This window comes from Hordeum vulgare, chromosome 5H (assembly GCF_904849725.1).
Source record: "Hordeum vulgare subsp. vulgare chromosome 5H, MorexV3_pseudomolecules_assembly, whole genome shotgun sequence".
In the NCBI taxonomy this organism is placed as follows: Eukaryota; Viridiplantae; Streptophyta; class Magnoliopsida; order Poales; family Poaceae; genus Hordeum; species Hordeum vulgare.
Window position 1 is genome coordinate 169360666 of NC_058522.1, and position 72089 is coordinate 169432754.

Sequence of the window (72089 nt, forward strand, 5' to 3'; positions counted from 1 at the left end):
ACTAGGAAGTGGTGGTGGTGGTGGTGGTGTGTTGCAAATCCGTCAAGCAAATCTCAATTTCTTACCAATTCTTACCCAACACCAGGTGGCGATCGACAACAGGTGTAGTCAAAACTCTCAAAGCTTGGATAGTGCGATTGCTAGGTGGTGTCAAACACACGACGTAGATGTATGTGGAGCTGGGAAGGCTTATAATATGATAGCAAGAAGGGTCAACAAGAATCAGTTCAGAGATGAAAAGTTGAGAAGATGCTCAACAACGGTACCGTGCCGGTCCTAGGCTAGACTGTACTAGGGACGCGAGCCTAGAACACCAACAAAGTCACGACGACACGTAATCAAGGGAATAGCCACTCTGATTTTCTTCTCTTTTTTTAGAAAATCACTATAATGGCGAGTGTCTCAAAACTCTTTCGGAGGACCAAAAACAGGATAGGCACGCATTTATTTTTGACATTTTTTTTCTGGAGCAATTTGGGGCTGCGACGACCAGAAATTGTGACAAAAATCACTATGATGGCGAGTGTCTCAAAACTCTCTAAAAATCCTAACAAAACGACAGGAAAAAAAATTCACCCCTCGAAATTTTGGCCTAAAAAGTGCTCTGAAAAGCGTGCCAGACTCTTTTTTTCCGAAACCTACTCAGGTAAGGAAACACGAAACCGAAAGCAAAAGGATCTCAAAATTAATCTAAGGCAGAAAGGATGCAGACTAGGATTGTGGTGGATATATGGTGGTGGTATATGGCAACAAGGATAATGGTGGCGTGGTGGTGGTATATGGCAGCAGCGATGATGGTAGCGTGGAGGTGGTATATGGTAGTGATGAAAGACGGTGCGGTGGCGGCGTGACAACATGTGAATAGAACTCGAAACTCTAAAGGACTAGACACTAAGTCCAACAACTCGACACGATGATGTAACCGCAAATTCAACAAAGCAATCTACTGAAAAGACTATGCAAAGGCTCAGATTGGTTCGGATATGATGATCTAACCCTAATTTTATGGCTTTTTGGTGGACTATAGGTATGAAGAACAAATGCGATCTAACTACAAAAAACTGGTAAAATCTCACCGAGCAACATGGAAATCTGATACCACTTGATAGGGGCGAAGTTGTCTCTGTCTTCCGATGAGATCGTGGGTATCGTTTTGGTGGAGTAGACTTTGACGATCCGACTACGAACGTGTGAGGACGTCGCGCCTTAGCAATCGCTAAACAAATTCCGAGAGGTTATTTATCATGCCGGAGCATGATCAACCTTACCACGAAGGTCTGTTTCCTGCACGCAAACGAAGAACAAGCAAGAAACCAAGATTGCAATCAAGATATTACTAATATAAGAGGAAAGCTTTATTGATGAAGGTTGGGTTCTGTGACGCCTTTGTCTGGTCGGGAAAAACAAACGAAGAACGCGAAGTTGCAGCTATGGCGAACTTGTAATCTAAACAAAACCCAAGTCTAAACGGTGCCCTAAGGGATGTATATATGAGGGAATAGAGAGGCAATTTCGTGACCCTTGGAGGAGGGGTCCGAAAACAGCACTAAACTCGGTTTCCCCACATATAAGGACTCTAAAAACAACCTATATTATGGTATTTCTAAATTACATGGGCCTGGCCCAAAAATAAGGTGGCGCAACACCTATATTAGCCTATGGACGAAATTTATAAAGTGGCGTCTTGAATATTTCGTCCAAGCCTTCATGCTCTCCTTATGGTGCCTTTAAAGTGCGAAAGTCACCAGTGGAAGCTCCATTGTTCTTTCCCGCACGTGCACCTTCTTCTTCATGCTTGATCCCGCTCCAACGGATATCCTTCTTGTCCATGCTAGGTCCTTCATTCATGAGCACAACAAAAGTATCTAACTTAGGCAACATCATATGTTCATGAACATTAGAAGTATTTCCAAGGAACGAAAGTACGTGGTAATTCAATTGGCGTGCGCGAGCTCTAGTAACTGGACCAATATGTATATCAGCTTGGGCTGTGGGTGTAACAATGGTGTTGATGTCCTCATCAGTTCAGGGAGAATGTTCTCGTTGATGTTGCAAGACGGAATTTGTCTCAAGGTGGAGTTTGTTATGTTATGCTCCAAATTCTAATATAAAGAGGAAGGCCAACTTCTGACGAGCGAGCGAAGCGAGGCCCGTTGTAACGACTAAGATGCGGCCCTTTCCTTATTTGGGGGCGAGTCCTCAAAAGGGAAAGAGGCGCATCTACGCGTTTCGCAAGCGAGATAATCATAACATTACAATAACTGAAAGAGTGACAAGTAGGGCATACACTTGCCATCTGATAAGAACATAGTCATACAGTCATACAACCACACATTATTACGAACATGGAAAGGTCCAGCTACGGACAAGATAAACAAGAAAAGCTATGATATCCCGCATGCTGGCCCCACGATCACGACCACGGCATCTAGTCCTCCGGATAAGTCACGTACAACCTTCCGCTATCCTCATCGAACTCCCACTTTAGCTGGCTGTCATCGAGAACTCCTGCATCAAGGGTACCTGTACCTGTGGGTGTTTGTAGTAAACCGTGAGCCACGAGGACTCAACAATCCTATGACCTTGGTATCGAATCTAACTAAGTTAAATGGGTGAGGAAGGTTAAGTGTATGAGTTTGCAGCAACCTAAGGTTCTATGGTAGCTATCTTACGAAGATCTGAGTTAACATTTAGTGGCCTACGCAAGACGGTCGGTAACTAGATTGATCACTAAATGATCCTGAACACCTACTTACGTCGTTCATAACTCCACTGTGTTGTCGAACAGAGAAGGAGCTCTGTAGGAGACAGTCACGGTTATGCACTCAGTTGGCAAGTTTTATTAGAATTACTTTAAGTTGTCTAGAACCGGATGTTAACAAAATATTCATGTTTGCCACATAACCGCGGGTACGGCTTTCCGGAAGATTAAACCCTGCAGGGGTGCTCCAACTAGTCCATCACAAATTACCACAGGCCGTCTAGTAATCCTCTACCACGAAACTCGTGATCTGTCGGATTCCTTAGAGGAAAACCTCAACTCCGAGAGACTCAAAGTTTCACCGGAATCCCAATGCGCAAGATATATCGTTAAGGTAAGACAAATCCAGCAAGACCGCCCGACGTGTCGACGACCCCGATAAGAGCCGCGTATCTCAGTCTCAGGACACGTCGGATGGGAAAGCCTACAGGATAACAGACCTCAAGTTTCCTCGCGGTGGCCCCGCAGTGTGCCCATTTTGGACCAACACTCATGAGGACCACTGGCCCGGGGATTGATTAGATTCCTCGGGGTAGCTATTCCCTATGCTTTTTTATTATTAAGTTATTACCAGATTAATACCAAAGTTGAGTCCTGCCATACAAGTCTTAACACTACACGATTTAGGGAGATGGTCATGATCCCGTACCCGAGGGTGTGGTGCATCCCTACCATTTCGATTGTATCCATGTGGACGACCGGCGGCCAGTAGTGGTGGTTGTTGTTCCTGGTTCTAAACTAGAGCAACCTCTCCCTCATCATCGTAATCACCATGATAATCCTCATTCTGCTCAGCCACAGAAACCTCGGTAGTAGCAGCAGGAGGAGCAGCAGCAGGAGTAGCAGTAGGAGCAACAACACCAAAATTCTGCACTTGGCCGACAGGCACACGTTGCGCTCATAGGTGTTGGTGTTGTGGTTGAATTGGGATAGAAGGTGCAGCTCGTGGTGGTAAACGGGCAAGCAGCTCACTAAACTTGGCGTTCATCTTGGTGTCGAATTTCTTATCCATACCTTCTAGCTTGTCCATGGCCTCTCCAAAGGTGGTGACGAAATCCTGTACCTGGTCAGACATCATTTGTTGAAATTTATCATGGAGCTCCCGGTTTGTTAGGTTCTCCCAGTCGATCTCCTCGTCATGTGATCCTAGCATGGTTAGAAGCAATAGGAACACAAAAGAATATGAACCTATAGAATACTAGGAAGTGGTGGTGGTGGTGGTGGTGTGTTGCAAATCCGTCAAGCAAATCTCAATTTCTTACCAATTCTTACCCAACACCAGGTGGCGATCGACAACAGGTGTAGTCAAAACTCTCAAAGCTTGGATAGTGCGATTGCTAGGTGGTGTCAAACACACGACGTAGATGTATGTGGAGCTGGGAAGGCTTATAATATGATAGCAAGAAGGGTCAACAAGAATCAGTTCAGAGATGAAAAGTTGAGAAGATGCTCAACAACGGTACCGTGCCGGTCCTAGGCTAGACTGTACTAGGGACGCGAGCCTAGAACACCAACAAAGTCACGACGACACGTAATCAAGGGAATAGCCACTCTGATTTTCTTCTCTTTTTTTAGAAAATCACTATAATGGCGAGTGTCTCAAAACTCTTTCGGAGGACCAAAAACAGGATAGGCACGCATTTATTTTTGACATTTTTTTTCTGGAGCAATTTGGGGCTGCGACGACCAGAAATTGTGACAAAAATCACTATGATGGCGAGTGTCTCAAAACTCTCTAAAAATCCTAACAAAACGACAGGAAAAAAAATTCACCCCTCGAAATTTTGGCCTAAAAAGTGCTCTGAAAAGCGTGCCAGACTCTTTTTTTCCGAAACCTACTCAGGTAAGGAAACACGAAACCGAAAGCAAAAGGATCTCAAAATTAATCTAAGGCAGAAAGGATGCAGACTAGGATTGTGGTGGATATATGGTGGTGGTATATGGCAACAAGGATAATGGTGGCGTGGTGGTGGTATATGGCAGCAGCGATGATGGTAGCGTGGAGGTGGTATATGGTAGTGATGAAAGACGGTGCGGTGGCGGCGTGACAACATGTGAATAGAACTCGAAACTCTAAAGGACTAGACACTAAGTCCAACAACTCGACACGATGATGTAACCGCAAATTCAACAAAGCAATCTACTGAAAAGACTATGCAAAGGCTCAGATTGGTTCGGATATGATGATCTAACCCTAATTTTATGGCTTTTTGGTGGACTATAGGTATGAAGAACAAATGCGATCTAACTACAAAAAACTGGTAAAATCTCACCGAGCAACATGGAAATCTGATACCACTTGATAGGGGCGAAGTTGTCTCTGTCTTCCGATGAGATCGTGGGTATCGTTTTGGTGGAGTAGACTTTGACGATCCGACTACGAACGTGTGAGGACGTCGCGCCTTAGCAATCGCTAAACAAATTCCGAGAGGTTATTTATCATGCCGGAGCATGATCAACCTTACCACGAAGGTCTGTTTCCTGCACGCAAACGAAGAACAAGCAAGAAACCAAGATTGCAATCAAGATATTACTAATATAAGAGGAAAGCTTTATTGATGAAGGTTGGGTTCTGTGACGCCTTTGTCTGGTCGGGAAAAACAAACGAAGAACGCGAAGTTGCAGCTATGGCGAACTTGTAATCTAAACAAAACCCAAGTCTAAACGGTGCCCTAAGGGATGTATATATGAGGGAATAGAGAGGCAATTTCGTGACCCTTGGAGGAGGGGTCCGAAAACAGCACTAAACTCGGTTTCCCCACATATAAGGACTCTAAAAACAACCTATATTATGGTATTTCTAAATTACATGGGCCTGGCCCAAAAATAAGGTGGCGCAACACCTATATTAGCCTATGGACGAAATTTATAAAGTGGCGTCTTGAATATTTCGTCCAAGCCTTCATGCTCTCCTTATGGTGCCTTTAAAGTGCGAAAGTCACCAGTGGAAGCTCCATTGTTCTTTCCCGCACGTGCACCTTCTTCTTCATGCTTGATCCCGCTCCAACGGATATCCTTCTTGTCCATGCTAGGTCCTTCATTCATGAGCACAACAAAAGTATCTAACTTAGGCAACATCATATGTTCATGAACATTAGAAGTATTTCCAAGGAACGAAAGTACGTGGTAATTCAATTGGCGTGCGCGAGCTCTAGTAACTGGACCAATATGTATATCAGCTTGGGCTGTGGGTGTAACAATGGTGTTGATGTCCTCATCAGTTCAGGGAGAATGTTCTCGTTGATGTTGCAAGACGGAATTTGTCTCAAGGTGGAGTTTGTTATGTTATGCTCCAAATTCTAATATAAAGAGGAAGGCCAACTTCTGACGAGCGAGCGAAGCGAGGCCCGTTGTAACGACTAAGATGCGGCCCTTTCCTTATTTGGGGGCGAGTCCTCAAAAGGGAAAGAGGCGCATCTACGCGTTTCGCAAGCGAGATAATCATAACATTACAATAACTGAAAGAGTGACAAGTAGGGCATACACTTGCCATCTGATAAGAACATAGTCATACAGTCATACAACCACACATTATTACGAACATGGAAAGGTCCAGCTACGGACAAGATAAACAAGAAAAGCTATGATATCCCGCATGCTGGCCCCACGATCACGACCACGGCATCTAGTCCTCCGGATAAGTCACGTACAACCTTCCGCTATCCTCATCGAACTCCCACTTTAGCTGGCTGTCATCGAGAACTCCTGCATCAAGGGTACCTGTACCTGTGGGTGTTTGTAGTAAACCGTGAGCCACGAGGACTCAACAATCCTATGACCTTGGTATCGAATCTAACTAAGTTAAATGGGTGAGGAAGGTTAAGTGTATGAGTTTGCAGCAACCTAAGGTTCTATGGTAGCTATCTTACGAAGATCTGAGTTAACATTTAGTGGCCTACGCAAGACGGTCGGTAACTAGATTGATCACTAAATGATCCTGAACACCTACTTACGTCGTTCATAACTCCACTGTGTTGTCGAACAGAGAAGGAGCTCTGTAGGAGACAGTCACGGTTATGCACTCAGTTGGCAAGTTTTATTAGAATTACTTTAAGTTGTCTAGAACCGGATGTTAACAAAATATTCATGTTTGCCACATAACCGCGGGTACGGCTTTCCGGAAGATTAAACCCTGCAGGGGTGCTCCAACTAGTCCATCACAAATTACCACAGGCCGTCTAGTAATCCTCTACCACGAAACTCGTGATCTGTCGGATTCCTTAGAGGAAAACCTCAACTCCGAGAGACTCAAAGTTTCACCGGAATCCCAATGCGCAAGATATATCGTTAAGGTAAGACAAATCCAGCAAGACCGCCCGACGTGTCGACGACCCCGATAAGAGCCGCGTATCTCAGTCTCAGGACACGTCGGATGGGAAAGCCTACAGGATAACAGACCTCAAGTTTCCTCGCGGTGGCCCCGCAGTGTGCCCATTTTGGACCAACACTCATGAGGACCACTGGCCCGGGGATTGATTAGATTCCTCGGGGTAGCTATTCCCTATGCTTTTTTATTATTAAGTTATTACCAGATTAATACCAAAGTTGAGTCCTGCCATACAAGTCTTAACACTACACGATTTATCAAGGGGGTCCCCATAACAACCCCGAACGTGTTAGGAGCGCTCAGTTATGGAATAAAACACCGGTAGCCGAAACTAAGGCGGCAACAACAGAACAAATCACCCAGCAAAAGGCTAGGCCTTCCGTTATTTACCAAGTATATAGGTGCATTAATTAAATAGCAGTTAATATGATGATATCAAATTGCCCATGTTATCACATGGACCAGCTGGCACCTGCAACTAGCAACGCTAACAATTAGTGGTTGAGCAAGCCTACTTAGCCAAACAATATTTGCTAGGAGGGGTGGTGTTTAAGGTTTCATGGCAAAGTTTGATGGCATATATATCATGTGGTAGGCAGCGGAGATGTAACAAAGGAAACGTAACACTAAGCATAACAAATCTAGAAACGGTGTCAGAGTCATGATCATCTCGCCTGTGATTTCTTCAGACTGGAACTGCTCTTGTTCTTCCTGCATGAACTTTCCGGAATCCACGTACGCACTCTCCATTCCTGATGCTACCCAAAGAGAAGATAACAACAAATAAACACCAGAAAAACATAATGCGACAACCAATATGATGCATGCATGTACTGCACCAAACAAGCACATAAAATAGCCCTACACCGATAATGTATTGCCACCTCACCACAAAGGGATTTTAAGTGAGATGCCCAAAACCAGAAACTAACAACACCATTGGATTCACTGGGATTTTCTACCCCAAATCCATATATCACACTGCCACCTTTGCATCTATAAAACATCACAAACAAGAAAAGGAATCTGACATAGAATCCAACCACAACAATAATTCAAGAACATGAACTGTTCTTGAGACAACCCAAATTTGGCAAGTCCAGATTTGGACATTTCCAGAAATGGAAACATGCCCTTTTGGCACCAGGAATATCACCAACAAAATAAACAAATACACAAAGAAAAATAATAATGAGGAGGGGGTCCCACCAGGCAGGGGCCCACTGTCATACACACAGACACACACAACTACACACACTGCTATAGTCAGGAGAAAAACAAACAAACAACCAGAGTGGGGATCAAACCGACTCCCTCCTGCTACACACATCGCCAGCTACCACTCGATCCTAGCGCAAAGAGTGTAAAAACTAATGAAACAAAAGGGTCGTCAGGGGGGATCGAACCTTGGACCTCCGGGTCGCATCGCTACGCTCGAACCTGTCTGTCTAGGAGGGGGATCTACCCAAAGAGGGGCTCCGCTCCAGATGAAAACTACCACGCGCGTCGTCGTTCTGCCCAGACTCACACACGTGCACGCACGCAAGCACTCCATAGGGTGGGAGTGCTAGCTGGGGTTCGCGCGCTCGAGCAGCTGCGTTGCTGCCGCGATCTACTGCTGCTGCTCCCACAACACGCTAATGCTATCACTTGGAACTGCTGCTACTGCTATCCTCTGAATATGTTGCTACTGCCATCTTCTGAAACTAATGCTACTGCTGCCAAGCAACAAAGCACAACATCGCCGCCTGAACACAGGACGACGCCATCGTGCACTCCGGCGCCTATATGACCAACTAAGCACCACGCGAGGGAAGCGGGTCCGTCGGGGTTCCATTCCCGGGGTTAACTCACCGGGAGGAAGCCCACGACGGCGGCTCGACGGAGCTGCTGCACCGGGCCAAGTGGAGCTCGATGCCGGCGACGACCACTCACACAGGGGAGAACTTAAGCCGTTAAGTGCAAGGGAAGGAAGAGGAGGAGATGGCGCTCACCCTGGGGTCTCCGACGAAGCCGACGCAAAGAAGACGACACAGGAGGAGATCCAGCCCCCTACCAACGGGAACGGGTCGAGGGGGATCCATCATCCTCCCTACCACCTGGACTCCACGGAGGAGCACCGGCGACGAGGGGGGGGGGGACGGCGCGACATTCTGAATCTGAACCTCCCTTTTGTGAAACTTACCTGAGAGGGAGAGGAAAGGAGAGGCGGAAAGAGGTGGCGGCGGGGAGAGGGAACCCTAGAAGGCACACACACCAATGGCGCTTAAGTATGCGAGGATGGGACGACACCTCGACATCCGTGAGCCACGGCGACGCTCTCTCTCTCTCTCACGCGCTCTTTGACGGAAAGCAGACAGGGGAGGAACGGCGTCAGGAAGAAGAAAGGAAAGGGAGATGGGCCCTGGCGCGAGAGAAAAGAAGAGGGGCCTGAGAAGAAGAACTGACCCAACTCTCCTTCTCTGCTACTAAAAGAATATCACACTACCTATCTTTTAAAAAAACAATAGTTTGAAAATAAATAAAAATCAGGAAAAGGGAAAAGGGGTTATGACAAGATAAGTATTTTTTTTGGAAAACACAATGAGCCCCCTATTTAAAAAAAATAGGAGGGGCATTTTTAAGCAAAGCAAAATACATTGATTTTAAAGAAATTGGCCCTCTTTTAAATATAAAAACAAAGGAAGAATAATTTAAGTAGGTGAGTGTTGCCACCCACAAATATTTAGAAGTATTTTTAAAGAAGATGAACATTTTTAATGGCCAAAACAGGAACTTAAATTCTGCCTCAAGTTAGAAAAGAGAGGGGGGTCTATTTGGTCCTTGGTGCAACTAAGGTTTTGAAGGTTCCTTGTTGCACCCACACCACACTCCATAAAAACATCCAAGACACATACAACCGCATCACCAAGGTGGAAGAACACCAAGAACAAGACTAAGCAAAAAGGAAGATGCAAGATATGCATGATGCATGAGATGTACATGAAATGATAACCATATCAGCACCTCCATAACATAACTTCAACATGGTTGGCACATATGGAAAAGCTTACAAAGGGGGGAAAGAAAGCACTTGAGCTGTTACAAGTCTCCCACACTACAAGAGGATATCGACCCGAGATGTCGGACTATAAGGACTTTGGAAATTCGGAACGGAGGTGATCCTCGTGCTCCCAAGTGGCCTCTTTGTCGGAATGATGTGACCACTGCACTTTGAGAAACTTGATTGACTTATTGCGGGTCTTGCGCTCAGTCACATCAAGAATTACAACTACATGCTCATGGTAGGATAGGTCGGGCTGGAGGTCGATATCCCAGAGATCAACTGTGCGCTCGGGAGTCTTGAAGCATCTCCAGAGCTGAGAGACATGAAATATGTCATGCACATTTGAGAAGTTGGAAGGAATCTCTAACTGATATGCAAGATCGCCTCTCTTGCCAACAATTCTGAAAGGACCAACAAAACGAGGAGCAAGCTTCCCTTTGATGCCGAAGCGCTGAGTGCCCTTCATGGGAGACACTTTGAGATACACGAAATCATCGAGCTGAAAAGTCATGTCATGATGCTTGCTATCGTAGTAACTCTTCTGACGGAACTGCGTTGCTTTGAGATTATCCCGAATAACACGTCACGTTTCTTCTGCTTCAGCAATCATGTCATTCCCAAGAATCTGACGCTCACCAGTCTCCGACCAATTGAGCGGGGTACGCCACTTCTTGCCATAAAGAATCTCGAATGGGCCTTGCCTGAGCTTGCCTGATAGCTGTTGTTGTATGAGAACTCGGCAAAAGGTAGGCAGTCTTCCCACTTCATGCCAAATGAAATTACACAGGCCCTTAGCATATCCTCGAGGACCTGATTGACTCTCTCAACTTGTCCACTTGTCTGAGGATGGAAGGCTCTACTAAATCGAATCTTAGTTCCCATCGCAGACTGAAATGAATCCTAGAACTTGGAAGTAAAGATGCTTCCGCGGTCCGAAGATATCAGCATTGGAACACCCTGCAATGAGACTATCCTTGATGTATACAACTCTGCAAGTTGAGCTGCCGAGATAGACTCCTTGTGTGGAAGGAAATGAGCGACTTTGCTCAACTTCTCGATGATGACGAAGATGGCATCGTTGCCTATCTTGGACTTCGGAAATCCAGTGACGAAATCCATTCCGAAGTCCATCTCAACATGATCGAATTTCCACTTGGGAATGGTCAAGGGATGCAAAAGACCTGCTGGACGTTGATGCTCAGCTTTCACTCTACGACAAACATCACACTCGTTCATGAACTGAGCAATTTCATGCTTCATGCGAGTCCACCAAAAGGTCTGCTTCACATCCTGATACATTTTGGAACTTCCTGGATGTATCGAGAGAAGAGAATTATGGGCTTCTTCCATGATAACCTTCCTGAGCTCCCCTTTTGGAACGACAAGGCGATCCTCGAAGAACAAGGTATCTCTGTCATCAACACAGAAGCACTTATATTTGGGAATGCTCTTTGCCAATCCAATCTTAACTTTCTTCACCATCACATCAAGGAGTTGAGCTGGTCGGACTTGGTCTTCCAAGGTAGGAGAAATCTGGAGATTAGCAAGAAATCCATGAGGTACTAACTGAAGGTTGAGCTTCCTGAAAGATTCAGAAAGATCATGCTGGAGAGGCTTCAGAATGAGACTATTGCAGTAAGCCTTTCTTCTCATAGCATCTGCAATGACATTAGCTTTGCCTGGAGTGTAGTCAACGCTTGGATTGTAATCTTGGAGCATTTCCACCCAACGAGTTTGCCGAAGATTGAGATTAGGCTGGGTGAAGATGTATTTGAGATTCTTGTGATCGGTGTAGACCTCAACCTGTCTGCCCAACAAGAGATGTCTCCAAGTCATCAGAGCGTGTACCACTGTTGCCAACTCAAGATCATGAGTGGGGTAATTCTTCTCACTTGGATTCAACTGCCTCGAGGTATAAGCTACAACTTTTTTCTCTTGCATCAGAACTACACCAAGACCTTGAAGAGAGGCATCACAGAACACTTGATAAGACTTGGAATCATCAAGAGGAATCAAGACTAGAGTAGAAGTGAGCTTCTCTTTGAGTGTGTCGAAGGCAAACTGACACTCTGGAGACCAGACAAACTTCACACTCTTCTGAAGAAGGCTTGACAAAGGCTTAGCAATCTTAGAGAAATTCTCAACGAATCTTCTGCAATAGCTTGGAAGACCGAGAAAGCTTCGAAGCTACTTCACATTCTGAGGAGGTTCCCACTCAACAATGGCCTGCACCTTTGATGGATCAACTTTGATGCCCTTGGCAGAGATGATGTGCCCAAGGTACACAACTTCCTTCAACCAGAACTCACATTTGGAAAACTTAGCATATAACTTATGCTCTCTTAGCTTATCAAGCACAAGCCGGAGATGTTATTCATGCTCTTCCTCAATTTTAGAAAAGACCAGAATGTCATCAAGATACAACAAGATAAATTCATTCTTGAATGGGGAGAAGATATAATTCATCATCCGATAGAAGGTCGGTGGAGCATTGACGAGACCGAAAGACATCACTATGTACTCATACGAGCCAAAGCTTGTCCTGAAGGCAGTCTTGGGAATGTCCTCTTCATGAATGCGAATCTGATGATAGCCTATCCTAAGATCAAGCTTCGAAAAGATCTTAGCCCCTTTCAATTTCTCGAACAACTCATTGATGTTGGGAAGTGGATACTTGTTTCTGATCGTCTTCTTATTCAATGGGCAGTAATCGACACATAGTCAGTCCATGTCATCCTTCTTCTTGATGAAAAGAACTCCACAACCCCAAGGAGATGAGCTTGGTCTGATCAGACCCAGACGCTCTTGCTCATCAAGCTGGTTCTTTAGCTCTTTTAGCTCTTCTGGACCCAGTTTATACGGCCGCTTGCATACTGGTTCAGTACCCAGTTCAAGCTCAATTATGAACTCAACTGCGTGGTGCGGAGGCATTCCTGACAGTTCTTCTAGAAAGATATATTCATACTCGCAGACCACTGGGACTTGAGAAATTGGAGAGATCTCACCCTTGTCATTCAAGGAAAACAGACGGATCGTGTCATCACGCGCCGCGAAGATAATCACGTCCTCCGAAGGATGAGTTAGCTTCACTTCTTTTGCTTGACAATCAAGAAATACCTTATTCATAGCCAGCCAATCCATCCCAAGGATCAGATCAATATCAGACTTGCCGAGGACAATTGGAGAAGACGTGAAAGAATAACCACCCATCTTGATAGAGATATCAGGAACAAACAAACGAGAACTCATATGTTTCCTAGGGGAAACAACTACCAACGGCTTAGGCAACTGCTCATGATGCAGATTATGCTTGGAAGAAAATGGATATGATACGAAACAATGCGAAGCACCAGTGTGAAATAAAACCTTTGCAAGAATATCATTAACCAAGAGATTACCCATTATCACGTTTGAGGAGTTTTCTGCTTCTGCTGCATTCACCATATTGACTCTTGTAGACTTGGGATTGAACTTCACCATTGCATTGCCTGGAGGCCTCACTGGAGGAGGGGGCGGGAGACGCTGCTGAGTGGTGCAGTTGTTGGAGTAGTGACCCTTCTGCCCACATTTGTGGCAAGTCACATCTGACAGTGGACGGAATTGCACTTGGGGATTCCCTTGCTTCTGCTGCTGAAACCTCTGCTGGAAAGCTGGTTTGGGTGGGTGGGAAGAACCACGACCACCTCACTGCTTGAACTGCTGAATCTGCCGAGGAGGAGGAGACACCCAATATTTTTGCTGCATCAGGACCACCTGATTTGAGGATGAGGAACTGGAATCTCTGAAATGCTTCCTCGAATTCTCCACTTTGAGCAAAGCTGCTTCTGCCCTGAGAGCCAAGTTATAGAAGTTATCGAACTCATTGGGATCGTGCAAAGCAAGGGCCAACTGCAAGTCTTCCTTGAAACCACCTCTGAACTGATAAATCTTGCTATTTTGATCTGGGATGTCCCGTTTAGCATACCGAGCCAACTCATGGAACTCGACGTTGTACTAGTACACAGAAGATCCTCCTTGCTTCAAGCGTATGAATTCTCACGCATCTCTTCCACAAAGCTAGACGGAATATAGTGAGACCTGAAATCTTTGCAGAAATCGTCCCAGCTGATCATTCTGCCTCCCCTGGAGTCCTTCAACTGTTGCCACCATTCTGCCGCCTGTCCCTTGAGCTAAAATGTTGCAAACTTGACGAAGTCCTCTGGTTGGACATTACTGCACTCAAAGTGTTTGTTCATGTCACGAATCCAGTCCTCAGCGTCGAATGGCTGGTCACAAGACATGAAGGACTTCGACTGGTGCGCCAGGAATTGATTCAAAGATGCAAACCGATTGTCGGGGGGATAACCCCTGGGTAGGATCATCAAGTCTGCTCCTTCATTTCCTGCCCAAAGGATATGAACAAATACAGTTTCCCAAGTCCCAAGTCTTTTGGCCGGCTAGGCCGCGCCTTCCGGCTGGAGGACGAGGCGGCCAACTCTCTGGCCAGCCAGGAAACCCCTGCCGGCTAGAGTCAAGACGTCTACCTCTTCCTGACCGGCCTGGCCAAGCCAGCCGGCTAGGAACGAGGCGGCCGTGCCCAAGCCGGTTAGCCAAGCAGGCTAGCCGACCGAGGATCACAAGTCACTTCAGATCGTAGGTCAGGATGAGACCTTATGCTTAAAGGTAGCTACGCGTCAGCAAAGGTATTGGATCGGAGTGTCTGTTAGGTACGAGCGTCGGCGGCCACGCCGCTGACCTACCCCGGCTCTGATCCATCACCTAGCATAGCGTCGGACCGTCACACTCCCACTCCATTACTGCACTCGGCGTGGGGAACAGTGGACGCGGTCGTACTACGTGCCCATGAATAATCTCGCTAGACAACGCTAGACGTACATCGCGTGCTCGGCGTCAACCTTACGCGAGAGCTTCATTGGCCAGCTGGCGGGTCCCACAGCCAAACGAGACCATGAAGCCGGCGGGCCCCTCAAGCGACAAGACAAGACTCTCGTGGGCCCCTGGTCAGCCGGCGAGGCTGCCAGCCGGGTCCCACTCTTTTACCCTTTATCCATATTGTAGGCCGGCGGGTTCGTCTATAAAACCCCCCGGTCACCCTCCATGCAAGAAGACGGTCGAACAACACTTCACATCCACCAACCACATAGAGAGAGGCAGAGACGAGCCGGCTGCTCCCCTCTTCCTCCTTACAACACAGCTCCAGGAGCAACATTGTAATCCATCCATATACATCAAACACTCCGGCAGGACTAGGGGTCTTATCTCTACGGAGAGCCCTGAACCTGGGTACATCGTGCGTTCCATGCTTGTACCAACCTCGTTCCCAGCGCCCTCCTTTGTCCCTTCGGTTCTCACCGACTTTAGCTGACCTATGGCATATGCTGTGAGTATTCACCGACATTTGGCGCCCACCGTGGGGCCGATCGCGACATCGGCTGGCTTTACGGGCTGGGCGGGGTCCCGCACCTACGCCACCGGATGCATCGCGTCCGGATCGGTCTGCATGTCCGTGGAGCCCGCTTTCGACGAGGCAACACCGATGATGATTGACGTCCCCATCCGCCATGAGGATTCGGACGAAGATTCTGAGGACGAGGCGCTTCCTAGCATTGTCGTCGCTGCTATGGAGAACCTCAGCGCTCTCTTTAGCGACTTACGTCTCAACGACGGTCCTCGCTACTTCGGCGAGGACTTCGATGTTGAGGCGCTCTGCGCCAGCTTCAGCAGGCTCTCTATCGCTGAGACGCGTGCACATGACGTGTACCCCAGCAACGTACTCGTCTTCGACGGCCCTCCGCCGTCGATGGGATTCTTCACCCCATACCATGTCGCCGCCATATCCAACGTCGTGGAGGTGATGGTTATGTGCGCTGGCACTAGCGCGGCTCATGGAAAGGTGTCAGCAGACGCTGGTGAGCCCGCTGCTGCCACCGCTGATACTCTTCAGGATGCCTTTACCGGCGTGAAGACACCCATCGCTGCCTCCGCGAACCCTAGCGACGCCCGAGCCTCACTGGAGAAGGCTCGCACGCATATCTTGGAGGAGGGCATTGCCGTCGCCTCGGCAAAACGTCGGATGGAGGCCACGCAGCGCGAGTATAACTCCGCATACGGTCTCACTCCGATTTCTGAGGCCCCTAGCCGGCTTGGATCGGTCTGTAGCCGCGTCCGATTCATTGCTGAGATCCTAGGCGGAGATCAGCCTACCTACGAGACCCCTGCGGCCAACATGCGGGCAGCGCAGGTAGCCATGGAGGAGATGGCAAGCCTGGAGGGCGAGGAGCGCGCCTTCCAGGAGAAGCGGGTCAAGGATCTCCTTGACGCCGCCAACAAACAACACACTCGGCTTGACCCCGGTCAGGCCCAGTCAGAGTCTCCGGGACCCAACTCCGGAGCACGCCGCAACCCTAGCGGTCAGCATCACGCAGAAGGATCTTCCTTGCATCGCACCTCCTGCCGGAGGGGCGAGGGAGGCCAAGACCAGCGCGCCCAGCGCCAGAGCAAGCACACTTCGAGAAAGCGTCGCGGAGGCGACGAGAGAGATTCGGCGTGTGAGGTACCTCACCCGGGAAGGACCCATGTCTCCGGTTCGCGGGGTGCCTCCCCTCTCTCTACTCGGATTGGCACTCGCACTCCCCAGGATGATCCGGAAGCCTGCAGGCGTCTCATCGTCCTAGCCTAGTCAGCCCTCCTAGAGAGGATGGCCCCATCGGTCCGACTTGCTTTGGTCCCCGGATCTGAGGGGAACAGTTCCCTCGAGGCTTCACCTTGCCTCGGGACACGCCCAAGTACAACGTCACTGCCAAGCCCGAGGACTGGCTGATCGACTCTCGGGACCCCGATCCTAAGCCATAGGAATCCAGTCTGTAACACATCGCATCCCTTTGCGGTCTCACGCATGGTTAACTCCACGGCTGCAGCCTTACCTTAGCCGGGACCATTTTCGTCTTTTGACTCACGTATGCAATAGTGTCGCTAGCATTCCAATGTCAAAGAACCCGGATCGACATGTCTAGTCATAAACCAAAGTGGCAGTACCGCACAAGGACATGCATACATGACCCAACAAAGCAGGTGTCGGTCATCAGCGAATGTAGACGAGTCGTAGCAAGCTACAAGGACTCCATTACATCGCGTGACATTTCCCCAAAGGGGACAGACACAGCAGCTAAGAAGGACACATGCCGGTCAACCAATGTGTCCGGAGCAGTAGCGATCTACCAAGGCTCATTGGATCACAAAGGGGCATTTCCTTGTAAGGAGTGCTACTAAAGTTCACGACTAAGTAATCGAACCCCATACATATCAAGTACGACACACGTACGCATGGCATACCGATATGTATAGATACATCGATGGCATCACAACATAACCATAAACATACAACCTTTATTTAAGAGGCTCGGAAGAGCCACACACATAATATTACACATTAAGGGTCTCACGACCCATAATAGCAGTCATTCAGTTACAAACCAGCGGAAGAGTTTAAACTGTCTGAGTACAGACAGGGAAACTAGAAGGCACATGGCCTGACTATACTACAGACCCAACGTAGGGCCAGATCGTAGCTGGGACACCAGCTACTCGTCGTCGTCGATGTCTACGAAGAACCCTCCATTAGGGTCATTAGCAACCTCTGCAACATTTATTAAGCAAACATGAGTACGAAGGTACTCAACAAGACTTTAGGATAACTAACTACTCATGCAAGGTATCAAAAGGGGTATTGTGGGGTTTCATGCGGAAAGCCAGCATTTGACTCGTGGCTAGACAACTTGCATTTTGAAATAATTTTGACAACTTGATTTCTCGCACACGAGTCCACTAACAGCACAACAATACACTATCGTGGAATCGTTCCGTCTCCAAACGGAAATGCCGTCCACAACACTCACGCTTATCTTGACAAATTTTATGAGTAGCCATTGAAGTTATCTATGAACAACATATGTCTCCAAGTAGTCCATATCCGCGGACGCGGCTATTCGAATAGATCATAACCCTGCAGGGGTGTACTTCGTCACACACGCTCTCGCCACTTATCGCCATGTGCACGTCATGCACCTCGGCAACCTTCAAGCGGAAGCCCAGCGAGGGAGTCGGCCACGACCGTTAACCACACTAGTACCTAGTCCAGGTTTATCGCCTATCTGAGAGTAACCCGTACGGAAGTCCGGCCGAGGTTTCCGCCACGGCCTCAAACGATGTGCGCAGGATTCCCAAGCCCACCATCCGGGTGCCACTTGGTACACCGTGCCACTGCCTACCGCATCATGGCCCACCTCTCAGGTCAGCACCATGCACGGCCTCCAGCATTACTATAAACACCAGAAACTACTTGCAACTCCTGGACTGAGTACTAAGCGATTAATAAGTCGAGAGGGTCAATTAAGTATCCCAACGTGTGGTAGTATCTAGTCTTGGATTACATACACGGAACTCAGTTCCTAAGGACGATTCCAATGAAACAACCCGCCATGTACTCCTACACAGCCTTTCACCGGTACCTTTACCAAATCAGGTTCAACACACAATCTTTGCTTACCGAACACATTCTCACAATTCTGTTCATCTCCCAGATGACAGACCATACACAACTCTAAGCATAGCATGCATAGCAGGATAAGGCACATCACATCTCAAGCAACTACCAGGTATGCTAGGTTGCAAGGTTCGGCTATTTACTGTGACAAGGTTAGGTCATGCAAAGGAAGTGGGTCCAACTAATCGTGGCAAAAGCAGTTGAAGCATTTGATCCTAATGCAATAAATAGGTGCAGGAGCGAGAACATGGAATTTATCGGGATGATCAAAAATGGTTGCTTGCCTTGTTGCTCAGAGGAGGGACAATATCCGTCAGACGGATATTCGGTGGAATCCGAGGGTGCGGAGCCTACCGAAATGAATGGAAACAATCAATAACAATCATATGCAAACAAGATGCATGAGCATGGCATGAGAATGCAAGGTGATAAGCTATTATAATCAACATGTATTAGATTTAGAGTTGAGTTGAATCATATTTGAATATCAATTCAAACGAGGTATTCTTGGATACCGATTTAATTGATTCGACCTGATGCTCAGATCAACTTGATGTTAGCATGCATGAAATGTCATGTTAGGGTACTGATTTGTAATTAGGACAGTGTGTGATCATGTCAAACAAAGAGAAATTTAATTACTTTTCATATTCCATTTCTAAAGTAATTATAAGAATTGACTTATTCCTTAATCTACTTGTTTGGGTTCTGTAACTTTTTCAAACAAGAATGAAAATAGCATATTCAGATTCCTTGAATTTTTTGATACTTTTTCATATATAAATTATTTTCATTGGAGTTACATATTAATTTCTATGAATTTTTGAAGTTTTTAAACATTTATGGAATTATTTTTATACTGGAAAATACTTTTATTACATCAGCAGGTCCATCTGGCCGTTGAAAGTCAAACCTGACCAGTGGGACCCACTGGTGTGTCTCTCTGGTCAATTTTAGATTAAGTTTAAACTTAATTAACTGATTAACCTTACTGGACCCACATGTCAGTGACTGATTAACTTATTTGATTTATTTCTATTATCTTCAAACTTGCCAGAGGCTGGCCCCACCAGTCAGTGGCTCAGGCCAGCCGGGATCCACCGGCGGCGAGGTCGTCCTCGCCGGTGGGGAGCCTCCGGCGAGCACCAGAACATCGGGAGGGCTCGGAAATGGCGCACAGAGGGCCGAACGCACGGCTGAGACCATGGGAGGAACGACCACTCGATGGCGCGCACGATGGAACAAGCCCCAGGGGCTGGGGTGGCCGGGATCAACGCCGGCGACGAGCTTGGTGGCGACCAAGTTCGGCCATCGTCGAGGCCATCGGATACGGGGTCAAAACGCTCGGGGCTGGGCACCTAACGCATCTACACGACGTCCTGAGGCTGTTGGTAGCCTCAGACGAACCAGCACTTCACCGGAGGGTTACCGGCGACGAGCTGCAGCGGCGGTCCTTGTCGGGCTCCGGTGAAACTAGGGCTAGAGGAGGGGATCGACGGGGAAATCTTAGGGGAAAAGACCGCATGCTCACGGGGAGTGTAGAGCACGGCTTAGACGGCTCGGGGAAGGCCTGGGGGCGACGGATCGAGCAGAGCTCGCCGGCGGCCGAAGGTTGAAGACGACGGTGCCGTGGGTGTTGCAGGGCTCGGGGAAGCTTCGGCTTCTGCAGGGAGGACCAGACCGACGAGGCGGAGCTAACGGCGTACTCTGAGAGGGGATCCTATGGCTTTGGGCACGAGCAGCTCGAGCTTTGCTCGGCTCCAATGGCGGCAGAAGGGGGAGGAGAGATCCGAGAGGAGGGGGAAGAACTGGCGCTGGGAATGGATAGGGGTGGCCTCGGGAAGCTTATCCCCGGCCTTGCCAGCGCGAGGCGGCGGCCAGGCAGGCGCACAGGTGCGTGGCCGCGCCGGAGAAGGCGGCGGCCACCTCCTCCTCCTACTGGCGCGAGGGAGGAGACGACTGAGGGAGATGGGCCGGGCCAGGCTAGGCGACAGGTAAGAGTTTCCCATTTTTTTTTCTGTTTTTGTTTCTGTTTTAGCTACTTCAATATTTTGCTATTTATTTCAGCTCCAAAATGGTTGTAAAAACTATTTTAAACACACCTGAATATTTTTTGTAATATTCCCCACCATTTCCAAAGTTTCCAACATTTTTGAAAATTTAAGGTTTCTGATTTCAAATTTAAAACTTGAAACCAGTAGCTTTTGCATTTAATTTAAAATGCTTAAAGTGTCAAGAAAATAGTTTTCTCCAATGCTCATTTACTTTCATGATTTATCAGAAAGTTTGAACATTTCTTGAGGCCATTTTGGGTTCATTGATTTTAACTAGTTTGATATTTCCTTTATTTAAAGTAGTGGCTAGGGTTTTGAGTTTTTCCTTTGCCACTTTCTTGTTCTTGTTGAAAATTCTTAGATGCAAATGCAAAGAAGACATGAGCACAAGACTAACTGGCTTAAGGTGTCAAGGATGTGACATCGACTACCCCACGGCCGTCGGCATTGCCAGGGGCAATAAGCGAATAGCGGTACGCTACGTGCCACTCATGTTGGCCGGTTTGGTCCGGACTTGGCTTAACAGCCTTCCGGCCGGCAACGTCAACTCCTGGGTGGACTTCGAGGAGGCATTCGTCCACAACTTTACTGGCACCTACAAGCGCCCTGGCCGGCGTCGCGAGCTGGCCATGTGTGTCCAGAGGCCCGACGAACCCCTTCGCGACTACGTCACCTGGTGGACGGAGCTCCGCACCTCCTGTGAGGGGGTGCATGAGGTACAAGCCATCCAGTACTTCAGCGATGGTTGCCGAGACGGCACCCTCCTCGAGCACAAGCTCATGTGCTCCGAGCCCACCTCTCTGGCGGTGCTCATGGCCAAGGTGGATAAGTATGCCACAGCCGACTCGGCAATGCGCGCCAAGGTGACCGCCTCGGACAAGGGTGTCCCCACGCCGGCTACTCCCAAGCCGGCTGGAGACGGTCGAGGCGGCCAGAACAACAACAAGCGTAAGGCGGATCAGATGGATTCGCGCTCCAACAACAAGTTGGTTGCCAGCATGGATGGCGAAACGTCGGCACCTCAAGCCAGCCCTTCGCGGAAGCATTCCAATAGGAACAACACCAACTGGCTGCCGAAGCACTCCTTCGAGCAACTGCTCGACGCCCCCTGCAAGATACATTCTGGGGCGCAGCCGTCCAACCACACCCTTCGACAGTGCAGCTTCGCACGCCGGCTATCGCGAGGGGATGGCCTGCGGACTCCCCCAGGTGCGCAGGCGTCGCCTCATGCACCGGCTCCACCACCGCTGCCTCGTGACGACGGCCACCTCCACAGCGACTACCCCCATCAAGATTGAGCATTCGTCGTCTTCACCACTGAAGGCGACGACAAGCACAGCCTGCGCCAGAGACGGTGCGAGGTGAATGCCACGGTTCCACCGGTTCCCTAGTACATGCGTTGGTCTGACAAACCAATCACATGGAGCCGGGTGGACCATCCACCGGTGAAGCCCAACCCGGGCTCATACGCGCTCGTCCTCGACCCCACCTTCGCCTCCAAGAGGCTCACCTACCGGTTCTCCCCGGTGCTGGTCGACGGCGACAGCAGCATCAACATCCTCTACCTCGACACTCTCCTCAAGCTCGGGCTCAAGGAGATGGACGTCCTGCCGACCAGCACTCTCTTCCACGGCATCGTGCCTGGGCAGTCCTGCTCGCCTATCGGCAAAATCCAGCTGGACGTCCTCTTCGGCGACAAGGCTCACTTCCGCCGAGAGTCCATATGGTTCGAGCTAGTGGACCTCAGCAGCCCGTATCACGCGCTGCTGGGCAGACCGGCTCTGGCCAAGTTCATGGCTATACCGCACTATGCCTACCTGAAGATGAAGATGCCGGGTCCAATGGGCATCATCACTGTTGCTGGCGACCACAAGAAGTCGCTCGAGTGCGCCCAAGATAGCAGGCGATTCGCCGACGCCGTGGTGATCGCTGAGGAGAAGCGACAGATCGACTGGCTCGTGGCCCAGGCTACCGAGCAGCAGGCGATTCCTTCTCCCCCATCCCAGTCGGCCGGCGAGGGCTCTTTCAAGCCGGCCAAAGAGACCAAGCAGGCCCCACTCGACCCTGCCAACCCCAAGCAGTGCTTCACCATTGGGGCGGGCCTCAGCCCCAAATAGGAAGGCGAGATCGTCGACTTCCTCCGTGAGAATCGGGACATCTTCGCATGGTCTCCCAAAGACATGTCGAGTGTTCCGAGGAAGTACGCCGAGCACAAACTTCACGTGCGACCGGATGCAAGGCCGGTGAAAGAGCCTTTGCGCCGCTTCGCCGAGGGGAAGCGGTGCACAATCAGAGAAGAGATCACCTGGCTCCTTGCAGCCGGCTTTATCATGGAGGTTTTCCACCCGGACTGGTTAGCTAATCCAGTCCTGGTGCTGAAGAAGAATAACACCTGGCGAATTTGTATCGACTACACTAGCCTGAATAAGGCCTGTTCGAAAGACCCTTTCGTGTTGCCTAGGATAGATCAAGTGATCGACTCCACCGCAGGCTGCGAACTGCTGTCGTTTCTGGATGCTTATTCAGGCTACCATCAAATCAAGCTGGATCCAGCTCATCGCCTGAAGACCTCCTTCATCACGCCCTTCGGGGCCTACTGCTACACCACCATGACGTTCGGTCTGAAGAACGCTGGTGCGACATTCCAATGCTGCATGCAGCAGTGCCTACTGCCACAGATCGGCAGAAACATCCACGTCTATGTGGATGACATCATCGTCAAGACGAAGCAACACTTCAGCCTCCTCGACGATCTGCAGGAGACGTTCGCCAACCTGCGCGAGTACAAGATCCGGCTCAACCCGGAGAAGTGCGTCTTTGGGGTTCCAGGCGGCAAACTCTTGGGGTTCTTCGTGTCCGCTCATGGCATCGAGGCGAACCCCGAGAAGATCGGCACCATCGAGCGGATGGTGCGGCCGGCTCGAATCCTAGACGTCCAGAAGTTCGCCGGCTACCTGGCGTCCCTTAGCCGGTTCATTAGTCGGCTTGGCGAGAAGGCCCTTCCACTCTACCAGTTCGTGAAGAAGACGACAAAATTTGAGTGGAACGACCAGGCGGACGAAGCCTTCCGCAACCTCAAGAGGTTCATCTCGAGCCTGCCAATCTTGGCAGCGCCGACTGAAAGGGAACCCATACTCATATACATTGCAGCGACCACTCGCATGGTTAGTGTAGTGTTGGTAGTTCAACGCAAGGAGGAGGGCAAGGTACTGCTAGTGTACCGCCCTGTCTACTACCTCAACGAGGTCTTGTCCGCCTCCAAGCAGAACTACCGACATTACCAAAAAATGTGTTATGGTGTTTACATTGCTTTAAAGAAGTTGAAGCAATACTTCCAAGAGCATGCCATCACTGTAGTGAGCACTGCTCCACTTTCAGAGATCATGGGCAACCGCGATGCAACGGGCAGGATTGCCAAGTGGTCCATCGCCATGGCGGACCACGATATTCGCTACGAGCCTCGCACCGCCATCAAATCTCAGGTGGTGCCCGACTTCCTGGTCGACTGGGCCGAGACCTAGTTCGAGCCGCCACCTCTGGATTCTACGCATTGGCGGATGCACGTCGACGGCTCGAAGATGCGGATGGGTCTGGGAGCCGGCATCGTCTTGACATCTCCGAAAGGAGACCAACTCAAGTATGCTCTCCAGATCCACTTCGCCGCCTCCAACAATGTCGCCGAGTATGAAGCACAGGCTCACGGCCTCCAGCTCGCCAAGGAGATTGGCATCCGGCGGCTCATATGCTTTGGCGACTCAGACTTGGTGGTACATCAAGTTTCTGGCGAATGGGACGCCAGTGACGCCAACATGGCACGCTACCGCTTCCTCATCCAGCAGCTCAGCGGCCCCTTCAAGGGCTGTGAGTTCCACCACGTTCCCAGAGCAGACAATGAGGCAGCTGATACACTGACCAAAATTGGCTCCATGAGACAGGCTATCCCAGCCAGCGTCTCCCTCGAGCAACTCCATAAGCCGTCCATCAGGCCGTCTCCGGAGTCGGCGTCGATCTTCGTGCCGGCTGATTCTACGGTGCAAGCACCGTCGGCTCCACCAGCTGCGCCGTCTACAGTTCCTGTGCCGGCTACGCTGGCCACGCCGACTCCAATAGCGGCACCGGCTGAATCTACGGTGCAAGTGCCGTCGGCTCACCAGCTGTGCCGGCTACAACTCCTACGCCGGCTGCGCTGGCCACGCCGACTCCAATAGCGGCACCGGCTACAACAACAACCCCGGCTCCGCCCTGCCTCGAATCCTGTCGTCTCGACACCCAGTGGGTGGACGTCATGGAGGTAGACGGCGAGCCAGCTGCTACAACAGCTCCAGAGACACCTCATCTCGAGTCCACGACCGTTGCTCCTCCAAGCACGGGGGCTGCAGAAGCCCCTAACAGTCAGGTCGAAGCGGAGCCAACCCTTGTGTCGGCTCCGTCATGGGCTCATCCTATCCTGGCCTTCCTCCTTTGCGGCGAGCTTCCTCAAGACGAGGCGGAGGCGAGGCAGATCCAACGCAGGTCTGCAACCTACGCCATCGTCAATCGCGAGCTGGTAAGGCGTAGCATGACTGGCGTTGCCAGCGCTGCTTCGAATCAGAAAAGGGACATGAGATCCTCAGAGACATTCACCAGGGGGAGTGTGGGCATCATGCCGCCTCTAGAACCCTGGTGGCCAAGGTGTTCCGCCACGGATTCTACTGGCCCACGGCCCTCGAGGAGGCCGTGGATCTGGTCGACAAATGCGAAGGCCGCCAGTTCTTCAGCGCGAAGAGCCACATGCCGCCTTCGGCCCTCAAAACCATCCCCCTGTCATGGCCGTTCGCCGTCTGGGGGCTGGACATGGTAGGGCCCTTCAAGACGGCTCCGAGTGGCATGACCCATCTCTTGGTAGCCGTCGACAAATTCACCAAGTGGATCGAGGCAAGACCTATCAAGAAGCTTGATGGCCCCACGGCTGTCAAGTTCGTCACGGACATCTCTGTTCGATATGGCGTCCCCCACAGCATCATCACCGACAATGGCACCAACTTCGCCAAAGGCGCTCTGGTGCTCTACTGCTCCAAGGTAGGCATCTGACTTGACTTGGCATCTATGGCACATCCCTAGTTGAATGGCCAAGCGGAGAGGGCCAACGGGTTGATCCTGGCCGGCATCAAGCCAAGACTGGTGGCACCACTTGTGAGGTCGGCCGGCTGCTGGATCGAAGAACGGCCGGCGGGTCGATGTTGAACGGGGGCATGTTGAGGGCGTCCTGGGCGGGGTCGGCGTTCTTCACATAGAAGAAGACCTTCTACCACTGCTTGATGGACTCCTGCAGCGGCAGCTGGGGGAAGCCGGATTTCGAGCGGTGATGCACCAGTGCGGCTCCGCACGATGTCATCGGGCGCGGTCCGGCGAGCTTCTCTAACTCGGACTTCTCCATCACGATGGACTGCTGCTTGAAGAAGAAAAAGCTGCGCCAGAGATCGACGCAGGGCTCGATCCCCACGAAGCCCTCGCACAGAACCACGAAGGCCCACAGCTGCAATATGGCGTTCGACGCCAGGTGGTGCGGCTGCAGGCCGAAGAAGTGGAGCCACTCGGAGAAGAAGGCGCTCGCCGGGAACCCGAAGCCCCGGTAGAAGTGCTCGTTGAAGACCACGACCTCTCCCACGGCAGGTGTGGGAGCGGTCTCAGCGTCTGGGATTCGCACCAGCACCTGGGAGGCTGGGGGCAGCAGCCGGTGATGGGGGAGCGCCTCGATGTGGCCTTCACAGATCTCGCTGCCCAGCGAGGCTCCCTGCGATGAGGACTTCTGCGACGAGGACTTTTTCGAGGTAGAGCCGCCGACCATGGCTGCGGGCGGCTAAAGCACAAAAGGGTTGGTGGCTCAGCGGCGACGAAAGCGATGAAGATGAAGAGGACGGGCTCTTTCTCTCTGGGCTCAGGGAGGAAGAGAGCGTCGATGCGGGGCGTGAATGGGGGGCGAATGGCCTCCTCGGAACCCTCGCATCCCATTTAAACCCCATGAAGCGTCGTGGGGAGGGGATCCGGTGCGCGCGGGACCCCCACTAACCCCGTGTATTACGGGCTGTAGCGCTTCCCTAAGCCCAACCGTCGCGGAGTAAATCCGCAGAGGATCTCTCGCGTAGAGGCCGAGGGGGCGTCGTGGCGGGATCCAGGGCCCATGACCGGTCCCGTCACCAGTAATCACCATCATTACGTCAGACGGGGCCTAGCACGTGGCGCTTTCTGAGTGACCTACGACGAAGTCGAGGCGTCGCTTCAAAGCCATCCGGTTTCGGAGCGGGCACTCCCTGTCACAGATGGCGGCAGAAATACCAAGACAAAATATTAAGCCGGTGAGGCCGCCCGTCCGCAGACGACGGACCTCTCCAGCTTCGGGGACTACTGTCGAGGGGATAGCCCCGGGGTAGGCTCATCAAGCATGCTCCTTCATTTCCTGCCCAAAGGATATGAACAAATGCAGTTTCCCAAGGCCCAAGTCTTCTGGCCGGCTAGGTTGCGCCTGCCGGCTGGAGGACGTGGCGGCCAACTCTCTGGCCAGCCAGGCAACCCCTGCCGGCTAGAGTCTAGACGTCTACCTCTTCCTGACCGGCCTGGCCAAGCCAGCCGGCTAGGAACGAGGCGGCCGTGCCCAAGCCGGTTAGCCAAGTAGGCTAGCCGGCCGGGGATCACAAGTCACATCAGATCGTAGGTCAGGATGAGACCTTACGATTAAAGGTAGCTACGCCTCAGTAAAGGTACTGGATCGGAGTGTCCGGCACGTACGAGCGTCGACGGCCACGCCGCTGACCTACCCCGGCTCTGATCCATCACCTAGCATAGCGTCGGACCGTCACACTCCCACTCCATTACTGCACTCAGCGTGGGGAACAGTGGAGGTGGTCGTACTACCTGCCCATGACGAATCTCGCTGGACAACGCTAGACGTACAGTGCGTGCTCGACGTCAACCTTACGCGAGAGCTTCATTGGCAAGCCAGCGGGTACCACCGCCAAACGAGACCGTGCAGCCAGCGGGCCCCTCAAGCGACAAGACAAGACTCTCGTGGGCCCCTGGTCAGCCGGCGAGGCTGCCAGCCGGGTCCCACTCTTGTACCCTTTATCCATATTGTAGGCTGGCGCGTTCGTCTATAAAACCCCCGGTCACCCTCCATGCAAGAAGACGGTCGAACAACACTTCACATCCACCAACCACATAGAGAGAGGTAGAGACGAGCCGGCTGCTCCCCTCTTCCTCCTCACAACACAGCTCCAGGAGCAACATTTTAATCCATCCATATACATCAAACACTCCGGCAGGACTAGGGGTCTTATCTCTACGGAGAGCCCTGAACCTGGGTTCAACGTGCGGTCCATGCTTGTACCAACCTCGTTCCCAGCGCCCTCCTTTGTCCCTTCGGTTCTCACCGACTTTAGCCTACCTATGGCATATGTTGTGAGTATTCACCGACACTGATGACCACCATGGTTGAAATTGCCCTGCTGCTGATTGTTCATCCCTTGCAACAGTTGAAGTAACATATGCGTGTTAGCATTTGTTGCAGGCATCACCGCTTGCCATGCCTCTGGAGGAGGAGGCGGCGGCGGAGGAGGCGGTGGCGGAGAATCAACACCCTCACGACCCAGATTCTGGCGAGTTGGTGGAGCCATCCTGAAGACGGACAACATGTTAGACCAGAGATTAACATTTGAGGTAAAGCCGAATCAATAGGCAGAAATATCTGAACAAGAATACTTAGCAATTGCATTCAAACAATAATTAGTAAGAATGCTTCCTCAAAGTGACTGCCGACAACATCTGATTAAAGGACACTCGCAAACCAAGTGTGAGCTGGGATTGCTCGGAACAAACATATGACAGAGATTCCATCCGATATCTTCGTGGAAATGATCGCACGGGTTCGAGCTTATAGTAGCCATCATGTACAAGGCAGAGCACATGACATACGAAGCACCCCCGAGTCGTTGCAAGCTACAAGGACTCATAATACACAACGAGAACCGCTGTAGGAGGACCGTGAACAAACGAACCCACTGAATGTCGAATCCCAACCTCACATCATGCATCTGTAGGAATATTGTCTTATAAGTCACTACCTGATATCTCACCTATGAACTCCCGAAATTTTTGGTCATGCAATCTGGTCCACGGATACAAGGAGTAATATATCACTCAACTCCTATACTAACCCGTACAATGTATCACATCCATCAACACATAACCAGAATTTCGGAACTTCATATATCACAGACCCTCGTAATCACAACGATACTAAGTGTGGCTATACATCCGGAACTATCTGCACCAGTACCGGGGAAGCCGGACTGCTCTCGTCACTACTAGTATTGAAGCGATTTCGAGCATCCTCCGTCCTGAGATACTAAGAAATCTGAATGATAGCGATATGCTCAAGAATCCCCTGGAGCTCAACTCCCCGGAAGAAATGAAGTCAGACATGAGGCACCAAGACAGAACTCCGTCACATCAACATCATATAGATTCCAAAAATATCTGCGTGATCATAATTTTTTTTGAGCGAGAAGAGGAGTAGAATGAAAATTTGCTAACTCGTGATCCTCACCAAGGCATAGAAGAGGAGAAAAAATAAACCTACTCTCCGATATAACTAAGACTCAAAATAGTTTTGCTATAGTCGACTCGCCAAGTTCGATCACACAAAGACTCCTATGGTCGTAAGGCTCTTATTAAGAACTTGCAACGACTAAGATGCGGCCCTTTCCTTATTTGGGGGCGAGGCCTCAAAAGGGAAAGATGCGCATCTATGCGTTTCACAAGTGAGATAATCATAACATTACAATAACTAAAAGAGTGACAAGTAGGGCATACACTTGCCATCTGATAAGAACATAGTCATACAGTCATACAACCACACATTACTACGAACATGGAAAGGTCTAGCTACAGACAAGATAAACAGGAAAAACTATTATATCCCGCATGCTGGCCCCACGATCACGACCACGGCCTCTAGTCCTCCGGATAAGTCACGTACAACCTGCCGCTGTCCTCATCAAACTCCCACTTCAGCTGGTTGTCATCGAGAACTCCTGCATCAGGGGTACCTATACCTGTGGGTGTTTGTAGTAAACCGTGATCCATGAGGACTCAACAATCCTATGACCTTGGTATGGAATCTAACTAAGTGAAATGGGTGAGGAAGGTTAAGTGTATGAGTTTGCAACAACCTAAGCTTGTATGGTGGCTATCTTACGAAGACCTGAGTTAACATTTAGTGGCCTACGCAAGACGGTCGGTAACTAGATTGATCACGAAATAATCGTGAACAGCTACTTACGTCATTGATAACCCCACCGTGTTCTCGAACAGAGAAGGAGCTCTGTAGGAGACAGTCACGGTTACGCATTCAGTTGGCAAGTTTCATTAGAATTACTTTAAGTTGTCTAGAACCGGATGTTAACAAAATATCCATGTTTGCCACATAACCGCGGGCACGGCTTTCCAAAAGATTAAACCCTGCAGGGGTGCTCCAACTAGTCCATCACAAATTACCACAGGCCGCATAGTAATCCTCTACCACGAAACTCGTGATCTCGTCGGATTCCTTAGAGGAAAACCTCAACTCTGTGAGACTCAAAGTTTCACCGGAATCCCAATGCACAAGATATATTGCTAAGGTAAGACAAATCCAGCAAGACCGCCCGACGTGTCGACGACCCCGATAAGAGGCACATATCTTAGTCTCAGGACACGACGAATGGGAAAGCCTACAGGATACCAGACATCAAGTTTCCTCGCGGTGGCCCCGCAGTGTGCCCATTTTGGACAAACACTCACGAGGAGCACTGGCCCGGGGATTGATTAGATTCCTTGGGGTAGCTATTCCCTATTCTTTTTGTTATTAAGTTATTACCAGATTAACACCAAAGTTGGGTCCTGCCAGACAAGTCTTAACACTTTACGATTTATCAAGGGGCCCCCATAACAATCCCGAACGTGTTAGGAGCGCCCAGTTATGGAATAAAACACCGGTAGCCGAAACTAGGGCGACAACAACGGAACAAATCACCCGGCAAAAGGCTAGGCCTTCCGTTATTTACCAAGTATATAGGTGCATTAACTAAATAGCAGTTAATATGATGATACCAAATTGCCCATGTTATCACATGGACCAGCTGGCACCTGCAACTAGCAACGCTAACAATTAGTGGTTGAGCAAGCCTACTTAGCCAAACAATATTTGCTAGGAGGGGTGATGTTTAAGGTTTCATGGCAAAGTTTGATGGCATATATATCATGTGGTAGGCAGCGGAGATGTAATGAAGGAAACGTAACACTAAGCATAACAAAGCTAGAAACGGTGTCAGGGTCATGATCATCTTGCGTGTGATTTCTTCAGACTCGAACTGCTCTTATTCTTCCTGCATGAACTCTCCGAAATCCATGTACTCACTCTCCGTTCTCGATGCTACCCAAATAGAAGATAACAAGAAATACACACCAGAAAAACTTAATGCGACAACCAATATGATGCATGCATGCACTGCACCAAACAAGAACATAAAATAGCCCTACACCGATAATCTATTGCCACCTCACCACAAGGGGATTTTAACTGAGATGCCCAAAACCAGAAACTGACTACACCATTGGATTCACTCGGATTTTCTACCCCAAATCCATATATTGCACTGCCGCCTTTGCATCTAGAAAAACATCACAAACAAGAAAAGGAATCTGACATAGAATCCAACCACAACAATAATACAAGAACAGGAACTGTTCTTGGGACAACCCAAATTTGGCAAGTCCACATTTGGACATTTCCAAAAATGGAAACATGCCCTTTTGGTACCAGGAATATCACCAACAAAATAAACAAATACACAGAAAAAATAATAATGAGGAGGGGGTCCCACCAGGCAGTGGCCCCTCACTGTATGACATGTGGGACCACGGGGCCCACTATCATACACAGAGACACACATTGCTACAAACACTGCTATAGTCAAGAGAAAAAATCAAACAACCAGAGTGGGGAAGGAACCCATTCCCTCCTGCTACACACATCGCCAGCTACCACTGGGCTACGCCCAGTTAGCTGATCAAACAGAGACCACGAACCAGGTAACTCGACCTACTTTGAATCAGTGTGGAATTGCTACGTCGAACACAGGACCTCAGGGTCGAATCGCTACGTCGAACCAGTTGGTCTAGGAGGGGGATTTGCCCAAAGAGGGGCTCCGCTCCAGATGAAAACTACCACACGCGTTGTCGTTCTGCCTAGACTCACACACGTGCACGCACGCAAGCACTCCATAGGGTGGAAGCGCTAGCAGGGGTTCGCGCGCTCGAGAAGCTGCGCTGCTGCCGCGATCTACTGCTGCTGCTGCCACAACACAGTGATGCTATCACTTGGCACTGCTGCTATTGCTATCCTGTGAATTTGCTGCTACTGCTATCTTGTTAAACTGATGCTACTTCTGTCAAGCAACAGAGCAGAGCATCACCATCTAAACAGGGGACGACGCCGTCGTGCACTCTGGCGCCTATACTATCAACTAAGCACCACGCGAGGGAAGCAGGTCCGTGGGGGTTCCATTCCCGGGGTTAACTCACCGGGACGAAGCCGACGACGGTGGCTCGACGGAGCTACTGCACCGGGCCAAGAAGAGCTCGATGCCGGCGACGACCACTCGCAGAGGGGAGAACTTAAGTGCGGGGGAAGGAAGAGGAGGAGATGGTGCTCACCCTGGGGGTCTCGCAGATGCGCTTGGCTGCCGAGAAGAGGAAGAAGAGGTGGGGCGACTAGCGACGACCAGTGCTTCACTCCGTCTGTGACGAAGCCGACATGGAGAAGACGACAGAGGAGGGGATCCACCCCCTAGCAACGGAACGGGTCGAGGGGGGGGGGGTCCAGCATCCTCCCTACCACCTGGACTCCACGGAGGAGCACCGACGACGAGAGAGGGACGACGCGACGCTCGCGACACTCTGAATCTAAACCTCCCTTCTCTGAAACTTACCTGAGAGGGAGAGGAAAGGAGAGGCGGAAAGAGGTGGCGACAGGGAGAGGGAACCCTAGAAGGCACGCACGCCGAGGGAGCGTAAATAGGTGAGGATGGGACAACACCTCGACATCCGTGAGCCACGGTGACGCTCTCTCTCTCTCACGCGCTCTTTGACGGAAAGCAGGTAGGGGAGGAATGACGTCAGGAAGAACAAAGGAAAGGGAGATGGGCTCTGGTGCTAAAGAAGAGAAGATGGGCGTGAGAAGAAGAATTGGCCCAACTCTCCTTCTCTGCTACTAAAAGAATATAACACTACCTATCTTTAAAAAAACAGTTTGAAAATAAATAAAAATCAGGAAAAGGGGTTATGACAAGATAAGTATTTTTTTTGGAAAACACAATGAGCCCCCTATAAAAAAATAGGAGGGGGATTTTTAAGCAAAGAAAAATACATTGGTTTTTAAAAAAATTGGCCCTGTTTTAAATATAAAAACAAAGGAAGAATAATGTAAGTAGGTGAGTGTTGCCACCCACAAATATTGAAAAGGATTTTTAAAGAAGATGAACATTTTTCATTGCCAAAATAGAAACTTAAATTTTAAGTTAGAAAAGAGAGGGGGGTCTATTTGGTCCTTGGTGCAACTAAGGTTTTGAAGGTTCCTTGTTGCACCCACACCACACTCCATAAGAACATCCAAGACACATACAACCACATCAGGAAGGTGGCACAACACCAAGAACAAGACTAAGCAAAAAAGGAAGATGCATGATATGCATGATGCATGAGATGCATATGAAATGATAACCACATCACCACCTCCATAACATAGCTTCAACATGGTTGCCACATATGGAAAAGCATACAAAAGGGGAAAGAAAGCACTTGGGCTGTTACACCTGTCGCCGGTAGGCTTGGGCTGAAGCGGAGCATAGCGAAGTCTGAAGTTTGAGCTTTGCTCAGACTTAGTTGGTATAACTCATTAGCCCTAGTGGTTGTTTGGCGCCAAAAGTGTTTCCTTTGTTGTTCAGGGAGAAGGTTCTCATTCATGGTGCAAGATGAAATTTGTCTCAAGGTGGAGTTTGTTATGTTATGCTCCAAATTCCAATATAAAGAGGAAGCCAACTTCTGACGAGCGAGCGGAGCGAGGCCCGTCGCCCGTAGGTGAGACGTTCCAAACATATCTATAATTTCCGCTTGCTCCATGATCTTTTGGGTGACATTGTTATATGTTTTGCTACACTTCTATATGTTTTTACACATATTTGGACCAACCTACTAACTCAATGCACCCAGTGCCAGCTTCTGTGTGATGATGTATTTTTTGCAGGGGCTTTTATTGTTGGGGAACGCTGGATGGGAAACAAAATTTTCCTACACACACGAAGACCTATCATGGTGATGTCCTTCTACGAGAGGAGATTTGGATCTAAGTACCCTAGTAGATCGCACAGCAGGAAGCGTTAAGAAACGTGGTTGATGTAGTGGAACGTCTTCACGTCCCTCGGACCGTCCCACGAACCGTCCCGCGATCCGTCCCATGATCCATTCCGATCTAGCGCCGAACGGACGTCACCTCCGCGTTCAGCACACGTATAGCTTGATGATGATCTCGGTCTTCTTGATCTAGCAAGCAAGATGGAGAAGTAGATGAGTTCTTCGACAGCATGACAGTGCTCCGGTGGTGGTGATGATGTACTCCTGCAGGGCTCCGCCCAAGCTCCGTAGAAATCCGATCTAGAGATAAAACTATGTGGTATAGGCTAGAGTTGCACGTGGCAAAGTTGTGTCTCAAATCAGCCCTACACCACCAATATATATAGGAGGGAGGGGGAGGGCTAGCCTTGAGGCACAAGGCCTCAAGATGCGCCTGCCAAGGGAGGAGGAGGACTCCTACTCCAATTCAGTTTGGGAAGGAGGAGTCCTCCTCTTCCTTCCCACCTCCCTCTTTCCCTATTTCTTTTATTTTCTTTTGGTATTTTCTTATGTGGCGCCATGGGCCCCTTGGGCTGACTCCACTAGCCCACTAAGGACTTGTGTCGCTCCCCTAGTGCCTTGGGCTCACTCCCGGGTGGATGGGCCCCTCCCGGTAAATTCCCGGAACCCATTCGTCACTCCCGGTACACTCCCGGAATTGCCCAAAACTTTCCGGTGACAAAATGAAACCATCCTATATATCAATCTTCATTTCCGGACCATTTCGGAAACCCTCCTGATGTCCGTGATATCATCCGGGACTCCGAACAACATTCGGTAAACACACATATAACTCAACTATACTAAAACATCATCGAACCTTAAGTGCGCAGACCCTGCGGGTTCGAGAACTATGTAGACATGACTCGAGGCACTCCTCTGTCAATATCCAATAGCGGGACCTGGATGCCCATATTGGATCCTACATATTCTCCGAAGATCTTATCGGTTGAACCTCAGTGTCAAGGATTCATATAATACCGTATGTCATTCCCTTTGTCCTTCGATATGTTACTTGCCCGAGATTTGATCATCTATATCCGCAAACCTATTTCGATCTCGTTACAGGCAAGTCTCTTTACTCATTCCGTAGTACAAGATCCCGTGACTTACACTTAGTCACAATGCTTGCAAGGCTTGTGTGTGATGTTGTATTACCGAGTGGGCCCCGAGATACCTCTCCGTCACACGGAGTGACAAATCCTAGTGTTGATCCATTCTAACTCAACAGACACCTTTGGAGATACCTGTAGAGTACCTTTACAGTCACCCAGTTACATTGTGACGTTTGATACACACAAGGTATTCCTCCGGTGCCACTGAGTTATATGATCTCATAGTCATAGGAATAAATACTTGAGACGCAGAAAGTAATAGCAATAAAATGACACGATCAATATGCTACATACATAGTTTGGGTCTAGTCCATCACATGATTCTCCTAATGATGTGATCCCGTTATCAAGCGACAACACTTGTCTATGGTCAGGAAACCTTGACCATCTTTGATCAACGAGCTAGTCAACTAGAGGCTTACTAGGGACAGTGTTTTGTCTATGTATCCACACATGTATCTATGTTTCCAATCAATACAATTATAGCATGGATAATAAACGATTATCACGAACAAAGAAATATAATAATAACTAATTTATTATTGCCTCTAGGGCATATTTCCAACAGTCTCCCACTTGCACTAGAGTCAATAATCTAGTTCACGTTACTATGTGATTTTAACGAATCCAACACCCATATGGTTCTGGGGTTTGATCACGTCTTGCTTGTGAGATAGGTTTTAGTGAACGGTTCTGAACCTTTCAGATCCGTTTGAACTTTACAAATCTTTATGTCATCTTATAAATGCTGCTACTACGTGCTATTCAGAAATATTCCAAATATCTACTCTACTATACGAATCCGGTTTACTACTCAGAGTTATTCAGATTAATGTCAAAGCTTGCATCGACGTAACCCTTTACGATGAACTCTTTAACCACCTCCATAATCGAGAAAAATTCCTTCGTTCATTAATTTACTAAGGACAACTTTGACCGCTATTTAGTGATTCAATCCTGGATCACTCTCTGTACCTCTTAACAGACTTGTGGCAAGGCACACATCAGGTGCAGTACACAACATGTCATACTGTAGAGTCTACGGCTAAGGCATAGGGGACGACCTTCGTCCTTTCTATTTCTTCTGCCATGGTCGGGCTTTTGAGTCTTACTCAAATTCACACCTTACAACAGAGCCAAGAACTCTTTCTTTGCTGATCTATCTTGAACTCCTTCAAAAACTTGTCAAGGCATGCATTTCATTTGAAAGTTCTGTTTAGCATTTTGGTCTATCTCCATAGATCTTGACGCTCAATGTTCAAGTAGCTCTATCCAGGTATTCCTTTGAAAACCCCCTTTCAAACAACCCTTCATGCTTTACAGAAATTCTACATTACTTCCGATCAACAATATGTCAACCACATATACTTATCAGAAATTCTATAGTGCTCCCACTCACTTCTATGGAAACAGAAGTTTCTCATAAACCTTGTACAAAGCCAAAAGCGTTGATCATCTCATCAAAGCGTATATTTCAATTCCGAGATTCTTGCACCAGTCCATAGAAGGATCGCTCGATCTTGCATACTTGTTAGCATCCTTAGGATCGAAAAAACCATTTGGTTGTATCACATACAACCTTTCCTCAAGGAAACCGTCGAGGAAACAATGTTTTGACATCCTGTGTGCAATATTTCATAAATAATGCAGCAACTACTAACCTAATTCCAACAGACTTTTAGCATCGCTATGAGTGAGAAAGTCTCATCACAGTCAACCCTTTGAACTTGTTGGAAACATCTTTGCGATAAGTCGAGCTTTTCTTAATAGTGATTTTTCATCATCATCGTTTGTCTTCCTTTTCAAGATCCATCTTTACTCAATAGTCTTATGACCATCAAGTAGTTCTTCCAAAGTCTACATGGATCCTCTCTTGGATTTCATGGCCTCCAGCCATTTGTCGGAATCCGGGCCCACCATCGCTTCTCCATAGCTCGTAGGTTCATTGTTGTTCAACAACATGACCTCCAAGACAGGGTTACCGTACCATTCTGTAGTAGTACGCGACCTTGTAGACCTACGAGGTTTGTAGTAACTTGATCAAAAGCTCAATGATCACCATCATCAGTTTCCACTTCAATTGATGTAAGATCCACAACAACATCTTCCTGCGCCCTGCTACACACTGGTTCAAGTGACGGTTCACTAACCTCATCATGTTCCACCACCCTCCCACTCAATTATTTCGAGAGAAACCTTTCCTCGAGAAAGGACCCGTTTCTAGAAACAAACACTTTGCTTCCGGATTTGAGATAGGAGATGTATCCAACTGTTTTGGATATCCTACGAAGATGCATTTATCCGCTTTGGGTTCGAGATTATCAGACTGAAACTTTTTCACATAAGTGTCGCAGCCCCAAACTTTCAAGAAATGACAGCTCAGGTTTCTCCAAACCATAGTTCATACTGTGTCATCTCAACAGAAATATGCGGTGCCCTATTTAAAGTGAATGCGGTTGTCTCTAATGCATAACCCATAAATGATAGTGGTAATTCGATAAGAGACATCATAGTATGCGCTATATCCAATAGGGCGCGACTATGATGTTTAGACACATCATCACACTATGGTGTTCCAGGTGGCATGAACTGCGAAATAATTTCCACATTGTCTTAACTGCGTACCAAAAACTCGTAACTCAGATATTCATCTCTATGATCATATCGTAGACAGTTTATCCTCTTGTCACGACAATCTTCACTCTGAAATAGCTTTGAACTTTTCAATATTTCAGACTTGTGATTCATCAAGTAAATACTCATGTATCTACTCAAATCTTCAGTGAAGTAAGAACATAACGATATCCACTGCGTGCCTCACCACTCATTGGACTGCACACATCAAAATGCATTGCTTCCAACGAGTCACTTTCTTGTTCCATGTGGTATGATTTTGCATGTCTCAAGTGATTCAAAATCAAGTGAATCTAAATGATCCATCCGCATGGAGTTTCTTCATGCATTTATACCAACAAGTATGGCTTGCTTGTCTCAAATGTTTCAAAAATGAGTGAGTACAAAGATCCATCAGCATGGAGCTTCTTCATGCATTTTACACCAACATGAATCAAGTGGCAGTGCCACAAGTAAGTGGTACTATCATTATTCCTTTGTATCTTTTGGCACCAATATTATGGACATGTGTAACACTATGATCGAGATTTAATAAACCATTGTGGGTAATTATTCAAAAAAAATAGAATAACTATTATTCTATTTAAATGAATAATCGTATTGCAATAAACATGATCTAATCATGTTTATGCTCAACGCAAACACCAAATAACAATTATTTAGGTTTAACACCAATCCTGATGGTAGAGGGAGCGTGCGATGTTTGATCACATCAACCTTGGAGACACTTCCAACACATATCGTCACCTCGTCTTTAGCTAGTCTCCGTTTATTCCGTAGCTTTCATTTCGTGTTACTAATCACTTAGCTACCGAACCGGTATCCAATACCCTCGTGCTACTAGGAGTACTAGTAAAGTACACATCAATATCATGTATATCAAATATACTTTTGTCGACTTTGCCAGCCTTCTTATCTACCAAGCATCTAGGGTAGCTCCACCTTAGTGACCGTTCCCCTCATAACAGAAGCACTCAATCTCGGGTCTGGGTTCAATTTTGGATTTCTTCATTAAAGCAGCAACTGGTTTTCCGTTTCATGAAGTATCCCTTCTAGCCCTTGCCCTTCTTGAAACTAGTGGTTTTACTAACCATCAACAATTGATGCCCCTTCTTGATTTCTACTTTCGCAGTGTCAAATATGGCGAATTGCTCAAGGATCATCATATCTATCCATGATATGTTATAGTTCATAACGAAGCTCTAGCAGCTTGGTGGCAGTGACTTTGGAGAACCATCACTATCTCATCTGGAAGATTAACTCCCACTTGATTCAAGCGATTGTTGTATTCAAACAATCTGAGCACATGCTCAACGATTGAGCTTTTCTCCTTTACTTTGTAGACAAAGAATCTTGTCGGAGGTCTCATACCTCTCAACAAGGGCACGAGCATGAAATCTCAATTTCATCTCTTATAACATCTCTTATGTTCCACAACGTTTTCAAAACGTCTTCGGCGCCTTGCTTCTAGGCCTTTAAGTATTACGCACTGAACTATCACGTATTCATCAAAAACGTGTATGTCAGATGTTCGCAACATCCACAGACGACGCTCAAGGTGCAGCACACCAAGTGGTGCATTAAGGACATAAGCCTTCTGCGCAACAATGAGAACAATCCTCAGTTTTACGGACTCAGTCCGCAAAGTTGCTACTATCATCTTTCAACTAAATTTTCTCTAGGAACATATAAAAAACAATAGAGCTATAGCGCAAGCTACATCATAATTCGCAAATACATTTAGACTATGTTCATGATAATTAGTTCAATTAATAATATCACTTAAGAACTCCCACTCAAAAATTACATCTCTCTAGTCATTTGAGTGGTACATGATCCAAATTCACTAACTCAAGTCCGATCATCACGTGAGTTGAGAATAGTTTCAGTGGTAAGAATCTCTGTGCTAATCATATCAACTATACGAATCATGCTCGACATTTCGGTCTCATGTGTTCCGAGGCCATGTCTGCACATGCCAGACTCGTCAAGTTTAACTCGAGTGTTCCACGTGTGCAACTGTTTTGCACCCGTTGTATGTGAGCGTTGAGTCTATCACACCCGATCATCACGTGGTGTCTCGAAACAACGAACTGTCGCAACGGTGCACAGTTGGGGAGAACACAATTTCGTCTTGAAATTTTAGTGATAGATCACCTTATAATGCTACCGTCGTACTAAGCAAAATAAGGTGCATAAAAGGATTAACATCACATGCAATTCATAAGTGACATGATATGGCCATCATCTTGTGCTTCTTGATCTCCATCACTTAAGCATCGGCATGATCTTCTTGTCACCGGCGCCACACCATGATCTCCATCATCATGATCTCCATCAACATGTGGCCATCGAGGTTGTCGTCTTATCTGTGCTATTACTACTAAAGCTACGACCTAGCAATATAGTAAACGCATCTGCAAACACAAATGTTAGTTTAAATACAACCCTATGGCTCCTGCCAGTTGCCGTAGCATCGACGTGCAAGTCGATATAAAGTATTACAACATGATCATATCATACATCCAATATATCACAACACGTCATTGGCCATATCATATCACAAGCATACCCTGCAAAAACAAGTTAGACGTCCTCTAATTTGTTGTTGCATGTTTTACGTGGCTCCTATGGGTATCTAGTATGATCGCATCTTACTTACGCAAAAACCACAACGGAGATGTGCAAATTGGTATTTAACGTCTCTCCAAGGACCGCCTCGGTCAAAACCAATTCAACTAAAGTTGAAAAAACCGACACCCGCGAGTCATCTTTATGCAACGAGGTTTCATGTCAGTCGATGAAACCAGTCTCTCGTAAGCATATGAGTTATGTCGGTCCGGGCTGCTTTAATCCAAGAATACCGCCGAATCGAGAAAAGACTAAGGAGGGCAGCAAATCGAACATCACCATCCACAAAACCTTTTGTGTTCTACTCGAGATAACATCTACGCATGAAGCTAGCTCATGATGCCACTGTTGGAGAACGTTGCATGGGAAACAAATTTTCCTATGCACACGAAGACCTATCATGGTGATGTCCATCTATGAGAGGAGATTTGGATCTACGTACCCTTGTAGATCACACAGCAAGAAGCGTTAAGAAACGCGGTTCATGTAGTGGAATGTGTTCACGTCCCTCGAACCGTCCCACGAACCGTCCCATGATCCGTTCCATTCTAGCGCCAAACGGACGGCACCTCCGTGTTCAGCACACATACAACTCGACGATGATCTCGACCTTCTTGATCCAGCAAGCAAGACGGAGAAGTAGATGAGTTCTCCGGCAGTGTGACGGTGCTCCGATGGTGGTGATGATCTACTCCTGCAGGGCTCCGCCCGAGCTCCGCAGAAATCCGATCTAGAGGTAAAATTATGTGGTATAGGCTAGAGTTGCACGTGGCAAAATTGTGTCTCAAATCCGCCCTAAACCAACAGTATATATAGGAGGGAGGGGGAGGGCTAGCCTTGAGGCACAAGGCCTGAAGGTGCGCCGGCCAAGGGAGGAGGAGGACTCCTCCTCCAATTTAGTTTGAGAAGGAGGAGTCCTCCTCTTCCTTTCCACCTCCCTCTTTCCCTTTTTCTTTTATTTTATTTTGGTATTTTCTTATGTGGCGCCATGGGACCCTTGGGCTGACTCCACCAGCCCACTAAGGACTTTTGGCACCACCCTAGTGCCTTGGGCTCATTCCCGGGTGGGTGGCCCCCTCCTGGTGAACTCCCGGAACCCATTCGTCACTCCCGGTACACTGCCGGAATTGCCTGATACTTTCCGGTGACCAAATGAAACCATCCTATATATCAATCTTCATTTCAGGACCATTCCGTAAACCCTCGTGATGTCTGTGATCTCATCCAGGACTCCGAACAACATTTATTAACCACACATATAACTCAACTATACTAATACATCATCGAACCTTAAGTGTGCAGATCGTGTGGGTTCGAGAACAATGTAGACATGACCCGAGGCACTCCTCGGTCAGTATCCAATAGCGGGACCTAGATGCCCATATTGGATCCTACATATTCTCCAAAGATCTTATCGGTTGAACCTCAGTGTCAAGGATTCATATAATCCCGTATGTCATTCCCTTTGTCCTTCAGTATGTTACTTGCCCGAGATTTGATCGTCGATATCCACATACCTATTTCAATATCGTTACCGGAAAGTATCTTTACTCGTTCCATAATACAAGATCCCGTGACTTACACTTAGTCACATTGCTTGCAAGGCTTGTGTCCCCCAAGATACCTCTCTGTCACACGGAGTGACAAATCCCAGTCTTGATCCATACTAACTCAACGGACACCTTTGGAGATACCTGTAGAGTACCTTTACAGTCACCCAGTTACGTTGTGACATTTGATACAAACAAGGTATTCCTCCGGTGCCAGTGAGTTATATGATCTCATGGTCATAGGAATAAATACTTGACACGCAGAAAACAATAGCAATAAAATGACACGATCAATATGCTACGTACATAGTTTGGTTCTAGTCCACACATGATTCTCCTAATGATGTGATCCCGTTATCAAGCGACAACACTTGTCTATGGTCAGGAAACCTTGACCTTCTTTGATCAACGAGCTAGTCAACTAGAGGCATAATGGGGACAGTGTTTTGTCTATGTATCCACAGATGTATCTATGTTTCCAATCAATACAATTATAGCATGGATAATAAACGATTATCACGAACAAAGAAATATAATAATAACTAATTTATTATTTCCTCTAGGGAATATTTCCACATTTACCCAATTTTCCGAAGCCCCAAAAATCCCGAGAAAAAAACATAAAAATAAGCGTACCAGAAGCTTCATGAAGCACGAAAGGGGGCCAAAGGGGTGCAAGGGGCCGCCCAGGTGACCTGTGGGCACGACCCACCCCTAGGCCGCGCCAAGAGGCCGCCTGGGTGGGGACCACACCCTCGGGTGCCCTCCTTTCGCCTATATTTACCCCTCGACGAGGAAAACCCTATACAGAATATCCAGAATCGCGAATTTCTCCATCTTCCCAGCACCATTCCGGAGAGAGGATTGACCTCCGGGAGCTTCTCCACCGCCATGGACGCTTCCCGTATGTGCCGTGAGTAGTCCTCCTTGGACCATGAGTCCATGACCAGTATCTATGTGATGTCTTCTCTCCAATCTTGTGCTTCCATGATTAGTCCTTGTGAGCTGCCCTACATGATCAAGGCATCTATGTAATTCTCTTGCTATTGCTCTGCTCGGTTTTTTGGGATCCGATGGATTATGTGTAACGACCAAGATGCGGTCCTTTCCGATCTGGGGGTCAAGGCCCCGAATAGGAAAGAAGCGCATCTAAGCGTTTCGCAAACAGGTAACACATCCCAAATAATAATAAAGGTAGACAATTCGGGATTCAATTGTCTTCTCATAAATATCTCAGAGTACAACACACATACAACCAAAGTAGTTCCGCTACGGACTACAAAACATAGAAAATGCTATGCTACCCTGCCTGCAAGCCCACGATCACGACCACGCCTCAATCGTCTGGATAGTTCAGGTCAAGGTGGTCTGTCTCCTTGTCGTACTGCCACGCCAGCTGAGTGTCGTCGGAATCATCTATCTCTGGGGTACCTGTACCTGTTGGGATTTTGGAGGAATCCGTGAGCCACAGGGACTCAACAATCTAAGACCTTGGTGCCAGAACTAGTCAAGTTATTAGGTAGGGTAAGGTGAAGTGTTTAAGGTTGCAGCATCCTAGCTTGATTTAGTGGCTAACTTACGTAAAGCATTTATGAAGGTGGTCTACACTAGCGGTCGTGATTACTTGATCACTAAGTGATCCTAAACACCTACCTACCACATTCATAACCCCACCGTGTTCCCGATCGAAGAGAGATTTTCGAGGGGACAATCACGGTTACGCACACAGTTGGCAATTTTATTAGCTTACGTTTGAGTTATCTAATACCGGATGTTAACAAAATACTCCAAGTTGCCACATAACCGCGGGCACGGCTTTCCGAAAGATTGAACCCTGCAGGGGTGCTCCAACTAGTCCTTCACAAACGTACACGGGCCGCAAAGTAATACTCTATCACGAATCTCGTGATCTCGTCGGATTCCTTAGAGAAAAACCTCAACTCTAGGGGAAACCAAAGCTTCACCGGGATTCCTATACGCAAGATATATCGCTAAGGTAAGGCAAGACTAGCAGGACCTCCCGACGTGTCGACGACCCCGATAAGAGCCGCGTATCTTAGTCTCAGGACACGCCGGATGGAACTAGCTACAGGTACCAAACCTCAAGTTTCCTTGTGGTGGCCCCGCATGCGGACCAGTTTGGACCAACACTCATGAGGAGCACTGGCCCAGGTTGTTGATTAAAGATCCTCGGGGTGATCATTCCCTATGCAGATTATTAAGTGATTAGCAAATTAACACCAATGTTGGGTCCTGCCGGACAAGTCTTATCACTAAGCGATTTATCGAGGGGGTCCCCATAACAACCTCGAATGTGTTAGGTGCGATCATTATGGAATCAAACACCGGTAACCGGTAACTAAGGCGACAATAACGGAACAAAGCACCCGGCAAAAGGCTAGGACTTCCGTTATTTACCAAGTATATAGGTGCATTAGTTAAATAACAGAATTTAAGATAATGATATCAAGCTCATGTTTTCACATGAGACAAAGCACCTGCATCTAGCAATGCTAACATTAGTAGCTGAGCAAAGCCTACTTAGCCATTCAAGTTTTGCTAGGAAGGGATCAGTGTATGGGTTCATGGCATATCAAGAGGCAATTTAATTCAGTGGCAGGCAGCGAGCAATATGACATGGAAATGCAAACTAGCATAACAAGTCTAGAGATGGAATCAAGGTCATATCATCTTGCGTGTGATATCCTCAGCTTGGAATGGTTCTTGTTCGTTCTGCACGTACTCTCCCGAATCCACGTACTCCTTCTCTGATCCTGGTGCTACCCAACATAATAATAACATCCAATGAACAACAGCACCTCAAGATGCAACAAGCACATGATGCATGAGATGAAAGATGAGCATGCATCACTATTTCTATCACTAGCACAAGCAAAAGAAGTTGCTACAAGTTTCTAGACATAACTGTACACTAAGCTATTTTGACATGCATGAGAATGACATGATCAGATGCGTCTCGTGAAAACAATGCAAAACCATATAAAGAACATTACGATCGGAGCTACGGATCAACGAGAATCAACGAATCAAGGTATGAAGCCCTACGTGTCAAAAACAACACCACACACTCCAATGGCATAAATCTGGTATTCCTAGGTTGCCAAGACATATAACAACCCAACATGAATGGATTGGAGCAAGGAAGAACACCACAAGATCAACTAAGCACCCACAATCATCAAAATGACAATACTACACAATCTGCCATAATCTGCATCTTAGGTCTTTGTGAGCTACATGCAACATAGCTACAACCCTCCAAATATGACAAATAATATATGTGGCTGTAGCTAGACAAGAATACTACCAGAACAAGCAAAAATCACACAAAAAGGAATTAAATACAAGAAGATACAAGGCTACAAACTTTCCCAAAACCATCAGGTATCAGGGACTTAGTGAAAATTCCTGCACGTGACTTTCTGTCTTTGTTCGGAAGCTTTTTGACAGCAACCAAAACATAATCTACAGGACTCCAAATGGGATGAAAGTTTACAGGGAGCTTCACAAACATATCAGGTCCAAATTCCTATCAGTGAACTAACGCTAGATCACAACACAATGACCAGCACAACCTCATCTACAGGAGAAGAAAATGTTTCCAGATTCGCAGACTAACACACATGTGGTAGAGGGGGTCACCCTCGACTACCACAACCAAGAATCAAATACAAGAGCACATCACCATGCATGGAACCAAGCTCTAAACTTAGAAGAAAATGCAAATATGACTTTCCAGAAAAATGCTCCAATGGCAAATCTAAGTTCACCAATGGATTCCTTGGGAAATGCTACCACAAAATCATATATAATATGTGGGCACTTACTTGGAACAAGTGACCCCAAATTAAGGAAGAGGAAACTACTCCAAATCATGACTAGGGAATAGTGCATCATTTCATGTAGTTCCTCTATATCAACTACTACATGGTTGAGCTCATGTTCACAATGACAAAGTGACATGGGGGTTTGAACCCCATGTTTGTGTCATGCACAACAACTTCACAACCCCTTCTACTAAGCTTCCCAACATACAAATCACCATGCCCTCTCACATATGGACATGTGAAGGTTCACAAGTGTTGCAAGGTGGGGTTGTTTTAACCACATGCTTATCATCAACTCATATGCATATCATCTAGTTAGAACCCACACCACCTACACATGCTAGCAACACAAAGAATGCTAACACATGCATGAGGCATTTACACCACATGCATACACACACTAGCACACCTCATGTCTGGGCATCTCTCACACACGCATGCTCAAGCACAACATAATCTAAAACCTACATATGATCAACTATATATATCCACACACACCACAAGATCTCATGCTCTACTCACATGGTATGTGGGGGGAAAAACCCACAAACACACTTACATCACATCTTGCCTAAGATAGGACATATGTCCATTAACATGCACATGAAGAACACACCCACATCACCTCTAGTGCAAAAATACACACATACATATGATAGCTCACATCTACCCTCACATACAAAAACCTACACACTAACACACATGTGCTTATCACCATGTGTGTGCACACACACACACATTCACACATGCATATGGCCATTCTATGGCAGCAAAGAGAAACAATAAAGCCCTCTGCCATCTAAGTTTAAACCACAATCATCAAACAAACAAAAAACATAAAAGAAAAATGAACAACAAGGAAAAGAAAAAAAAGGGGCCTCCTGGAGTCGAATACGTGTGACCCTGATGTGTAACACACCCCCACACCATTGGGCTACGCCCGCTTACTCGACAGAGAAGGGAACCTACCAGGTTATACTGCCCCTGTGGCTACCTGAACAGAGCAACGCAAAAATGCAAAAGGTGCCGAAGGGGGGATTCGATCCCGCGACCTCCATGAGGCACCCCACACACACATTCCACTGGGCTACTACTCGATTACTGACAAAGAAGGGGTCGCATTCAAGGTATTCTAGCAGCGCTACTCTGCCCTGCCTACAGAGTAACCCCAGCGTCAGGGAGAACGCTGGGGTGTTTCGCCGGGGTTGCTGCTGGTGTGCCACGGAGGCCTTGCTACGTGCTGCGCCTGCTAAGCTTCCCCTACAAAGATCTACAACGATCTACTGTATCTAGCTTCTACCTGCACCTCCGCAACCTACCGCAACCTACTGCACCCCTGCCTCTACTAACTGACAGAGAAGGCACACGATCAACTCGTCGGATCCAGGCCGATCTAGGGGATAGAAGAGAGGGGAGGTGCAACCTCACCTTGAGGAAGGAGGGAGAGCCCGATCGGCGGAGAGGAAGAAGCGCCGATGGTGTAGAAGAACGACGGCGAGGAAGATCTATTGCTGCTGAAGTAGAGGAAGGACGGCACCGTGGCCGCGGCAAAGACGTGGTCGGGGCCGTCGGTGCAGTCGTTCCCCGTGGCTCCTAGCGCCGGGAATGGAAAGCGGGCACCTTCCCCGAGCTCCCGGACATGATCGCCGGCGAAGCTCGACGGAGATGGCGGGGGTAGACGCGTCGGGGGATGCTCTCACCTCTCTGCTAACCCTGCAGAGGCCTTACCTGACAGAGGAGAGGGGGAGAGAGATGGGGAAAGGAAGGTGGCGGCGGCGGAGAGGAAACGGAGGAACCCTAGGACGAGGGGGGAACGTGCCACGTTATAAGGGGGGGCCCTCGACGTTTGTGCAACGGCGTGCTCGTGCGTTCTCTGATGCTGACGGAAAGCATGCACGTTGGGGGTGACGGCGTCAGGAAGGAAGAAGGAGAGCGCTGCGGGCTCCTTCTGCGCGAGAGAGAGGGAGGTGGGCCACCAAGTGAGAGAGAGAGCCCACCTTGGCGGCACTTAAAAGAAAAGAAAGACCCTGTGATTTTATTTTACAGAAATAACAGAGAAGAGAGAAATAACACCGGGTTTTCTGTAGGAGAGAAAAACAAAATAAAAATGCCCCTGGTCTTGAAAACATCTAACCTATTTGAATTAAATGCAAAGGGAATTTTTGGAGAAACTTTAATAAATGCAAAACAACAATTTATTTACTGTTTTGGATTTATTTGCACCCTTAAAACTAAGATACAAAACAGCAAAAGCACATCTTGACATCCTCCACAAAATATACTAAATCATGGGCATTTTTGAATCAAGGTTGGGACAAGTGAATATTGGCTTGAGAAATAAAAGAGGAAGAGAGGTTGCAAACATGACAAGCCCACTACATTTAGTACTAACATCACATGAAATCATAGAGCACCTCAACACATACACAACATCACAAAGTAGCTAACCACAAGATCACCACATCACATGAAATGCTAAGATCCTATACCACAACACAAGACAAGGCATACCATGATATGCTATGCATGCATGCATGGGAAGGAAGGAAAATACAAAGGACACCACATGAAGTCATGGCACAATTGATATCATCAAAACTCTGACATGTTGGACCCACTTACAATAGGTTCCAAATAGGGAAGGTTTACACTTGGGGCACTACAAACTCTCCCACACTACAAAGAAGATCTCGCCCTCGAGATCTAAGACTGAAAGAAATCGGGAAATTCGGAACGGAGGTGATCCTCGCGTTCCCACGTAGCCTATTTATCGGAATGGTGAGACCACTGCACTTTGAGAAATTTGACAGTCTTGTTACGGGTCTTGCGCTCAGTCGCCTCGAGAACCACAACTCGATGCTCACGGTAAGAAAGGTCAGACTGAAGGTCGATATCTTGAAGATGCACAGTGCGCTCGGGGGTCTTGAAACACCTCCGAAGCTGAGAAACATGGAACACATCATGGACATTTGCAAAGGTTGATGGAAGCTCAAGCTAGTACGCAAGGTCGCCCCTCTTGCCAACCACTCTGAACGGACCAATGAAACGAGGCGCAAGCTTGCCTTTGATGCCAAAGCGCTGCATACCCTTCATAGGCGACACCTTGAGATAGACAAAGTCATCAAGCTCATAAGACATGTCATGGTGCTTGCTATCGTAATAGCTCTTCTGACGGGACTGAGCTGCTCTGAGGTTGTCGCGAATGATCCGACACATCTCCTCAACTTCTTCTATCATATCATTGCCAAGGATATGATGCTCGCCGGTCTCGGACCAGTTGAGCGGAGTACGGCACTTCCTGCCATAAAGAATTTCAAACGGAGCCTTGCCAGAACTAGCTTGATAACCGTTGTTATACGAGAACTCCGCGAAAGGCAGACAATCTTCCCACTTCATGCCAAAAGAGATAACACAGGCTCTCAGCATATCCTCAAGAACTTGATTCACTCTCTCCACTTGACCACTAGTCTGAGGGTGGAATGCTGTGCTGAAGCGGATCTTCGTACCCATAGCAGAGTGAAAAGAATCCCAGAACTTGGAAGTGAAGATACTTCCGCCATCCGAAGAGATCATCATAGGCACGCCATGCAAAGAGACAATCCTGGAGGTGTACAACTCTGCCAGCTGAGCTGCTGAAATGGACTCCTTGACTGGAAGGAAATGAGCCACTTTGCTCAATTTGTCGATGACGACGAAGATAGCATCATTGCCCTTCTTGGACTTCGGAAACCCGGTGACGAAATCCATCTCAATGTGATCAAACTTCCACTCGGGAATCGGCAAAGGCTGCAAGAGACATGCTGGGCGTTGATGTTCTGATTTCACCCTTCGACATGCATCACACTCGTTTACGAACTGAGAAATCTCACGTTTCATACGAGTCCACCAGAAAGTCTGCTTCAAGTCATGGTACATTTTGGAGCTTCCAGGATGAATAGAGAGCACAAAGTTATGAGCTTCTTCCATGATCACCTTCCTGAGATCACCTTTCGGGACGACAATGCGATCCTCGAAAAACAACGTGTCCCTGGCATCAACGGTGAAGCACTTATACTTGGGGAGACTCTTTCCCACGCCAATCTTGACCTTCTTCACCACAGCGTCAAGAAGCTGAGCTGCTCTGATCTGATCTTCCAAGGTAGGAAAGGTCTAAAGGTTCGCAAGAAATCCCTGTGGTACTAGCTGAAGGTTGAGCTTCCTGAAAGACTCACAAAGACCCGGCTGGAGAGGTTACAGAATCAGACTGTTGCAATATGCCTTCCTGCTCAATGCATCCGCCACAACATTTGCCTTGCCCGGCGTGTACTCAACACTCGGATTAAAATCCTGGAGCATTTCTACCCAACGTGTTTGCCGAAGATTCAAGTTAGGCTGAGTGAAGATGTACTTGAGACTCTTTTGATCGGTGAAAACTTCAACCTTTCGTTCCAACAAGAGATGTCTCCAAGTCATCAAGGCGTGTACCACAGCTGCTAGCTCGAGATCGTGCAGAGGATAGTTCTTCTCCGCAGGCTTCAACTGCCTGGAGGTATAAGCAACCATCTTCCTATCTTGCATCAAGACTGCCCCAAGACCCTGGAGAGAAGCATCGCAAAAGACCTGGTACGACTTGGAATCATCCGGAGGAGCCAAGACCGGAGTGGAGATAAGCTTCTCTTTGAGTGTATCGAAGGCCAGTTGACACTCTGGATACCAAGCATACTTAACACCCTTCTGAAGAAGACTAGAGAGCGGCATGGCGATCTTGGAGAAGTTCTCAACGAATCTTCTACAATATCCAGCAAGCCCGAGAAAGCTTCGAAGCTGCTTCACATTCTGCGGAGGCTCCCATTCAACAATGGCTTGAACCTTGGACGGATCAACCTTAATGCCCTCGACAGAGATAATATTCCCAAGATAAACCACTTCTTTCAGCCAGAACTCGCACTTGGAAAACTTAGCATACAACTTGTACTCTCTCAGTTTATCAAGCACCAATCTGAGATGTTTTTCATGTTCTTCCTCAGTCTCAGAAAAGACCAGAATGTCGTCGATATAGAGACAAAATGTCGGAGGAGCATTTACCAGAACAAAAGACATGACCGTATACTCATACGAGCCAAAACTAGTCCTGAAGGCCGTCTTCGGAATGTCTTCCTCGCGAATGTGAATTTGATGATAGCCCATTCTGAGATCAAGCTTGGAGAATACTTTAGCACCTTTCAACTGTTCGAACAACTCAGTTATGTTCGGAAGTGGATATTTGTTCTTGATTGTCTTCTTGTTCAATGGACGGTAATCGACACACAGCCGGTCCGTGCCATCCTTCTTCTTGACAAACAGAACACCACAACCCCATGGAGACGAGCTCGGTCTGATCAAACCCAAACGCTCCTGCTCATCGAGTTGCCTCTTGAGTTCCTTCAATTCTTCTGGACCCAGCTTGTACGACCGTTTGCACACTGGCTCTGTGCCTGGCTCAAGCTCAATGACAAACTCAACTTCACAGTGCGAAGGCATGCCTGCTAGCTCTTCAGGAAACACATCTTGATATTCGCAGACCACTGGGACTTGCTCAATAGGATTGATCTCGCCCTTTTCATTCAAAGAAAACAAGCGGATTGTATCATCGCGCGCCGCGAATATAATCGCATCCTCCGAAGAGTGGGTAAGCTTCACTTATTTGGCTTCACAATCAATTGACGCCTTGTTCATGGCCAACCAGTCCATACCAAGGATCAAATCAATGTCGGAATTGCCCAAAACAATAGGAGATGCCAGAAAAGCGTAAGCGCCCATCTTGACAGAAACATCTGGGACGAACAACTGAGAGCTCATCCGCATACCCGGAGACACAACTTGCAATGACTTGGGAAGGAGCTCAGTCGCAATATGATTACCAAATGCAAAGGGGTATGACACGAAGGAATGCGAAGCACCAGAATCAAATAACACTTTAGCAGGGATATCATTGACGAGGAGGTTACCCATGATCACATCAGAGGAGTTGTCTGCTTCGACTGTGTTCACCATGTTGACTCGAGCTGATCTGGGGTTGAATTTGACAAGAGCGTTGCTTGGAGGTTTTCCTGGAGGAGGAGGCGGCAGTCGGAGCTGAGAAGTACATTTGTTGGCATAGTGACCCTTCTGCCCACATTTGTGACAAGTGACATCTGCTGGCTGACAGAACTGAGTCTGAGGAGGCCCTTGCTTCTGATGCTAGTATCTCTGCTGGAAGCCAGGGTTGGGTGGGTGGGAAGAACGACGACCACCTGAGTGCTTCAGCTGCTGTGAGTGCCGAGGAGGAGGAGGAGAAACCCAAAACCTCTGTTGCTTCTGAACCACCTGAGTCGAGGAAGAGCTGGAATCTCTGAAGCGCTTCTTGGAATTTTCTCTGCTCTGAGAGCTAGGTTGTAGAATTTTTCAAACTCCTCAGGATCGTGCAAGGCAAGAGGTAACTGCAAGTCTTCTTTCAAGCCACCCCTGAACTGGTTGATCTTGCTCTTCTGATCTGGGATATCCTGCAGCGCGTAACGGGCCAGCTCGTGGAACTCGACATTGTACTTGTGCACGGAATTGCTGCCCTGCTTCAAACGCCTGAACTTCTCACGCATCTCCTCTACAAAACCGGAAGGGATGTAGTGGGACCTGAAGTCGCGAAAAAACTCGTCCCAAGACATCACCCTGTCGCCTTTGGAGTCCTTGAGCTGCTGCCACCATATAGAAGCCTGTCCCTTCAACTGAAACGTTGCAAAATTGACATAGTCCTCCGGACGCACATTGCTACACTCGAAATGTTTGTTCATATCACGGATCCAATCTTCTGCATCAAATGGCTGGTCGCAAGAAGTGAACGTCTTAGGCTGGTTCGACAAGAACTGACTCACATTGGCGAAGTGATTACCACCCTGTTGGAAATTCCCCTGCTGTTGATTGGCTCTCTCCTGGATCAACTGTAACAGCATCTGAGTGTTTTCATTAGTAGCTACCATCATCGCTTGCCAGGCCTCTGCAGGAGGCGGCGGTGGCGGCGGAGGAGGTGGTGGAGGCGACATATCCTCACGCCCTGGGGTCTGACGAGTCGGTGGAGCCATCCTGAAGACGGACAACATATTAGTCGACGGAATAATTGAAGATATTGCTGAATCAGAAGACATAATAGGTGAACAGAATTTAGCAATTGCACTTGAACAACATAACAAGAATGCATCCTCAAGTGACGGATGACAAAATTCCGATAAGGACCACTGCAAACAAGTGTGAGCTAGAATCGCTCAGAACAAACATATGATCAAGATTTCCCAAACCTCAACCAAGCGTCTGTAGGAAGATAGTCCTATAAGATACTACTAGATATCCCACCTATGAATTCCCAAAATAACTGGTCATGCAATCAGGTACACGGATACAAGGAGTATTTCATCGGGCTCTCCCTCCTTCCTCAAGGTGAGGTTGCACCTCCCCTCTCTTCTATCCCCTAGATCAGGCTGGATCCGGCGAGTTGATCGTGTGCCTTCTCTGTCAGTTAGTAGAGGCAGGGGTGCAGTAGGTTGCGGTGGTGTAGGTAGATGCTAGATACAATAGATCGTTGTAGATCTATGTAGGGGAGGCTTAGCTGGCGCAGCACGTAGGAAGGCCTCCGTGGCACAGCAGCAGCAACCCCGGCGAAACACCCCGGCGTTCTCCCTGACGCTGGTGTTACTCTGTAGGCAGGGCAGAGTAGCGCTGCTAGAATACCTTGAACGCGACCCCTTCTCTGTCAGTAATCGAGTAGTAGCCCAGTGGAATGTGTGTGTGGTGTGCCTGATGGAGGTCGTGGGATCGAATCCCCCCTTCGGCACCTTTTGCATTTTTGCGTTGCGCTGTTCAGGTAGCCACATGGGCAGTATAACCTGGTAGGTTCCCTTCTCTGTCGATTAAGCGGGCGTAGCCCAGTGGTGTGGGGGTGTGTTACACAGCAGGGTCACTGGGGTTCGACTCCACGAGGCCCTTTTTTTTTTCCTTGCTGTTCATTTTTCTTTTATTCTTTTTGTTTGTTTGATGATTGTGATTTAAACTTAGATGGCAGAGGGCTTTATTGTTTCTCTTTGCTGCCATAGAATGGCCATATGCATGTGTGAATGTGTGTGTGTGTACACACACATGGTGCTAAGCACATGTGTGTTAGTGTGTAGGTTCTTGTATGTGAGGGTAGATGTGAGCTAGCATATGTATGTGTGTATTTTTGCACTAGAGGTCATGTGGGTGTGTTCTTCATGTGCATGTTGATGGACATATGTCCTATCTTAGGCAAGATGTGATGTATGTGTGTTTGTGGGTTTTTCCCCCCACATACCATGTGAGTACAGCATGAGATCTTGTGGTGTGTGTGGATATATATAGTTGATCATATGTAGGTTTTAGATTATGTTGTGCTTGAGCATGTGTGTGTGAGAGATGCCCACACATGAGGTGTGCTAGTGTGTGTATGCATGTGGTGTAAGTGCCTCATGCATGTGTTAGAATTCTTTGTGTTGCTAGCATGTGTAGATGGTCTGGGTTCTAACTAGATGATATGCAAATGAGTTTATGATATGTGTGTGGTGAAAACATCCCCACCTTGCAACACTTGTGCACCTTCACATGTCCATATGTGAGAGGGCATGGTGATTTGTATGTTGGGAAGCTTAGTAGAAGGGGTTGTGAAGTTGATGTGCATGACACAAACATAGGGTTCAAACCCCCATGAAACTTTGTCATTGTGCACATGAGCTCAACCATGTAGTAGTTGATATAGAGGAACTACATGAAATGATGCACTATTCCCTAGTCATGATTTGGAGTAGTTTCCTCTTCCTTAATTTGGGGTCACTTGTTCCAAGTAAGTGCCCACATATTATATATGATTTTGTGGTAGCATTTCCCAAGGAATCCATTGGTGAACTTATATTTGCCATTGGAGCATTTTTCTGGAAAGTCATATTTGCATTTTCTTCTAAGTTTAGAGCTTGGTTCCATGCATGGTGATGTGCTCTTGTATTTGATTCTTGGTTGTGGTAGTAGAGGGTGACCCCCTCTACCACATGTGGGTTTCAATTCATGATTTGGAATCCACGTGTGCAAGTGGTGCCCATCCAAAGTGGTCATGTGGCTGGAAATTCAGTTTAGTGAAATCTGGAATTTCACTAAGTCTGGGAATCTGGAGACATTTTCTTCTCCTGTAGATGAGGTTGTGTTGGTCATTGTGTTGGGATCTAGCCTTAGTTCAGTGCTAGGAATTTGGACCTGATATGTTTGTGAAGCTCCCTGTAAAATGTTATCCCATTTGGAGTCCTGTACGTTATGTTTTGGTGTTGCTGTCAAAAAGTTTCAGAACAAAGACAGAAAGTCACGTGCAGGAATTTTCACAAAGTACCTGATACCTCATGGTTTTGGGAAAGTTTGTAGTCTTGTATCTTCCTGTGTTTAATTCCTTTTTGTGTGATTCTTGCTTGTGCTGGTAGTATTCTTGGCTAGCTACAGCCACATATATTATTTGTCATATTTGGACGGCTGTAGCTATGTTGCATGTAGCTGACAAAGAGCTAAGATGCAGATTATGGCAGATTGTGTAGTATTGTCATTTTGATGATCGTGGGTGCTTAGTTGATGTTGTGGTGTTCTTCCTTGCTCCAATCCATTCATGTTGGGTTGTTATATGTCTTGGCAACCTGGGAATACCAGATTTGTGCCATTGGAGTGTGTGGTGTTGTTTTTGACACGTAGGGCTTCATACCTTGATTCGTTGATTCCCGTTGATCCGTAGCTCCGATCATAATGTTCTTTATATGGTTTTGCATCATTTTCACGAGACGCATCTGATCATGTCATTCTCATGCATGTCAAAATATCTTAGTGTACAGTTCTGTCCAGAAACTTGTAGCAACTTCTTTTGCTTGTGCTTGTGATAGAAATAGTGATGCATGCTCATCTTTCATCTCATGCATCATGTGCTTGTTGCGTCTTGAGGTGCTGTTGTTCATTGGATGTTATTCTTATGTTGGGTACCACCGGGATCGGAGAACAAGTACGTGGATTCGGGAGAGTACGTGCATGACGAACAAGAACCATTCCAAGCTGAGGATATCACACGCAAGATGATATGACCTTGATTCCATCTCTAGACTTGTTATGCTAGTTTGTGTTTCCATGTCATATTTCTCGCTGCCTACCACTGAATTAAATTGCCTCTTGATATGCCATGAACCCATACACTGATCCCTTCCTAGAAAAACTTGAATGGCTAAGTAGGCTTTGCTCAGCTACTAATGTTAGCGTTGCTAGATGAAGGTGCTTTGTATCATGTGACAACATGAGCTTGATATCATTATCTTAAATTCTGTTATTTAACTAATGCACCTATATACTTGGTAAATAACGGAAGGCCTAGCCTTTTCTCGGGTGCTTTGTTCCGTTATTGCCGCTTAGTTACCGGTTACCGGTGTTTGATTCCATAATGATCCCTCCTAGCACATTCGGGGTTGTTATGGGGACCCCTTGATAAATCGCTTACTAATAAGACTTGTCCGGCAGGACCCAACGTTGGTGTTAATTTGCTAATCACTTAATAATCTGCATAGGGAATGATCACGCCGAGGATCTTTAATCAACAACCCGGGCCAGTGCTCCTCATGAGTGTTGGTCAAAACTGGTCTGCCTGCGGGGCCACCACAAGGAAACTTGAGATTTGGTACCTATAGCTAGTTCCATCTGGCGTGTCCTGAGACTGAGATACGCGGCTCTTATCGGGGTCGTCAACACGTCGGGAGGTCCTGCTAGTCTTGCCTTACCTTAGTGATATATCTTGCGTATAGGAATCCCGGTGAAGCTTTGGTTTCCCCCAGAGTTGAGGTTTTCCTCTAAGGAATCTGACGAGATCACGAGATTCGTGATAGAGGATTACTTTGCGGCCCGTGTACGTTTGTGATGGACTAGTTGGAGCACCCCTGCAGGGTTTAATCTTTCGGAAAGCCGTGCTTGCGGTTATGTGGCAACTTGGAGTATTTTGTTAACATCCGGTATTAGATAACTCAAACATAAGCTAATAAAATTGCCAACTGTGTGCGTAACCGTGACAGTCCCCTCGAAGATCTCTCTTCGATCGGGAACACGGTGGGGTTATGAATGCCGTAGGTAGGTGTTCAGGATCACTTAGTGATCAAGTAATCATGACCGCTAGTGTAGACCACCTTCATAAATGCTTTACGTAAGTTAGCCACTAAATCAAGCTAGGATGCTACAACCTTAAGCACTTCACCTTACCCTACCTAATAACTTGACTAGTTCTGGCACCAAGGTCTTAGATTGCTGAGTCCCTGTGGCTCACAGATTCCTCCAAAATCCCAACAGGTACATGTACCCCAGAGACAGATGATTCCGACGGCACTCAGCTGGCGTGGCAGTACGACGAGGAGACAAACCGCCTTGACGTGAACTATCCAGACGATTGAGGCATGGTCGTGATCGTGGGCATGCAGGCAGGGTAGCATAGCATTTTCTATGTTTTGTAGTACGTAGCGGAACTACTTTGGTTGTATGTGTGTTGTACTCTGAGATATTTATGAGAAGACAATTGAATCCCAAATTGTCTACCTTTATTATTATTTGTGCTGCGTTACCTGTTTGCGAAATGCTTAGATGCGCTTCTTTCCTATTCGGGGCCTCGACCCCCAGATCGGAAAGGACCGCATCTTGGTCGTTACAATTTGGTAATCAGAGCCTTACGACCATAGGAGCCTTTGTGTGATCGTACTTGGCCGAGTCGAGTCTAGAAAATGTTTTGAGTCTTAGTTATATCGGAGAGTAGGATTCTTTTTTCTCCTCTTCTATGATCTGGTGAGGTTCCCGTCTTAGGAAATCCTTAACTCTACTCCTTTTCTCGCTCAAAATTTTTTTAGGATCACGCGGGTATTTGTGAAGTCTATATGATTTCGATGTGACAGAATCCTGTCTTGGTGCCTCCTATCTGCTCTAAGTATCAGGGCAGTTGAGCTCCAGGGGATTCTTGCGCAAATCGCCATCATTCAGATTTCTAAGTATCTAAGAACAAAGGATGTTCGTTATTGCTTCAATACTGGTAGTGGTGAGATAACCCGATGTCCCCAGTACTGGTGTAGATTGTTCGAGGGTACTACCACACTTGGTATCGTTGTGATCACGAGGATCTGTTGTAGATGAAGGTCCGAGATGCTGGTTGTGTGTTGAAGGATGTGATACAGGTGACGGGTTAGTTTAGGAGTTGTGTCGGCGGAGAGGAAGAACCGCCGGTGGTGTAGAAGAATGACGACGAGGAAGATCTGCTGCTGCTGAAGTAGAGGAAGGAGGGCACCGTGGCCGCGGCGAAGACGTGGTCGGGGCCGTCGGTGCAGTCGTTCCCCGGGGCTCCTAGTGCCGGGAATGGAACGCGGGCACCTTCCCCGAGCTCCCGGACATGATTGCCGGCGACGCTCGACGGAGATGGCGGGGGTAGACGCGGCGGGGGCTGCTCTCACCTCTCTGCTAACCCTACAGAGGCCTTACCTGACAGAGGAGAGGGGGAGAGAGATGGGGAAAGGAAGGTGTCGGTGGCGGAGAGGAAAGGGAGGAACCCTAGGACGAGGGGGGAACGCGCCACGTTATAAGGGGGGGCCTTGACGTTTGTGCAACGGCATGCTCGTGCGTTCTCTGATGCTGACGGAAAGCGTGCACGTTGGGGGTGATGGCGTCAGGAAGGAAGAAGGAGAGCGCTGCGGGCTCCTTCTGCGCGAGAGAGAGGGAGGTGGGCCGCCAAGTGAGAGAGAGAGCCCACCTTGGCGGCACTTAAAAGAAAAGAAAGACCCTATGCTTTTCTTTTACAGAAATGACAGAGAAGAGAGAAATAACACCGGGTTTTCTGTAGGAGATAAAAACAAAATAAAACTGCCCCTCGTCTTGAAAACATCTAACCTATTTGAATAAAATGCAAAGGGAATTTTTGGAGCAACTTGAATAAATGCAAAACAGCAATTTATTTACTGTTTTGGATTTATTTGCACCCATAAAACTAAGATAAAAAACAACAAAAACACATCTTGACATCCTCCACAAAATATACTAAATCATGGGCATTTTTTAATCAAGGTTGGGACAAGTGATTATTGGCTTGATAAATAAAAGAGGAAGAGAGGTCGCAAACATGACAAGCCCACTACATTTAGTACTAACATCACATGAAATCATAGAGCACCTCAACACATACACAACATCACAAAGTAGCTAACCACAAGATCACCACATCACATGAAATGCTAAGATCCTATACCACAACACAAGACAAGGCATACCATGATATGCTATGCATGCATGCATGGGAAGGAAGGCAAATACAAAGGACACCACATGAAGTCATGGCACAATTGATATCATCAAAACTCTGACAAGTTGGACCCACTTACAATAGGTTCCAAATAGGGAAGGTTTACACTTGGGGCACTACAAACTCTCCCACACTACAAAGAAGATCTCGCCCTCGAGATCTAAGACTGAAAGAAATCGGGAAATTCGGAACGGAGGTGATCCTCGCGTTCCCACGTAGCCTCTTTATCGGAATGGTGAGACGACTGCACTTTGAGAAATTTGACAGTCTTGTTACGGGTCTTGCGCTTAGTCGCCTCGAGAACCGCAACTCGATGCTCACGATAAGAAAGGTCAGACTGAAGGCCGATATCTTGAAGATGCCCAGTGCGCTCGGGGGTCTTGAAACACCTCCGAAGCTGAGAAACATGGAACACATCATGGAAATTTGCAAAGGTTGACGGAAGCTCAGGTTGGTACGCAAGGTCGCCCCTCTTGCCAACCACTCTGAACGGACCAACGATACGAGGCGCAATCTTGCCTTTGATGCCAAAGCGCTGCATACCCTTCATAGGCGACACCTTGAGATAGACAAAGTCATCAAGCTCATAAGACATGTCACGGTGCTTGCTATCGTAATAGATCTTCTGACGGGACTGAGCTGCTCTGAGGTTGTCGCGAATGATCCGACACATCTCCTCAGCTTCTTCTATCATATCATTGCCAAGGATCTGACGCTCGCCGGTCTCGGACCAGTTGAGCGAAGTATGACACTTCCTGCCATAAAGAATTTCAAACGGAGCCTTGCCAGAACTAGCTTGATAACTGTTGTTATACGAGAACTCCGCGAAAGGCAGACAATCTTCCCACTTCATGCCAAAAGAGATAACACAGGCTCTCAGCATATCCTCAAGAACTTGATTCACTCTCTCCACTTGACCACTAGTCTGAGGGTGGAATGCTGTGCTGAAGCGGATCTTCGTACCCATAGCAGAGTGAAAAGAATCCCAGAACTTGGAAGTGAAGATACTTCCGCAATCTGAAGAGATCATCATAGGCACGCCGTGCAAAGAGACAATCCTGGAGGTGTACAACTCTGCCAGCTGAGCTGGTGAAATGGACTCCTTGACTGGAAGGAAATGAGCCACTTTGCTCAATTTGTCAATGACGACGAAGATAACATCATTGCCCTTCTTGGACTTAGGAAACCTGGTGACGAAATCCATCTCAATGTGATCAAACTTCCACTCGGGAATCGGCAAAGGCTGCAAGAGACCTGCTGGGCGTTGATGTTCTGCTTTCACCCTTCGACATACATCACACTCGTTTACGAACTGAGCAATCTCACGTTTCATACGAGTCCACCAGAAAGTCTGCTTCAAGTCATGGTAAATTTTGGAGCTTCCAGGATGAAAAGAGAGCGGAGAGTTATGAGCTTCTTCCATGATCACCTTCCTGAGATCACCTTTCGGGACGACAAGGCGATCCTCGAAAAACAACGTGTCCCTGGCATCAACAGTGAAGCACTTATACTTGGGGAGACTCTTTCCCACGCCAATCTTGACCTTCTTCACCATAGCGTCAAGAAGCTGAGCTGCTCTGACCTGATCTTCCAAGGTAGGAGAGATCTGAAGGTTCGTAAGAAATCCCTGAGGTACAAGCTGAAGGTTGAGCTTCGTGAAAGACCCACAAAGACCTGGCTGGAGAGGTTGCACAATCAGACTGTTGGAATATGCCTTCCTGCTCAATGCATCCGCCACAACATTTGCCTTGCCTAGCGTGTACTCAACACTCGGGTTAAAATCCTCGAGCATTTCTACCCAACGTGTTTGCCGAAGATTCAAGTTAGGCTGAGTGAAGATGTACTTGAGACTCTTGTGATCGGTGAAAACTTCAACCTTACATTCCAACAAGAGATGTCTCCAAGTCATCAAGGCGTGTACCACAGCTGCTAGCTCGATATCGTGCACATGATAGTTCTTCTCCACAGGCTTCAACTGCCTGGAGGTATAAGCAACCACCATCCTATCTTGCATCAAGACTACCCCAAGACCCTGGAGAGAAGCATCGCAGAAGACTTGGTACGGCTTGGAATCATCCGGAGGAGCCAAGACCGGAGTGGAGATAAGCTTCTCTTTGAGTGTATCGAAGGCCAGTTGACACTCTGGAGACCAAGCATACTTAACACCCTTCTGAAGAAGACTAGAGAGCGGCTTGGCGATCTTGGAGAAGTTCTCAACGAATCTTCTACAATATCCAGCAAGCCCGAGAAAGCTTCGAAGCTGCTTCACATTCTGCGGAGGCTCCCATTCAACAATGGCTTGAACCTTGGACGGATAAACCTTAATGCCCTCGGCAGAGATAATATGCCCAAGATAAACCACTTCTTTCAGCCAGAACTCGCACTTCGAAAACTTAGCATACAACTTGTACTCTCTCAGTTTATCAAGCACCAATCTGAGATGTTTTTCATGTTCTTCCTCAGTCTCAGAAAAGACCAGAATGTCGTCGAGATAGAGACAAAATGTTGGAGGAGCATTTGCCAGAACAAAAGACATGACCGTATACTCATACGAGCCAAAACTAGTCCTGAAGGCCGTCTTCGGAATGTCTTCCTCACGAATGCGAATTTGATGATAGCCCATTCTGAGATCAAGCTTGGAGAATACTTTAGCACCTTTCAACTGTTCGAACAACTCAGTTATGTTCGGAAGTGGATATTTGTTCTTGATTGTCTTCTTGTTCAATGGACGGTAATTGACACACAGCCGGTCCGTGCCATCCTTCTTCTTGACAAACAGAACACCACATCCCCATGGAGACGAGCTCGGTCTGATCAAACCCAAACGCTCCTGCTCATCGAGTTGCCTCTTGAGTTCCTTCAATTCTTCTAGACCCAGCATGTACGACCATTTGCACACTGGCTCTGTGCCTGGCTCAAGCTCAATGACAAACTCAACTTCACGGTGCGGAGGCATGCCTGGTAGCTCTTCAGGAAACACATCTTGATATTTGCAGACCACTGGGACTTGCTCAATAGGATTGATCTCGCCCTTTTCATTCAAAGAGAACAAGCGGATTGTATCATCGCGCACCACGAAAATAATCACATCCTCCGAAGAGTGGGTAAGCTTCATTTCTTTGGCTTCAGAATCAATTGACGCCTTGTTCATGGCCAACCAGTCCATACCAAGGATCAAATCAATGTCGGAATTGCCCAAAACAATAGGAGATGCCAGAAAAGCATAAGCGCCCATCTTGACAGAAACATCTGGGACGAACAACTGAGAGCTCATCCGCATACCGGGAGACACAACTTGCAATGACTTGGGAAAGGACTCGGTCGCAATATTATTACCAAATGCAAAGGGGTATGACATGAAGGAATGCGGAGCACCAGAATCAAATAACACTTTAGCAGGGATATCATTGAGGAGGAGGTTACCCATGATCACATCAGAGGAGTTGTCTGCTTCGGCTGTGTTCACCATGTTGACTCGAGCTGATCTGGGGTTGAATTTGACAAGAGCGTTGCTTGGAGGTTTGCCTGGAGGAGGACGCGGCAGTCGGAGCTGAGAAGTACATTTGTTGGCATAGTGACCCTTCTGCCCACATTTGTGACAAGTGACATCTGCTGGCTGCCAGAACTGAGTCTAAGGAGGCCCTTGCTTCTGATGCTAGTATCTCTGCTGGAAGCCAGGGTTGGGTGGGTGGGAAGAACCACGACCACCTAAGTGCTTCAGCTGCTGTGAGTGCCGAGGAGGAGGAGGAGAAACCCAAAACCTCTGTTGCTTCTCAACCACCTGAGTAGAGGAAGAGCTGGAATCTTTGAAGCGTTTCTTGGAATTTTCCACCCTGAGCAAGGCTGCATCTCCTCTGAGAGCTAGGTTGTAGAACTTGTCAAATTCCTCAGGATCGTGCAAGGCAAGAGCTAACTGCAAGGCTTCTTTCAAGCCACCCCTGAACTGGTAGATCTTGCTCTCTTGATCTGGGATATCCTGCAGCGCGTAACGGGCCAGCTCGTGGAACTCGACATTGTACTTGTGCACGGAATTGCTGCCCTGCTTCAAACGCCTGAACTTCTCACGCATCTCCTCTACAAAACTGGAAGGGATGTAGTGGGACCTGAAGTCGCGACAAAACTCATCCCAAGACATCACCCTGTCGCCTCTGGTGTCCTTGAGCTGCTGCCATCATATAGAAGCCTGTCCCTTCAACTGAAACGTTGCAAACTTGACATAGTCCTCCGTACGCACATTGCTACACTCGAAATGTTTGTTCATATCACGGATCCAATCTTCTGCATCAAATGGTTGGTCGCAAGAAGTGAACGTCTTAGGCTGGTTCGACAGGAACTGACTCAGATTGGCGAAGTGATTGCCACCCTGCTGGAAATCGCCCTGCTGTTGATTGGCTCTCTCCTGGATCAACTGTAACATCATCTGAGTGTTTGCATTAGTAGCTGCCATCATCGCTTGCCAGGCCTCTGCAGGAGGAGGCAGCGGCGGAGGAGGAGTAGGTGGTGGAGGCGGCATATCCTCATACCCTGGGGTCTGACGAGTCGGTGGAGCCATCCTAAAGACGGACAACATATTAGTCCACGGAATAATTGAAGATATTGCTGAATCAAAAGACAGAATAGGTGAACAGAATTTAGTATTGCACTTGAACAACACAACAAGAATGCATCCCCAAAGTGACGGACGACAAAATTCCGATAAGGACCACTGCAAACAAGTGTGAGCTAGAATCGCTCGGAACAAACATATGATCAAGATTTCCCAAACCTCAATCAAGCGTCTATAGGAAGATAGTCCTATAAGATACTACTAGATATCCCACCTATGAATTCCTGAAATAACTGGTCATGCAATGAGGTACACGGATACAAGGAGTATTTGACACAACTTCTAAACTAACCCGTCACCTGTATCACATCCTTCAACACACAACCAGCATCTCGGACCTTCATCTACAACAGATCCTCGTGATCACAACGATACCAAGTGTGGTAGTACCCCCGAACAATCTACACCAATACTGGGGACATCGGGGTTATCTCACCACTACCAGTATTGAAGAAATAACGGACATCCTTCGTTCTTAGATACTCAGAAATCTGAATGATGGCGATTTGCGCAAGAATCCCCTCGAGCTCAACTCCCCTGATACTTAGAGCAGATAGGAGGCACAAAGATAGGATTCCGTCACATCGAAATCATATAGACTTCACAAATACCCGCGTGATCCTAAAAAAATTTTGAGCGAGAAAAGGAGTAGAGTTAAGGATTTCCTAAGACGGGAACCTCACCAGAGCATAGAAGAGGAGAAAAAAGAATCCTACTCTCCGATATAACTAAGACTCAAAACATTTTCTAGACTCGACTCGGCCAAGTACGATCACACAAAGGATCCTATGGTCGTAAGGCTCTGATTACCAACTTGTAACGACCAAGATGCGGTCCTTTCCGATGTGGGGGTGGAGGCCCCGAATAGGAAAGAAGCACATCTAAGCGTTTCGCAAACAGGTAACACAGCACAAATAATAATAAAGGTAGACAATTCGGGATTCAATTGTCTTCTCATAAATATCTTAGAGTACAACACACATACAACCAAAGTAGTTCCGCTACGGACTACAAAACATAGAAAATGCTATGCTACCCTACCTGCAGGCCCACGATCACGACCACGCCTCAATCGTCTGGATAGTTCACGTCAAGGCGGTTTGTCTTCTCGTCGTACTGCCACGCCAGCTGAGTGCCGTCGGAATCATCTGTCTCTGGGGCACCTGTACCTGTTTGGATTTTGGATGAATCCGTGAGCCACAGGGACTCAACAATCTAAGACCTTGGTGCCAGAACTAGTCAAGTTATTAGGTAGGGTAAGGTGAAGTGTTTAAGGTTGTAGCATCCTAGCTTGATTTAGTGGCTAACTTACGTAAAGCATTTATGAAGGTGGTCTACACTAGCGGTCGTGATTACTTGATCACTAAGTGATCCTGAACAGCTACCTACGGCATTCATAACCCCACCGTGTTCCCGATCGAAGAGAGATCTTCGAGGGGACAGTCACGGTTACGCACACAGTTGGCAATTTTATTAGCTTATGTTTGAGTTATCTAATACCGGATGTTAACCAAATACTCCAATTTGCCACATAACCGTGGGCACGGCTTTCCGAAAGATTAAACCCTGCAGGGGTGCTCCAACTAGTCCATCACAAACGTACACGGGCCGCAAAGTAATCCTCTATCATGAATCTCGTGATCTCGTCAGATTCCTTAGAGGAAAACCTCAACTCTGGGGGAAACCAAAGCTTCACCGGGATTCCTATATGCAAGATATATCGCTAAGGTAAGGCAAGACTAGCAAGACCTCCCAACGTGTCGACGACCCCGATAAGAGCCGCGTATCTCAGTCTCAGGACACGCCGGATGGAACTAGCTACACGTACCAAACCTCAAGTTTCCTTGTGGTGGCCCCGCAGGCAGACCAGTTTGGACCAACACTCATGAGGAGCACTGGCCCGGGTTGTTGATTAAAGATCCTCAGGGTGATCATTCCCTATGCAGATTATTAAGTGATTAGCAAATTAACACCAATGTTGGGTCCTGCCGGACAAGTCTTATCAGTAAGCGATTTATCGAGGGGGGTCCCCATAACAACCCCGAACGTGTTAGGAGCGATCATTATGGAATCAAACACCGGTAACCGGTAACTAAGTCGGCAATAACAGAACAAAGCACCCGAGAAAAGGCTAGGCCTTCCATTATTTACCAAGTATATAGGTGCATTAGTTAAATAACATAATTTAACATAATGATATCAAGCTCATGTTGTCAGATGAGACAAAGCACCTGCATCTAGCAACACTAACATTAGTACCTGAGCAAAGCCTACTTAGCCATTCAAGTTTTGCTAGGAAGGGATCAGTGTATGGGTTCATGGCATATCAAGAGGCAATTTAATTCAGTGGTAGGCAGCGAGCAATATGACATGGAAACGCAAACTAGCATAACAAGTCCAGAGATGGAATCAAGGTCATATCATCTTGCCTGTGATATCCTCAGCTTGGAATGGTTCTTATTCGTCCTGCACGTACTCTCCCGAATCAACGTACTCGTTCTCCGATCCCGGTGCTACCCAACATAAGAATAACATCCAATTAACAACAGCACCTCAAGATGCAACAAGCACATGATGCAGGAGATGAAAGATGAGCATGCATCACTATTTCTAGCACTAGCACAAGCAAAAGAAGTTGCTACAAGTTTATGTACATAACTGTACACTAGGCTATTTTGACATGCATGAGAATGACATTATCGGATGGGTATCGTGAAAACGATGCAAATATGACTTTCCAGAAAAATTTCCCAATGGCAAATCTAAGTTCACCAATGGATTCCTTGGGAAATGCTACCACAAAATCATATATAATATGTGGGCACTTACTTGGAACAAGTGACCCCAAATTAAGGAAGAGGAAACTACTCCAAATCATGACTAGGGAATAGTGCATCATTTCATGTAGTTCCTCTATATCAACTACTACATGGTTGAGCTCATGTGCACAATGACAAAGTGACATGGGGGTTTGAACCCCATGTTTGTGTCATGCACATCAACTTCAAAACCCCTTCTACTAAGCTTCCCAACATATAAATCACCATGCCCTCTCACATATGGACATGTGAAGGTGCACAAGTGTTGCAATGTGGGGATGTTTTCACCACATGCATATCATCAACTCATTTGCATATCATCTAGTTAGAACCCACACCACCTACACATGCTAGCAACACAAAGAATGCTAACACATGCATGAGGCACTTACACCACATGCATACACACACTAGCACACCTCATGTGTGGGCATCTCTCACACACACATGCTCAAGCACAACATAATCTAAAACCTACATATGATCAACTATATATATCCACACACACCACAAGATCTCATGCTCTACTCACATGGTATGTGGGGGGAAAACCCACAAGCACACTTACATCACATCTTGCCTAAGATAGGACATATGTCCATCAACATGCCCATGAAGAACACACCCACATCAGCTCTAGTGCAAAAATACACACATACATATGCTAGCTCACATCTACCCTCACATAAAAAAACCTACACACTAACACACATGTGCTTAGCACCATGTGTGTGCACACACACACACATTCACACATACATATGACCATTCTATGGCAGCAAAGAGAAACAATAAAGCCCTCTGCCATCTAAGTTTAAATCACAATCATCAAACAAACAAAAAGCATAAAAGAAAAATGAACAACAAGGAAAAAAAAGGGGCCTCCTGGAGTCGAACCCCTGTGACCCTGCTGTGTAACACACCCCCACACCACTGGGCTACGCCCGCTTACTCGACAAAGAAGGGAACCTACCAGGTTATACTGCCCCTATGGCTACCTGAACAGAGCAACGCAAAAATGCAAAAGGTGCCGAAGGGGGGATTCGATCCCGCGACCTCCATCAGGCACACCACACACACATTCCACTGGGCTACTACTCGATTACTGACAGAGAAGCGGCCGCATTCAAGGTATTCTAGCAGCGCTACTCTGCCCTGCCTATAGAGTAACACCAGCGTCAGGGAGAACGCCGGGGTGTTTCGCCGGGGTTGCTGCTGCTGTGGCACGGAGGCCTTCCTACGTGCTGCGCCTCCTAAGCCTCCCCTACACAAATCTACAACGATCTACTGTATCTAGCATCTACCTGCACCACCGCAACCTACCGCAACCTACTGCACCCCTGCCTCTACTAACTGACACAGAAGGCACACGATCAACTCGCCGGATCCAGGCCGATCTAGGGGATAGAAGAGAGGGGAGGTGCAACCGCACCTTGAGGAAGGAGGGAGAGCCCGATCGGCGGAGAGGAAGAAGCGCCGGTGGTGTAGAAGAACGACGACGAGGAAGATCTGCTGCTGCTGAAGTAGAGGATGGAGGGCACCGTGGCCGCGGCGAAGACGTGGTCGGGGCCGTCGGTGCAGTCGTTCCCCGGGGCTCCTAGCGCCGGGAATGGAAAGCGGGCACCTTCCCCGAGCTCCCGGACATGATCGCCGACGACGCTCGACGGAGATGGCGGGGGTAGACGCGGCGGGGGATGCTCTCACCTCTCTGCTAACCCGGCAGAGGCCTTACCTGATAGAGGAGAGGGGGAGAGATATGGGGAAAGGAAGGTGGCGGCGACGGAGAGGAAAGGGAGGAACCCTAGGACGAGGGGGGAACGCGCCACGTTATAAGGGGGGCCCTCGACATTTGTGCAACGGCGTTCTCGTGCGTTCTCCGATGTTGACGGAAAGCGTGCACGTTGGGGGTGACGGCGTCAGGAAGGAAGAAGGAGAGCGCTGCGGGCTCCTGCTGCGCGAGAGAGAGGGAGGTGGGCCGCCAAGTGAGAGAGAGAGCCCACCTTGGCGGCACTTAAAAGAAAAGAAAGACCCTGTGCTTTTCTTTTACAGAAATAACAGAGAAGAGAGAAATAACACAGGGTTTTCTGTAGGAGATAAAAAAAAATGCCCCCCGTCTTGAAAACATCTAACCTATTTGAATAAAATGCAAATGGAATTTTTGGAGCAACTTGAATAAATTTAAAACAACAATTTAGTTACTGTTTTGGATTTATTTGCACCCTTAAAACTAAGATACAAAACAGCAAAAACACATCTTGACATCCTCCACAAAATATACTAAATCATAAGAATTTTTGAATCAAGGTTGGGACAAGTGAATATTGGCTTGAGAAATAAAAGAGGAAGAGAGGTTGCAAACATGACAAGCCCACTACATTTAGTAGTAACATCACATGAAATTATAGAGCACCTCAACACATACACAACATCACAAAGTAGCTAACCACAAGATCACCACATCACATGAAATGCTAAGATCCTATACCACAACACAAGACAAGGCATACCATGATATGCTATGCATGCATGCATGGGAAGGAAGGAAAATACAAGGGATATGAAGTCATGGCACAATTGATATCATCAAAACTCTGACAAGTTGGACCCACTTACAATAGATTCCAAATAGGGAAGGTTTACACTTCGGGCACTACAAACTCTCGCACACTACAAAGAAGATCTCGCCCTCGAGATCTAAGACTGAAAGAAATTGGGAAATTCGGAACGGAGGTGATCCTCACGTTCCCACGTAGCCTATTTATCAGAATGGTGAGACCACTGCACTTTGAGAAATTTGACAGTCTTGTTACGGGTCTTGCGCTCAGTCGCCTCGATAAGAAAGGTCAGACTAAAGGTCGATATCTTGAAGATGCACAGTGCGCTCGGGGGTCTTGAAACACCTCTGAAGCTGAGAAACATGGAACACATCATGGACATCATTGACAACCTCTCTGTACTCGTTGGAAGCAAAGTTATTTGTGTGTGTGCAGGTCCACGTCTTCTGCTAGCGCCAGGGTGGGAGACACCAACTTGTTGAGCGTAGGAGTCCTCCTGGTTTGATAACCTTACAGTTTCCGTGTAAGGGAAAACTTGCTGCTGACTACATCTGAACCTTCCACTTGGGGTAACCAACGAGGAGAGAGAAGTATATACATCATCTCGTCAAGCAAAGTTTTCTCGCGCCGTTGCCGGGGACTCCAGTCTTCAAGATAGGGGAGTTGCATGCTATCTTTTACCTTTGCTTTTTAGTCTTGTTAGTTTGCTTGTCAGTTTTTGGTTTAGACTCTTATACCAAAAACCACAAAAGAAATTAGTTACTTTGTTCGTGCTTGTTGTTGCTACTATGGGTTTCGCTGAGAACACCAAGTTGTGTGACTTCACTAGTCACAACAACAATGATTATACCTTCTCTTCTATTGCTCCAGTTACCACTAAGGGTCTTTATAAAAATAAACCTTGTGACTATAGTAGTCAGTATGGAGAATTATGCCCTTGGCATGGTTGCCCCTGGAAGCCACATGATCTTTGGTTTGAAGTTGCTCCTAAACGTCCCCAAACTTGGGAAGATGTCCAAACACTTATAATAGAGAGCAAATCAAACATAGAGGATGACACTGCAATTCTACTTAATAGCAATAATATTGATTTTGACAATTGTAGTCTTTCCGAAGTTATCATTTTTTTGCAAAGAATGGCTAAAGACCCCCGCACTAGTAAACTAAATATTGCCTTCACCGAGCATATTACCAATGCTCTTATCAAAGCTAGGGAGGAGAAGCTTAAGCTAGAGACTTATATTCCTAGAAAACTAGAAGATGTTGGGATCCCAAGGTCAAAATTAAATTGAATAATATCTCTTTCTTTTCATTATGTGATGTTGGAGCTAGTGCCTCTGTTATGCCCAAAAGAATGTATGATATGCTTGATTTGAAACCTTATGATCCATGTTCTTTTGGTATTCGTCTTGTTGATTCTTCCATAAAGAAACCTTTAGGGAGAATTGATGATGTACTTATTTTGTCAATGTTAATTATGTGCCCGTTGATTTTCTTATGATGGACATTGAGTGTGATCCCTCATGTCCATTTATTTTGGGAGGTCCTTTTCTCCGCACCGTTGGTGCTATCATTGACATGAAAGAGGGGATCATTAAATTCCAATTTCCCCTTAAAAAGGGAATGGAACACTTCCCTCGAAAGAATATTAAGCTACCTTATGAGTCCGTTACTCGGGCAAGTTATTCTTTTGGAGTTGATAATACTTGAACCTTTTGCATTATGCCTAGCTCAAAGGCATAAAAGAAAGCGCTTGTTGGGAGGTAACCCAATTTGTTTTTACTTTCTATCTTAGTGGTCTTGATGTTTGTTACTACTGTAGCAACATCATTGTAAGAAAGTTCAAAAACTGTGACATGTTGTCCAAAAACAGATTCGATCCGCTTGACGGAAAAATTCGCCAAAAATCACCACATCATCTTTTTGATCATATATGTTTTGACAGCAAGCTCTATATAATTTCATTTTTGGCATCTGTTCTGAGTCTTTTGATTTGAGTTGCAGAAGTGCCCCGAATAAATTATTTACTACCTGTTGTTCTGTTTTTCACAGATTCTGCCCTGTTTTGCATTTTCATTGTTTTGCAAATCCTTAGCTTACCTTTTATTTTCCAAAACCTTTTGGCAATCATGAGAAATAGTAGCTTTTCATGAAATCTTTGTTTCCAGCAGGTAATGAATTATTTTATCATGGGCACTAACCACTCTAATCAGCTTATGATGAGTTTCGTATGAAGGGAGTTTTCAATTATGCGATGGGAGATGATGAAAGAAGATACATGAGTGTCAAGCGCTCAAGCTTGGGGATGCCCCCATGCACCCCAAGTCCGTCCATCTCCATGCTATATTTTTATCACTTCATATGTTATGTGCTATGCTTGGAGCGCCCCGCTATTTACTTTTTAGTTTGTTTTAGTTTTTCTTGCTGTTCATAACAAGTCGGAACCTAGGCTACCTTGTTTGGGAGAGAAGCACGCTCCATTCCACTGTAGAACACAATATAGGTTTTCATGCTTATCTGTTTTGTGTGTTCTCTATCTTTACTTAGCTACTGTCATGCTTAGCTCTTAGATTTCATGCTTATTTTTTAAGAGCTTTTATTTAGATTGATTTTGGAACTCTCTTGAGTTATCATGCTTATCTTGTTTAGAGAGTTGGCCTGTTGCACTGAGTTGTGTGTCTTGCATGAGTAGGTAATTAAGATTGGTATTTAAGTATGGTAGTAACCTGCAATAGTTTTGAGGTATTGATTTGAGTAATGTTTGGACTATTCGTGCCAAGAGCTTGAGCCTATTAGTGATAGGTGTC